This window comes from Lactuca serriola, chromosome 4 (genome assembly GCF_051521515.1).
Source record: "Lactuca serriola cultivar US96UC23 chromosome 4, Lser_US96UC23_V15, whole genome shotgun sequence".
NCBI lineage: Eukaryota > Viridiplantae > Streptophyta > Magnoliopsida > Asterales > Asteraceae > Lactuca > Lactuca serriola.
The window spans coordinates 96,961,187-97,033,275 of NC_136411.1; the positions used below are offsets into that span (position 1 = coordinate 96,961,187).

General features: G+C 37.3%; 1 protein-coding gene across 16 annotated transcripts; it reads left to right on the forward strand.

The window, feature by feature from the left end:
• Nucleotides 1–31,882: 31,882 nt before the first annotated feature.
• On the forward strand, nt 31,883–36,358 carry LOC145102158 (uncharacterized). Of its 16 annotated transcripts, none has more exons than XM_079039527.1 (7): nt 31,885–32,817; nt 33,047–33,159; nt 33,810–33,859; nt 34,072–34,105; nt 35,564–35,651; nt 35,752–35,944; nt 36,042–36,358. In XM_079039527.1, the coding sequence occupies exons 1-5, from the start codon at nt 32,710–32,712 to the stop codon at nt 35,568–35,570; spliced, it is 312 nt and encodes a 103-aa protein (XP_078895653.1). In that variant the 5' UTR covers nt 31,885–32,709; the 3' UTR covers nt 35,571–35,651; nt 35,752–35,944; nt 36,042–36,358. The 16 variants fall into 16 exon arrangements, 5 of the variants coding, with proteins under 5 accessions (XP_078895656.1, XP_078895653.1, XP_078895652.1 ...); XM_079039529.1 differs by having other exon boundaries at nt 31,886–32,817; nt 34,072–34,113; XR_013706056.1 differs by adding an exon at nt 33,249–33,354 and having other exon boundaries at nt 31,887–32,817; nt 34,072–34,113; nt 35,564–35,944.
• Nucleotides 36,359–72,089: the final 35,731 nt, after the last annotated feature.

The following is a 72,089-nucleotide window of genomic DNA, read 5'->3' on the forward strand; positions in this document are numbered from 1 at the left end:
GATGATTTTGTTGTGTACTGCGATGCATCTATCGCAGGTTTAGGAGCGGTATTGATGTAGAGAGGGCATGTCATCGCCTACGCGTCGAGGCAACTGAAGCCTCACGAGGCGAACTACCCGACGCATGATTTGGAGCTAGGGGCTGTTGTGTTCACCGTCAAGATTTGGCGTCATTGCCTCTATGGGGTTCGTTGTATGATTTATACGGTCCACAAGAGTTTGAGGTATCTCATGGACCATCCAAATCTAAATATGAGGTAGCGTCGGTGGCTTGATGTGGTGAAGGATTATGATTGTGAGATCCTCTACCATCTGGGGAAGGCCATTGTCGTGGCCGATGCGCTTAGCCGCAAGGCAGCGCCGATCAGGGATATCTGTCTAAGGATGACAGTGATGACTCCGCTTCTGGAGCGGATCTAGGAGGCTCAGCAGGATGCCATGAAGGAGGAACATCGGAAGAGTGAGCGGATTGTGGGGCAGGTTTCCTCTTTCGACTATGATAGCCGGGGCTTATTGACTCTTCACCGTAGGGTGTGGGTCCCTTATCATGGAGGAGTGTGCCAGGTCCTGATGGAGGAGGCGCACAAATCTCGATTCTCCATTCATCCCGGGGCGACGAAGATGTATAGGGATCTTCATCTGGACTATTGGTGGCCCTACATGAAGCGGGATGTGGCATGGTACGTGGAGCGGTGCTTGACCTGCAGGAAGGTCAAGGCTGAGCATCAGAGACCACACGGCAAGATGCAGCCGTTGGATATCCCGCTGTGGAAATAGGAGGATATTACGATGGATTTTATCACGAAACTTCCCAGGACCACACGGGGGATGGATTCGATATGGGTCATCGTGGATCGATTGACCAAGAGCGCCCACTTTATTCCGATTCAGGAGAGCATCTCGGCCTAGAAATTGGGTGATATATATATCAGGGAGGTGGTGGCGCGACACGGAGTGCCAGTTTCGGTGATTTTGGACAGAGACGTGCGGTTTACTTCCAGGTTTTAGAAGAGGTTTTATAACGAGCTGGGTACTCGTCTTCATTTTAGCACCGCTTTTCACCCGCAGACGGATGGCCAGAGCGAGCGGACCATCCAGACTCTGGAGGATATGCTGCGGGCATGCGTTTTAGATTTCGGAGGTAGTTGGGATACCGACTTCCTGTTGGCGGAGTTATGGTATAATAACAACTATCATGCGAGTATCGACCGTCCTCCTTTCGAGATGTTATATGGGAGGAGGTACAGGAACCCGATATGTTGGGGCGAGGTTGGCCAAAGAGTCATGGGGAGCACCGAAGTAGTGCTCAAGACGACAGAGAAGATTCAGCAGGTCCGGAGCAGGCTTCTAACTACTCATAGTCTGCAGAAAAGTTACGCCGATAAGTGTCGATCAGACCTGGAAGTCTAGGTCGGGGATATGATTCTCCTGAAAGTGTCGCTATGGAAGGGCGTCATCCGATTCAGGAAGCGGGGCAAGTTGGGCCCAAGGTATATCGGACCGTTCAGGGTTGTAGCCCGGGTGGGCAAGGTGGCGTACCGGCTGGATCTACCAGCCGAACTCAGTTAGATCCACAGCACCTTCCGCGTCTCTCAATTGCGGAAGTGCCTAGTGGACGATACGGCGGTGGTACCTTGGAGGACATTCAGGTTGATGGCAGCCTGAATTACATCGAGCGGCCTGTGGCAATCCTTGACCGAAAGTCAAAGGATCTGAGGAACAAAAGAGTAGAACTCGTGAAGGTGCAGTGCCAGCACCGGAAGGGGTCGGTATGGACATGGGAGCCGGTGAGTAAGATGATGGAGCACTCCCCTGAGCTGTTTCAGGATCGAGCGGCAGACTTCGAGGACGAAGTCTAAAATAAGTGGGGGAGATTTGTAGCACCTGGTTCTTGGTATATATTATGTTATTAAATCTTCATTTATTTTTGCATTTTTGACCTTGGACTCGGCAAGTCGAAGGACTGACTCGCTGAGTAGAAGCAGGATGAGGCATGGGGATTAAGTTGCGGACTCGGCGAGTCGAGTCCCGGACTCGGCGAGTGGCCGCTATTTGGGCAAAAACCCTAATCCAGGGGTTTTCACCCTATTTAAACGATCTTATGCAGCCTCCTTTCCCTCTTTATGCTCCTAAACACTCCTCAGAGCAAACTTTAGCCGTTTTTCTGAAGATCTAAGGCCTTTTGAGTGATTCTTGTGAGTTTTGATCTCAAGGAAGAAGGAAGAGCATAGAAGGATCAAGAGGGGACTGAAGGATTCGAGTTTGGTTCACCTTTTGCGGTCTTTGGAAGGTATAAAGTGTGAACCTTGCTCATTCTTTTGTTAGATCCCTCTTTGGGGTGATTTAGGGCTTTTATAATCCATTTTTGGTGGCCAACCATGTTTGCAAACATGGTTCGGGGTTTGAGCTTCTGTATCATGTCATTTTATGAGCCACAAGTCAGATCTAGGTTGCTTTTTGCACCAAGGAAGGCCCCATGCAACAAAAGAACCATTTTAGAGCCTTTTAAGCTCTAATGTCCCATGCATGCACGTAAAGTTTGTAAGTTTACGTGCTAGATCGAGTTTGGGGGCCTGGATCTATCATTTGGTTAGGTGTTGTACATCAGAAATCGAAGTTCTTAGTAAGGAATGTGATAGACTCGGCGAGTCCATTCCTGGACTCGGCGATTCCAAGGGTTTTGGTCCCATATCAGTGAGGGTCATAAGGACTAGTTGAGTGTGGAAGGGTTTTAGGAGTCTCGGGGAGTGACCCAATGTTCTGGACTAAGCAAAGTGTTATGGGAATTCATGGTACTCGGCGAGTGCATGAATGGACTCGGCGAGTTGTTCATCAATTCGGCGAGTCGAGGACAGAACGTGTTCATAGGATGAAGAGTAACTCGACGAGTTATTCATAAAACTCGGCGAGTCAAGTCAGGACATGAGTATCAGTTGATGATGAACTCGACGAGTTGTTCATACAACTCGGCGAGTCGGATGTGGATTCAGTCGGTGTTCATTTAGAAGCAAAACTCGTCGAGTCATCGCCTAACTCGACGAGTAGAGATGGGTATGAGGTCTGATGGAAGGATAGGGACTTGGCGAGTTGACGAGTCAACTCGGCGAGTCAGGTCAACTGGAAGTTGACTTTGACTTTGATTTGGTCAAGGGGTAAAATGGTCATTTTACCCTAAGGGTAGATGTCGGTTTCTGACTAAGTGTTTTGTGGGAATTTTAGCCGGTGGATTTCCGGAGCAGCAATGGCAGCAGTCAGAGGATTCCCGCACAGTTCAGCAGATACGAGGTGAGTTACCTTCCGGTAGGGGTGGGTCTAAGGCCACAATGTCGGCCCACCATTGAGGAGTATTTAGAAGATAATTGTCTTTGTGATAATTTATCTTGGTCTGGTATGCGTTTGGTTATGAGTTATATCTGTATGATATGTTACATGATACGGATAGTTTCCCTGATAGTGGTCGTTAGGACCAAGGCTAGGTCAGTACCCGGATATGTCTGAATGTGTGCTATTGTCTTGATATCATATGCTAGTGGTAGGGGGTGGAATAGTCCCCAGTTACCGGTTGAAAGATACCGATGACGGTTACCGGTTGAAAGATACCGATGACGATTACCAGTTGAAAGATACCAATGATGATTACCGGTTAAAAGATATCGATGATGATTACCGGTTGAAAGATACCGATGGTATTTTATGGTATGTGGTATGAATGGGGAACTCACTAAGCTTTGTGTTTACGGTTTCAGTTTTTGGTTTCAGGTACCTCTTCATCCAAGGGGAAGGAGCCGGCGGCATAGCATGGCATCACACACACTTACATATGATTTCCGCACGGTGTTTTCTGGGATTGTACTCTGATATGACATTTGTTCATGGTTGTGGGTTTCAAACATGATACTTGGTTTTGAGATGACGTGTTTATACAATATTTCCTAATGAATGTTTTACGAATTAATTAATCAAAAATGAAATTTTTGGTCTTGAATTTTGGGATGTTACAAATTTATTAATAATAAAATAAATTAATAAATTATTTCCTCTCTCTTTCTAAATCATTTGTAGCTATTTTTGGATATGAAGGAAACCTAAACTAGACTTTGCTTTTAATCATAAGAATATACCAATTTAGTTAAGACGTTAGATACCTTATATTAGAAAATGAGACATTAGTTGTCAAGACTGAGAATAAAATTGATGCTACTTGCCAAGTTCTGATGACCCTTGTTAGGAAGTAATACAGATAACACACGAAATCAAAAGCACATAAAGGCATAGTATTTACATGGTTAGGTTATGTTTACCTACGTCTACAGGCAGGAGGGGAGTATTATTTATTTATGAGCTCTCAAACAGAGATTACATTCGACCTACTCACTAAGGATATAAAGGTCACACCAAATGACTTAACATGCATCCCTATTTATACTGACTTAATCAGACCTAAAAACCCTAATTAACCAAGCCAATTTACACACAAGCTCGATCAGGAGATAGGGAGGATCCAACAGAAGTATGAAAAACTGATTGTTCATAGAATAAGATCGGTTCTATTTAGGATAGGTCGTGCTCATGAATGGTGTCAACCGATCACAATCCACCATGCAATAACTTATGGATCATTCATCCTTGATTTATATTTCACGAGCATGAGCAACACACACGATGGAGCATCATGATCCATAGTGGCTAAAAATGATGCAAGAGTGGCACATCAAGATTACCAAGGCTTATCAACCATAATTGTGTCACATCAAGCAATAATCCTTGAGTATCTTCAACATCTGAGAAACCTTGAACAATATTAAGCATCAAAGAGGACTTCATAGCATACGTGGCTCATCAAGGGCTACCATGGCTCATAGAGGACTTCATATCATATGTGGCTCATCAAGGCATATCATGGCTCATTAAGAACACGTATGGAACACCAAGAACATGTGTAACATATCATGATGCATAAGTGGTGCATCATTATCATTAGTGGTGCATTCATGCTTCAACAACACATCAATACTTCAGAGTACTCTATGACATTCTTGAGTGATGCACCTTATACCAAGGTGGCGCACCTAGTGCGCAAGGTGGCACATCTTCCGTAATCATAACGCATCTAGCTTTATGGTGGCGCATTATCCTTTAAAAGTGGCACATGTCCTTCTCTTGTGGCACACTTTGCTACCCAATGGCACACCATAAATTTCCATGGCCTCGAAATCCTTCAACTCACCAAGGAAATTCACCGGCTGCTCTTCAACTCCACCATCCCCAACAATCAACAACTGGCAAATGCCCTCAAAGCTCAATTTCAAGAAATTTTTGCAAAATTTGATGGCCTTCGAAAATGGCTTGAGGAGTCTCCGGGTCTGAACTCCTCAAGAGGGGGAAGTGAAGAAGAATTCCATCACTCCAATCACTCCATCTCACAACATCAAAGTCCCCCCATCATCACAGAAAAAATTCCTACACCGCAACCTTCACCACAACCATCTCATCATACTCCACCTCATAACACTCCACCACAAGAGGAGATCACTCCTGAGAAACCAGAGACTCCCCCTCACTTCAAAAATCTTGCGGAGCACATGTCCTGTCCAAGCTCAAATGAATCTCCTGCCACCACCCAAAGAAAAAAAGATTGGAAGGCAGTTAAAGTTGCGGAGCTCATATGGAGAGAATGCGGTTTTGATACTATCATGGATGAATCCTTGATAAACTCTTAGATCAATCCCCACCACTGACTACTGGATGACGATTACAAACCTCACCTCACCTATGCTGAACCCCCTTTGGATGGCTACTGGGATGTTCCTATCTCTCCAAATGCAAGATACTTCACAGTATTTGAGCAAATCGACCGCAGCCTTCCAGACCTCAAAAGTTTGTCAATGGAATTTGAGAGACTTAGTCTGTTTTATGCTAAGCATGCCTCTCCCATTGAGAATATATGGTCTAACGATAGACCATCCGCAGTCAAGAACTACAAGATTCGGAAGTTCAAGAAGACTGACTTCATCCAGTACACTCTCACTTGAAGGGAACACGACTATGTCCGCACCCAAGCTGACTTCCCTTGTATGAATCCAGAAGAAGTCTTTCTCATTGCAAAGGTGTTCCAGAACAAGTTGGAGAATCACCCGGAGATGGATATTGCGCTCGAAAGGGCTAATACCTTTTTGAAGGAAACAGTCTGTGATTTTGCTAAAATCAACACAGACATCTACCCCACCATTGCCAAGAAATTTGATCTGCCACCACTCGACCCTGCACCAATGCCTTCCGAAGGCTATGAAGAAAGATCCTTAGGTGCAACCAACTTCCCTGAACTCGGATTCATCTTCAAAAGGAAGATCGATAATGTCAAATACTTCATTCCTATGACTGTCATGCATCGCCTCACTAGGAAGCAACTTGATATCTGCCGAGCCGCAGTTGAAAAATCAAAGCACACTACTATAGAAGTCAAGTTCGAGATTTTAAGGAGAATCATTTGGTTGGAAAACATCAGGAAGTTCTGGTGGATTATGATCAACTTTCTTAAACTTGATAGCTGATCAAAAAGTTAAAGAGGTCACGTAGGGGGAAATTATTGAATCATAAAAAGTGACCCTCTTGAACTTCAGCTACCGCAGCCGACAAGCACCCGCAGTCAAGCACCTTCATCAGCAACGACATCCGGACTGCAGTCCTTTACTGGATTGCTTTACTTGTCTTTTATTGTAATAATCTCTATTGTCCAGTATGCCTTGCATGGCTACTCTTAGAGATGTAATCTAGTGTACTTCGCGAGTCTCTATAAATAGAGCTTAGTCTCTTGTATTCTTAACAACGTGTCTATTATTCTGAATACACATCTCTGAAGATATCTTTTCTATATCACTTACTCATACTTCTTACTCTCACATAACCGATTACAATCTCTCTTTGGAGCAAGTCTTGAATGCATTCCTCGTTATGAATCAACTTATGTGTATACTTTATATAACAACTGTTGTCATTTCCATTTCTTTACTTTTCCGCAACTAACTCTCTAACATCTAACTCTAAATATTATTTTTGAGCTTTTAGATCCTTCGATATTAACTATTCCTCAATATACTTGTTCCAACGTTTGTTCAAGTGTGTCTCAAAGTTTTTCTCTCAACATTTTCCGTTGTTGGATTTGATCAGAGAGGCTCAGACCGAGGGATTCAAGGAGGAAAATTAAAAGCAGGAGAGGCTCAGGGGTAAGATTGACAGGTTTTCTACTGATAGTCATGGATTATTGACCCGGTATAGACGAGTTTGGGTGCTAGACTTTGGAGGGGTAAGACAGACTGTGCTGGAGGGGGTAGACTAATCCAGGTTTTTGATACACCCTAGAGCCACTAAGATGTACCGATATTTGAGATTTAGCTACCGGTGGTCTTCCATGAAGAGGGAGATAGCATGGTATGTTGAGAGGTGCTTGACCTATTGGATGGTGAAGGCTGAACACCAGAAACCACATGAAAAGTTATAGCCACTAGAGGTTCCCATGTGGAAGTAGGAAGATATTACTATGGATTTCATTACCAAGCTACCTCGGACGGCTAAGGGGCATAATGAAATTTGGTTGATAATGGATCAGTTGACCAAGAGTGCCCATTTCTTAGCTATCCGCGAGATATCATCGGCCGAGAAATTACCCGACTTGTATGTGTGCAAGATCGTTGCTCGTAATGGTATTCCAGTCTCAATTATATCTGATCGGGATGTTAGGTTCACGTCTCATCACTGATTATCATCCACATATCAATTGTTAGAGTGAACATACCATTCAGACTATTGAGGACATGCTGAGAGCTTGTGTCATATATTTTGGTGGGAGCTAGGATTGCTACGTTCCTTTAGTTGAGTTCTTGTACAACAACAACTACCACTCTAGTATTGGTGCACCGCCTTTCAATCTCCCATATGGGAGGAAATGTCGGACTCCAGTTTGTTGGGGAGAGATTGGTGATAGGGTCATGCGAAGCAATGAGGTTGTGCTTCATAAGATAGAGCTCATCTAGCAAATTGGAAAGACACTTCAGATAGCTTAAAGTTAGCAGAAGATTATGCTGACAAGCGGTGATCCGGGTTGGAGTTCCGAGTCGGAGACATGGGTTTACTAAAGGTATCACCCTGGAAGGGTGTAATACGCTTCAAGAAGAGGGCAAGTTGGGGACCCGATATATTAGGCAATTTCGGGTGATAGCCAGGGTTGGCAAGGTAGCATACAAATTGGATTTTCCTATGGAGAGCAGCCATATCCATAACACCTTCCACGTGTCTCATCTTCGGAAGTTTGTGGTTGATGATTCAACATTCGTTCCTTTGGAGGATGTTCAGGTTGATGATCACCTAAATTTCATTGAGAGGCCAGTGGCGATCTTAGATCGGAAGATGAAGGCTATGTGCAACATGGCAGTATCGTTAGTCAAGGTTCAGTGTCAGCATCGGAAGGGTTCCGAATGGACCTGGGATCGTGAGTATGAGATGCGGGAACATTACCGGTAGTTGTTCAGAGCAGAGGACTTCGAGGACAAAGTCTAGTTCAAGTGGGGAGAATATTAACATCCCATTGATGAGGTATTTCAAAATTAGCCCTAAGTATGAAGAATTATTACATGTTGGCCCTTGCACATGAGAAAGCTTGCAAAATAGCCCATAGTGGATTTTTTGTAATTCCGTGGCGGACTCACATATATGGGGTGTAACTAGCGTACATGAGGCGTATATGTGTAATCCATAAAACCCTAATTTTTTAGGTTTGGACCCTATATAAACATCATTAACCTTCAAGTGCTCACTTCATCACCAGCATCCAACCCTTATTTTGTCCTTTGGAAACCCTAATCCACTTTTGAGCATTATTGAGCTTTGTGTTTGTATGCGTATGTGTGTTTTGGTCACCTTGAAGGAGAGAGGAATAAGAGAAGATCATCTTGGAGGAGTAGGACTCTTTGGATCCAGAATCTCATCACCATTTGTCATCACTTTGAGGTAAAAGGATTTGAACTTGATAAAGCTATGTATACATCTCAGTTAGCCATGAAGTTTGTGTCCTTTTGGTCCCATTAGTTGCATATATTTTGTATGAGCTACTCCAATACATTTAAGTTATCCTTTTAGACTTCTTGAGGTGTTTAGAAGCATAAAAATGTGGTATTGATCATTTCTTCCCTCACCGTACTCATGGATCGAAGGCACCAATGTCGTCCCACTAGATTACTTTTCCTGGTTAGAATAGTGTCATGCTAGTATATGGCTGATTAGTAGATCTATATGATTATCTGTATTTGTTGGCACTGTGTTTATGTTTATTTGTTACATATGTCGACATGTTGTGTTCGGGTTGAGGCGGCCCTGTGATGTGAATTAAGAGTATTGATTTGGCATGCATAATTAAAGAATACACAAAGAACACTGTGATTTGGGTGCTGAAGAGATACATTTGATCATGAAAGGTGTTACAAAAAAGTATAAGCTACATCTAGACAAATAAATAGCTCACACTAACACTCTCAACGTTACATCTCTCAAGCACACCTCTACAAGTGATATGAACCCACCTTATATAGAGGTGTTTACATCCCTCTCTCTCTCTCTCTATCTATCTATCTATGTCTCATGTCACAAGGCTTCTTTACCACATGCAAGTGGGTCTACAAAAGTCAAACCATTTAGAAATTCATACATGGATAACTTTGTACGCAACATTCTGATGGGTTTTAGCCATAAGAACTTTCCTATGTGCGCATGCAAAACCCTAATGCTTGGATCTAGGCTTTCTAATTAAACATGCTTTGAATCCAAGACTTCTAATGACTATTTAGGTTAAATAACAACATTGAAACAGATCTAGAACCATACCTTTGAATTCCTTGTTGATCTTGTTGTCTTGGAGCTTCTAGAGTCACAATTGTCACTCCTCTAATGGCTTACAAACACCAAATAGCAAAGAGGATGATTTGGGAGAGAGGAGAGGGGAGGAATTCGGCCAGGGCTTCTCTACTTTAGGTGAAGTACCGAATTCCCTTAGCCATGGGGTCTATTTATACTTGTAGACTCCTTAAGGGTTACAACCGAAACCCTAATTGGATAATCTTCTCTTAAGGCTATCCAAATCCTTTACTTAGATAAGCAATGGACGATTCGAGCTATCCTTTAGCTTCTAGAATCCGTCCCATCTATATCTATATGGATTTACAGTCTAAAGTTTAATTATCAAACAATTGACAGTTTATACCCTCTTATTTAATTAATCCCCTTAAGTCACCAAATTAATTCCAATTAATTCTATGACTTATATTAATCAAATAACAATATATTATTCTTTATATTATTCTCATAATATACTAATAATATTTACTCTCTCTTAATAAATCATCTTATCAAGTTGCTATGGTGAAGGCAACCCAAAAGGACCATGCACAACCGGGTCAAATACTTGCCTAATATAGTTGCAGCCTTAGATACTATTCCAACAGTCTCCCACTTGGATAAGTCTAGTAACTATATGCACAAGTACAATTCGGTTTGCAATCGTAGCTCTCAAAGACGCTGTCAAACTCTGATCTAATCAATCTTGTCCTTTAGACAAGGGATCGTACAGTCCTCTGTTAGATATCATGCTGACAATCCTATGGAATGGTTAGTCAAGCATTTAGGTTTCTCGATCTCTGATTTATTTGACATAGAACTTAATCGAACACATCAATTCAGTTCTGACTGGGCCCGGCACATAAGTCAAATCAAATCATCGAGCGGCCGAGATATCGCTTTTACCTTCTTAGATAAAAGTTACAGATAAACTTCGACTTATATGCATTTACTTATTCATTAACCAACTATACACAACAATGCGTTTTATAACACCGAGTTACTGATGCGTTTTCACATTATCAATGTACAATCAATTAACAAATAACAAACGATATATCTAGGTTTTAAGACTATATGATATTATCGTCTTGCGATCACCCTTTATATCATATTCCATAAGGTGATTCCAGCAAGCACGGGTTTGTTCCAATGCTCAAAACTAGTTCATAAGCACTCATGAACGTTGCAGCAACCCTTTGCTATGTCTAACACCATTTAGACAATCTACACACCAATTCATGACAATCTTCATTCATATATACTTCCAACATATGAACGATTGTGGACAATTTGAACAATTCGATTATTCCTAATAAACTCAATTATTCTGGAAGTCAAAACATGCAAAGTGAAACAATAGTTAAACAATTAACATAAGATAGTAACATTACTCATAAATAAAACTCCTTTATTTAATCATCAAATGTTAATTACATTTATCTATTACACATTTCTAATACTATCTAATCTATGCTAATATCATCCTTCAGCCCAATACTCCTAGCATGCTGCAAGTGCTTAACCCTACTCAGTCCCTTCGTAAGTGGATCTGCTGGGTTATCTTCTGATGATATCTTTTTCACTACGAGTTGTCCTTCTTCTACACGATGTCTAATGAAGTGATATTTTTTGTCGATATGTCTTGATCTACCATGATCCCTCGGTTCCTTGGTCAAGGCAACCGCTCCTTCGTTATCACAGAAAATCTCCATGGGCTCCTTTATGGCAGGTACAACTCCAAGATCACCGATGAAGTTCTTTATCCATATTGCCTCCTTCGACGCTTCGCTCGCTGCAATGTACTCTGATTCGCACGTTGAATCAGCTACGGTCTCCTGCTTAGAACTCTTCCATGTCACTGCTCCTCCATTTAGGGTAAAGACCCAGCCCGACTGCGAACGGTAGTTGTCCCTGTCGGTCTGAAAACTGGCGTCACTATACCCTCGCACCTTCAAGTCATCACTCCCTCCGAGGACTAAGAACCATTCCTTCGTCCTCCGAAGGTACTTAAGGATATTCTTCACCGGAATCCAATTTGCTCTGCCAGGATTCCTTTGATATCTGCTAACCATACTCAAAGAGAAGGCTACATCAGGGCGAGTACAAGTCATAGCGTACATGATTGAGCCAACTGCGGAAGCGTATGGTACTCGACTCATTTCCGCTATCTCAGCTTCGTTACTCAGACTTTGAGTCGTACTCAACTTGGCATTACTTTGTATCGGTAATTCTCCCTTCTTCGAGTTTTCCATACTAAAACGTTTTAGTACCTTCTCTAAGTAAGTATTCTGACTAAGTCCAATTAGTCTCTTACTTCTTTCTCTTACTATCCTTATTCCCAAAATGTAAGAAGCCTCTCCGAGGTCCTTCATAGCGAAGCACTTCCCGAGCCAGGACTTAACCTCCTGCAGAGTCGGGATGTCGTTTCCTATGAGTAATATGTCATCGACATATAGAACGAGGAAGCTTACTATACTCCCACTGGCTTTTACATATACACATGATTCATCTTCGCTTCCTACAAATCCAAACTCTTTGACTTTCTCATCAAAGCAAAGATTCCATCTACGAGACGCTTGCTTAAGTCCATAAATGGACTTCTCAAGCTTACACACTCTATTCGGATGCTTCAGATCCACAAACCCATCTGGCTGATCCATGTAAACATCCTCAGCCAACTTCCCGTTAAGTAAAGCGGTCTTGACATCCATTTGCCAAATCTCATAATCATGAAATGCGGCAATAGCTAGCATCACTCTAATATATTTAATCTTCGCAACTGGTGAGAAGGTCTCATCATAGTCAACTCTGGGAGTTTGAGTAAAGCCCTTCACAACCAATCGCGCTTTATATGTGTGTACGTTTCCATCCTCGTCGGTCTTCTTCTTGAAGATCCATTTGCACCCAACGGTCTTATGTCCGGGCACATAATCGACCAAATTCCAAATTTGGTTATCATACATGGATTGTATCTCACTATCCATTGCCTCTTTCCACTTTGCAGACTCCGGGCCTGCCATGGCTTCCTTATAGCTATTAGGTTCATCAAGATTTACTAGTGTACCATCACTAATATACGTGTCCCCTTCAGTAGTAATATGAAAACCATAAAACTGGGGATGAACTCTAAGTCTATCGGAACGTCTAAGAGGTAAGGACTCGTCAATCGGTTCAACCGGAGTTTCCTCCTCGGGTTGAGTGCCAGCAGTAGAGGTTCCTTCATCTATCGACTCTTGAATCTCTTCAAGTTCGATTTGCCTCCCACTGTCTCCTTGGCTTATGAGTTCTCGCTCTCGGAAAACTCCTCTCCTCGCAACAAAGACAACATTGTCCTTTGGTCTATAGAAGAGATATCCAAAGGATGTCTGCGGGTAGCCGATGAAAATACATCGCTCACTTCGAGGTTTGAGCTTGTCGTGAGTATCTCGTCTTACGAAAGCCTCGCAACCCCAAACCTTGATGTGTGCCAACGAGGGAACTTTCCCTGTCCACATCTCATGAGGTGTTTTGGCAACCTTCTTAGTAGGGACTCGGTTAAGGATATGGGCGGCAGTCTCTAAGGCATACCCCCAAAAAGAGATAGGTAGTGAAGCACGACTCATCATAGAGCGAACCATATCCAATAAGGTTCGATTACGCCTTTCTGCCACACCATTCAACTGCGGTGTCCTAGGAGGCGTTAATTGCGAAACTATTCCACACTCCTTGAGATAATCGTGGAATTCAAGACTTAGGTACTCTCCTCCTCGATCGGATCGAAGCATCTTGATTTTCCTGCCCAATTGATTCTCCGCTTCATTCTTGAACTCTTTGAACTTTTCAAAGGTTTCTGACTTTTGATTGATTAAATAGATATACCCATATCTACTATAATCATCGGTAAAGGTCACGTAGAAGCGGTTCCCATCCTTCGTGGTTGATCTAAACGGTCCACATACATCGGTATGTATTAGGTCCAATAGACCTTCACCCCTTTCACACGTACTCGTGAAGGGTGACTTAGTCATCTTTCCAAGTAAACAAGACTCGCATGTGTCATCTTCCCTAAGGTCAAATGACTCCAACACTCCATCCTTTTGGAGTTGGGCTATGCGTTTCTTGTTGACATGTCCAAGACGATAATGCCACAAGGATGCTTTATCCATACTAGTGGAAGAATCTATATTCAAAACATCATTTACTAAGTTATCAACAATCATAACAGTTTCATAAATTCCATTACATGGTATAGCTTCAAAGTAAAAGACACCATTTAGATAAGCCAAAATAGAACCATTCTCATTATTAAAAGAAAATCTAAAACCTTGTCTATATAAACCATGAAATGAAATGATGTTTCTAGCCATTTCTGGCGAATAGCAACAATTGTTCAAATCTAAACATAAATTATTCCTAAGCACTAAAGAATACACTCCAATCTTGGTCACAGGCGACGATCTTCTGTTCCCCATGATTAGATTGATCCTTCCTTGCTCCACATCCCTACTTCTTCTTAGTCCCTGCACATTAGAACAAATGTGGTAACCACAACCGGTATCAAGAACCCAAGAAATAGCATGATTAGAATCGTTAGATTTAATTGTGTATATACCTGCGAAAGATGGCTTGATCTTTCCTTCCTTGATGGCTTGCAGGTACTCTGGGCAGCTTCTCTTCCAATGTCCTATCTTGTGGCAGTGGTGGCACTCTGCCTCCTTCGGGTTAGGACAAGGCTTAGCGGGATCAAATTTGGTCCCACTAGAAGAGGCACCATCTCGGGCTTTAACCTTGCGATAGTTCTTAGACGAAGCCTTTCTTTTCTTTCCCTTTCCTTGACCAATAGCCAAGACAGGAGCAGCAGGTGGATTGGGAGTTGGTGCAATAGACTTGTCTTTGAAGTTGCTCCCAGCGACCCTCAAGAGACCTTGGAGTTTGCTTAGGGTGACCTCTTCTTTGTTCATGTGGTAGGTCATCCTAAATTGGTTGTACATCGGAGGCAAAGAGTGAAGCACCATGTCGATCGCCAAGTCTTCCCCAAAGTCAACATTTAACTTGTGAAGGCGGTCGACATACCTTTGCATCTTTTGCAGGTGCACGGTAAGAGATTCTCCATGACCCATCTTAGCGGAAATCATGTTAGTGAAAATCTCGTAACGCTCTTGTCTCGCGTTCTGGTGGTATCTCTCCAATAAGTCTTGATGCATCTCGTACGAGTACATGTCCTTGTAGGACTTTTGGAATTCGGAGTTCATGGTGGCTATCATGATGCAATGTACCTTCGTTGCATCCCGCTCATGAGTTTCAAAAGCGGTGATTTCAGCCGGAGTAGCGATTTCAGGGTTGATTTTCTCGAGCTTCTCATCGAGGACATACTCCTTATCCTCATAGCGAGCAATGGTGCGAATGTATCTTATCCATTCGCTAAAGTTCGTTCCATTGAAGGTGACCTTTTGGCAAAGTCTCATCAACGTGAAAGAACTAGCAGCAGCGTTGTTTGCGTTCGACATCTACAAAAGAAAAGGACAAAGATAGATTAGAATAAGAATCCCTAATTATCACCCAATAAGAAAAATTAGGGCTAGGATCCAACAATAACATTTACATACTAGAAAAGGGATGCCGTAATCTAACATGCAAATAAAATGAAGGTAAGTGAATGACGATTCACTAATTCTCCATCACAAAAACTTAACTATTAGTCCTAAGTGTATTGAGAATTCCTAGGTTCGGATGAGATTCATTGAAACTATTCAATGGCATGTTTAAATCTCGATATGCCCCTCTTTTTTGTGACTGGGATACCGAGGATCACAAAGCGGGTGTGAATTACCATGCAAATTCACATGGTGCCTTCATTGTAACGATCACCTATTCGATGTGCCGGTAAACCACACACGCTCCATTGAACTATGATAAACAATGAATCACCCTTTGCTACCTTTGCTTGGAACCAATTAGTGTGCCGGTAAACCACACACGCTCCACTAACTTCTTAGCAAGGGTGCAAAGTGTAATTTCATGGGACTGCATCAATTCACTTTTCCTAAAGTAATTAAGATTGGGAATTTTAAAATGTGTAGTTACATTGTATTACTATTATACTTTTAATGAGAGGATGAGGTTGCCCTATCCTACCCGTTCGGCTAACGACCCTCCACCAATCAAGCAAGCGGTGGGTGTGAGTGTACACCCATTAAGCGCCATTTTATAGGCCGCAACCTTATACCCACCTTATAGATCGGCTTCGTGAATGAGGCCTACTAACGGTAAGACTAGCATTTTAGTTATATATATATATATATATATATATATATATATATATATATATATATATATATATATATATATTATTCTAGTAATATTATATTAGTATAGGGTTGTATTTTAAACCTTTTAAAATCTAGGGTTTGAAATTCAAGTTGTCTAAATTAAAACATTTAATCACAAAATATAAATTTCAAAACTTGAGGACAAGTTTTAAACATTTAAAACATGGAGGATCAAATAACAAATAATTTCAATTAACAATTAATTTCCTAATTATCTATATTTGATTTATTCAAGATTTCTTTTAATATAATTACCAAAATAATCAAAATAATTAATTAATTATCATATAAGGAAATTAAATATTTTATTAGTTGATAAATATCTTTAATTAGATCAAGATTATAGTCATATATATATATCAAAAAATCGGATTAGGGTTGATCTAATATGATTAAGGTAAGTTTCCATAAGATAATTATGAAGAAATCCCGAATCTGGCCATTCCTGACGCTTGGACTCGCCGAGTGCACAAAGGGACTCGTCGAGTCAGGCCAACTCACCGAGTCCACTTTGGAACTCGCCGAGTCCATGACTCAGAAACCCAAAAATCGAATTTTGCAGGTTAGTTTCATACAATTAAGCAACAATTTAATGAAAACCAAGCTAGGCTTTGATACCACTGATGGGTTTTAGCCATAAGAACTTTCCTATGTGCGCATGCAAAACCCTAATGCTTGGATCTAGGATTTCTAATTAAACATGCTTTGAATCCAAGACTTCTAATGACTATTTAGGTTAAATAACAACATTAAAACAGATCTAGAACCATACCTTTGAATTCCTTGTTGATCTTGTTGTCTTGGAGCTTCTAGAGTTACAATTGTCACTCCTCTAATGGCTTACAAACACCAAATAGCAAAGAGGATGATTTGGGAGAGAGGAGAGGGGAGGAATTTGGCCAGGGCTTCTCTACTTTAGGTGAAGTACCGAATTCCCTTAGCCATGGGGTCTATTTATACTTGTAGACTCCTTAAGGGTTACAACCGAAACCCTAATTGGATAATCTTCTCTTAAGGCTATCCAAATCCTTTACTTAGATAAGCAATGGACGATTCGAGCTATCCTTTAGCTTCTAGAATCCATCCCATCTATATCTATATGGATTTACAGTCTAAAGTTTAACTATCAAACAATTGACAGTTTATACCCTCTTATTTAATTAATCCCCTTAAGTCACCAAATTAATTCCAATTAATTCTATGACTTATATTAATCAAATAACAATATATTATTCTTTATATTATTCTCATAATATATTAATAATATTTACTCTCTCTTAATAAATCATCCTATCAAGTTGCTATGGTGAAGGCAACCCAAAAGGACCATGCACAACCGGGTCAAATACTTGCCTAATATAGTTGCAGCCTTAGACACTATTCCAACACATTCTCCCCCTCAAAGTTAGGAATGGATGACCCGCTTCAAATCTTCCAATTTCGAGCAACTTCACGAACCGAGCCTCAAACGTGACACATGTAGAAGTGAACTTCAAATCTTCAATTCTTCAATGACTTTTCAATCTGGGTTCTAGAATGTGAGACCATACAAACCGAGCATTAAAGAATAATTAGGAATACCCAAATCTCCAAAAAAATACCCAAAATTTGAACATTTATGCACACCCCAAAAGTATTCAATAAACCCAAACCCATCATGAACCGAAATCACTTCTGAATCTCCAGTCGAATCATTTCATAAATGTCAAATACTCGAGGTCACTTCGGTCATTAAGTCCTCATAATATGAAAAATTCAATAGTGTTTTGAATTTCCATATCTAAATCTCTCCTCCTTTTTATAATCGAAAAATGATTATACAACCAAAAAGGGAATGAAAAAGCGCTTAATTTGGAATTTTTCTATCCAAAAGTCTCCCTTAACACATGACATAAACATTTTGCTTCAATCCGGAAAATCCAACAAATCTTGAATTTTCAAATTCGTTCATGGACCGCCTTTGACAAAATTTCACAAATTTTGGTAGAAATTGTCAATTTTGAAATTTTGCAGTGACCTGGTGCGCCCAAAACAACCAAAAATGCGAAACACTCCCCCATTTGCGAAACAAGGCATAAAGTGTAACTTCACACAAACTACAGGGACTGAACGTGAAACTTCTTCACAATTCTTCAAAATGTCGAAATTATACCCCAATGTCGAATATAGGTATAAACTATAAATTTCGACTAAAGTGCAAGGGATTGAAATGAAAATATTGTTTCTTTTCTCCCAAAATGTCGAAATTCGGTCCTTATTTCGAAATGGGTTTAAACTGCCATGTCTTCGAAACATTAAGGACCAACTTCAAAAGTTGTGTGTTTTCTTCTCCAAATCATAATTCCTTACACAGGCGACTAATACGTAAGTACTTGCCATCGTCAAGAAAGACCATATCTTCGCTTTATTTAACCTTTCGCTTTTAATCAATTAGACTTCGTCAACGAACTACAACAACAACCCTTCGTTATTCGACTATCGTTACTTGACATCACCCTCTCAGTAAAGAACACTATATACCCCTTTGCTAACGAAACCATTGACCATTAATGCATTGACCTCGGCATCAATACTCAAGGCTTCGATCATCAACATCAAATATTCACCAACCCAATCCTCCAACCCTTCGAAATCAGTAATCAACACTTCGATATCAACTCTTCATATAAAATTCAGTTTTGACTTTAAACCCAAAACGAACTCCAATTTAACCAAAATTAGTTCGACATTCAAAGCTATCAAAAGAACTTATATCTAACGATTTCAACCTCCAATTCATTGATTCATCTCCAGAAAATCGACTTTGACTTTTTTTGGATTTGACTTTTCGAAGTCAAAGATTAATAAACACAAAATTAAAGATTCCATTACCAAATTTTTGATCAAAACGTATTCAAACAACTGTTCTAAACCTCCTTCAAGTGTTCTTGGTCAAGTTCATCCAAATCAAAAACTCAATTTTTGATTTCTAGACTAAGACTTGAAGAAAATCGATTTTAAGATTGAATACATAATATAAAATCGATTCATAAGGCCATTTTAACAATCAAAACAAACAAAAATTGATTATTCAGAATCGTTATAATGAAATCTGAACACAAGAACGATGACCACAACAAGAGTCAAGAATGTACAACTCTTTTATGCGTATGATTAAGACGACTTAATCAACGAATTTTAGAACCGGATGGATTTAATCACCTCTTGGACTCAAAATTGATGAACAGTAACCATACGACATTTGGGATCAATGAATTGTGAACAATAATGGATTCGAAAATGTGGACTAAAGATAAAAAAAGTATAGTAATGGATCCATAACACGATTTTTGGGCCAAATTTTTTATTCAAATGAATATTTACAAATTTACGAATCGAATCGAACAAAAGAATAGGATTGGATCGGGCTTGATCAATGAAAAAATTATTGGATCATAACAAGTGGGTTTTTCAAAAAAAAATGATCCAATGAGTCAAAATGATCAAAAAATTCAAGAACGCAAGCATGAATCAACGAGATTTAGAGATATCATAGAGAGACTCACCATAAACGTTCCAATTGTGTCGAATGTAGCCAAACTGAGAATCGTTTCTTCAAAATCTCGCTTTGATATTCGAAGACCCACTTTGATATCAATTGATGTTAATTAAGAGCATTGATTTGGCATGCGGAATTAAAGAACACACAAAGAACACGGTGATTTGGGTGTTTAAGAGATGCATTCGATCATGAAAGGTGTTACAAAAAAGTATAAGATAGATCTAGATAAATAAATATCTCACACTAACACTCTCAATGTTAAATCTCTCAAGCACATCTCTACAAGTAGTATGAACCCAACTTATATAGAGGTGTTTATATGTCTCTTTCCCTCTTTATCTCTCATGTCACAAGGCTACTTTATCACATGCAAGTGGGTCTACAAATGTCAAACCATTTACAAAGTCATACATGGATAACTTTGTACCCAATATCCTTCGTTCTGTTGAAGGCCAAGACACTCGGGGACGTCCAGATAAGTTGTAGGCCCTACAAGGCGGTCCAGTCAGGTCAATGGCCCATAGAGCGGTCCGGATAGGTTGTAGGCCCTGCGACGCGGTCTAGTCATGCAAAAGGCTCGTAGAGCGGTCCAGATAGGTTGTAGGTCCTACGAGGCGGTCCAGTTAGGATGAAGGATCATATTTGCTTGCTTTGTTTGTTACGTAGTGTTTGGTACTTTGGGTAAACTCACTAAGCATTGGCTAACTATTTTAGTTTATTGTTTTAGGTACTTCTGAGGATCGTGGGAAAGCGAAGGCCTGATCGTGCACGTCTTCCTATTTTTATGATATGGATTTTTTGGGACACTCTGATATGACTTTACTTTTGAAACAATGGATCTTTTTGTAAACAATGATGGTTAATGGATGATTTTAAACATTTTAAGATTTTGTGATTTTTGGAGTGTTACATGGACTTGTATTTTTTGGGAACAAAAATGAAATAATTTTTATGTAGAAACATTATATATTTTAAAGAAACAATAGAAAAAGTGAAAAAAAACAAATATACCGCTTATCTAATTGTCGCAAAAGAAGCATCAAGATAATCCATCAACACAGTTATGATGTGAGTGTAAGTATGCAGGTTAGATTCCCTAAGGTTGCGAAGGTAAACAGGTAGGTTGTTAAAGCTTTCTTCATGCTCACATGCTAAGAAACTAATTGGCAAGCAATTTTATAAGTGATAATTACGAATTACCCTATGTACTCACCAGGTTTCCCAACCTGACTCACTCCGCTTATTTATGTCACAGGTGTTGTTATGAAGTCACATTACACTGAGAGATTAAAGAGATGTGGATCACTATTAAGTTCTGTTTATGCTTATGTTTCTGTATTGATGATGACATCCCAAACGTTTTAAAACAAATAAAATACGTTTCTTCGAAAATGTTTTAACATCGTATTTATCATGTTTTTCTAGGGGAGTACTCTTATTTGTAAATGGGCCGATTGCGGAATATAAAGAAGCATTAAGCATCAAGAAATATATTGCCTATCTAATTGTCACAAAAGAAGCATTAAGTATATTCCGCAACATTTTTATGAAAAGAAATACTCTGATTTTTATAAAGCATAAACAAAATCGGTCTTTTCTGGCCGTGAAAATGGGGATGTCACATCAGTCTTGAGCATGCTCAGATAACTTGACATTTGAGCCTGCTCAGAAGCAAACTCCGGGCAGAACATTGCCCTCTCAGTAAACATATTGGTGATCTCCGTCACTGTCTCAGCATCCTGTCTCAACTCCAAGAACTCCTGAGCTAACTACTCCCGCTCAACCCGTGGAATGTAGCGGGCAGTGTTGTAAAACTCGTCGAGTTGGCCGATTACTCCTCCGAGTACTTGCTACTCGGCTCCTTACCGAGGCGAGTTATAGAATCCCGAGTACTCCCCAATCGGCCCGTTTACTGAACTGAATAGTGTTGTAAAACATGGTAAACTCGGTGATTAATATGTATAATATACTTAATGATTTATTATTTAACACACCCATGTGATTATTACTACATATATATCTTAAATTTTCAGTAATTATTCACGAAGTGAGACCATTATGTGTTTTTTTAGCTTTTGTGTACTCACATGTATCTAATTTTGTTATATATTTCAATCAACTTATGATTTTGACATATATAATTTCCTTAAAAATATTTCTACATGAATTACTGAATCCGAGTACTCCCTGAGTACTCCCGAATACTCCTGGGTACTCGCTACTCGGTAGTCGGTCGAACAGGTACCGGGTAACGAGTTATGCAACCTTGGTAGCGGGTGCAAAACATATCCCTAAACTGCTCCTAAGTAACCACATTCCTCTAATCGTCAGTGTACGACCCTGTCATCAACCTCCACCGGTCCTTTGCCCTGGACCTCAGCAAGTTTAGGGCACATCTGACCTTCTGGTCAGCAGGACATTAGCACATGAAGAAACATCCCTCCATGTCAGACAACCACCTCATGTCTAGAATCGACTCCTGAATCCCATCAAAATTATGTGGTTTCATGTTATCAAAGTCCTGGTTACTGGAAATCCCGGCTGGCCCCACCACCAACGGCTGCGGAAGCTACAGTGGCAGCTGTCTTAGCAATGGTTGCATAGCGCTCATCAAAGTACTCAACCATGGCAGTCTTGATAGACCCAAACATCTCAAGCAACTGTGCCTGGAACAGTGCAACAACCTTATCATGCAGGATCTCCCAAATCCTGGCGTCCATCTCATCCGGTCTCATCTAACCAATAGTCTCGGGCACTATTGGTCCCTCCTGACCACTCCCTCCTGATCCTGACCCGGGTCTAGTCACAAATCTCCGCGTAACCACCATGCTGAAAAAATATCAAGAAAAATATCAGACATCCCATATAATAACAGGGAGCCAACTCCCAACGGAGCCATAGGGGTTGTGACTTCCTTGATACGGGTATGGGTCCTGTGCTTTCAGTAGTACGGGCCCATACTACCTTCCACACCTACCCATATTTGTATCAAGTATCACCACAACGCCATATATATATATATATATATATATATATATATATATATATATATATATATATATATATATATATATATATGCATGGCGAACGCTCAGTCCTCATTCCTAGAGGAAGGCTAAATATCTCATATCTGGCTATCTAACCCCACACAACTCATCCATGAAACTTTCACCAACCCTACAACACTCATGTATGCTAGTCATATATAACACTAGATCCTATAGATAGTCGAATACCCGGTCCTACTCTAAGCCTACAATCAAACAAGGAACAGGAAATAAAGCCAAACCAAATATTCTCAGGCTATAGAATCTTAGTTATGTACCACTATGATGCATACACTAAGCAACTACAGTAATGATGTCAATTTCATATAAGGAAAACCCTAGGCTATCAGGCATCATATAATCAGGCAATTCTATCATGCAATTCCTGAAGATCCCTAGCCTAGTACTAGCATATTGTTCTAACATATCACACAATCAAAAAATATGTAAGGTATTTTGGGGTCTACTTACTGGCTCCGGCTGATCGTACACTCGCATCCTCCTTTAGTATTTTGAAAACCTTTTGAAAAATATCATTTTAAAATCTTGTCCTTAGTTTGAGACTGGATACACAAGAGTGTTTCCTCCAATTCACTCAAACCAAGGCTCTGACACCAACTTGTAACACCCATAAAACTCATGCAAATTTAAAACTTTTAAAATCATTCAAAAATCAAAAATTATTACAAAAAAATTTTAAAATGGATTTATGTCAGAGTATCCCATAATCAAATCATAAAAATATAACGAGGTGCATGATCATGCCTTTGCCTTCCCGCGATCATCTGAAGTACCTGAAACAAAATCCAAAATTTCATGCCCGAATCTTAGTGAGTTCCCCCAAAATATCAACGCCATACAATCATAGCCATATCATAGCAAGTAAACAAACAACATGCATAATGAGCCATCATCCTGACTGGACCGCCTCGCACAGCCATCAGTCTATCTGGACCACTCTCCGAGCCATCGGCACGTTTGGACCACCTCTCAGGGCCTTCAGCCTATCCAGACCGCTCGTCGGGCCTTCGGCCTGACTAGTACACCCTAAACGGGTATGAAGTCTATCTGGTCCGCCCTAGGTATGTTGGCCTAAAGCAAAAAGCATGACTGCCTCAACCTAACCCCCAATCAAACAATCATGTGCACATAAATAACATACGCTAGTATATATAACAGTCAAACCGATCTAACAGATCACTAATCATAACATCATCCTATATACAAAGATACCGACCTAACAGGTCACTAACATAGCATCATTCTATATACCAAGATACCGACCTAACAGGTCACTAGCATAGTAACATGCAATAAACCCGGATACAAATATGAACAGGGCCGACATTGGTGACTTCGACCCTGTTAGTATAGTGACAACAACTCACCTCACAATTTCGATCGGAACTGAAATGTCAAACTCCCAAGATACGGCTTCAAACACCAACCCCTACAACCACTAATGATCCACTTCCATAAATACCCAATTTACCAAAATACCCTCATAAGTCAATTGGTCAACCTTAAGTCAAAGTCAAAGTCAACGGTCAAGGACAACAATCCATGTTGACCCAACTCATCGAGTGTAGCCTGCTGACTCGTCGAGTTCATCCAGAACTTGAGAAATCTTGAAAACCCTATTTGACTCGCCAAGTTTCCAGACAACTCGTCGAGTCCATGCGGTGTCCAAATGTCGGGAAAAACCTTAACTAACTCTTCGAGTCATCTCACTGACTCACTGAGTCCATGCAGAACCAATACATGCCATCTTCATCCGGCTCGTCAATTTGACCATGCAACTTGTAGAGTCTCTTCAGTCTTTTTCTTATTCAGACGCTTTTAAGTAAGACCAAGGCTCCAAATTGTAGATCTAGCCTCCTAGGGCATGGTTTCCACGTAAAGTTGCAAACTTTACGTGCATACAAGGTCTTAAAATGCCAAAACCAAGCTAAGGAAGAAGTTTTAGGTAAGGCTGAGGCCAAAACTTGCTAAAGACTACAACATTATGACTATAAGGGGCTAGAGGAGTCTATATCTGAAGTTACAACTTCAGATCATGCCTAAAACCAAAAAAAAAAAAAAAACTCCACAACAAACTAGAAATAGCCCTAAACCTTTACATGAAGAGATCTAGCTAGAAAGAAGTCAAGTTGATGACTTGTTACCTACAAGATGATGCTAACATGAAGTAGAAATCAGATCCACAACCTTCTCCTTGCTCTGCTCCTTAGACTTCAATCTCTCTTCACAAAATCGACCTTTCAACTGTGACATCCCCATTTTCACGGCCAGAAAAGACCGATTTTGTTTATGCTTTATAAAAATCAGAGTACTTCATTTTATAAAAATGTTGCGGAATCTGTTCCCAGAAAAACATGGTAAATACGTTATTAAAACATTTTCGATGAAACGTATTTATTTCATTTTAAAACATTTGGGATGTCATCGTTAATACAGAAACATAAGCATAAACAGAACTTACAATTATTTACACTAGTGATCTACATCTCTTTAAATCTCTCAGTGTATTGTGACTTCATATCAACACCTGTGATAAAAATAAACTGAGTGGGTCAGGTTGGGAAACCTGGTGAGCACATAGGGTTTTCAACCCACAATAATATAATTATTATTTTTAAACATCAAACAATCAACCCAATTACCCATTCCCGTTATCCTCACATTACGTCCCTAAAACATCTAACACAAGGGACCTAGTCAAAGGACTATCATTGGGATGGAGTATATCTGGTGAGCACACAGTTCACACAGTTCGAATAAACACACAGTTCGAATAAACACACAGTTCGGTTAAACACAAAGTTCGAATAAACACCTACAGGTTGCGAGCCTGTTAGTGTTCCACTGGACTGTCTAGAATAGTCCGTGGTCGTCATCTATACTCCGCTAGATGACTAGATCATCAAGAACATCTATAACGAGGCATCTCATTATTTCATTTTATCACACAACAACTAATACATCTACCCATGTTTTACCCAACATATTTTGTAGATATAAAATACATATACAGTTTAAATCATTGAAAACATGTATAAAACGTTCATCCAGCATAGATAGCAAGTATACAGATAATATACACACACAACACGTAATTTATATAAAATACTTCATATCTATGTGTAAGCTGAAAGTAACTATGCACTCACCTGAGAAGGTGGTGACTCGGTACTCGGACAGCGCTTCGTTTACTTTAAAATAATTTCCTTTGACGAAACCTAGTATTATCACCACTAGATTTTAGTCTAATATTACCGTGACTAATTATTAGTCTTATTTTTATTATTATTATTATTATTATTATATAAGCGTTTAAACAATACTTTCCAATTACTATGTACAGACAGGGGCCAGACATAAAACACCGGAGGGCAGGACCATTTTGGCGTATAGCACTTCTGAAATCCAACAACCCTATGCGGCCCTTTAAACCAGATTCCCTGTACCGCGAGTAGTTAAAAGATATTATAACGACACTTATATAAGTCAGAATAATAGCCCAAATATTTATTATAAATTTATAATAACAATACTAATTTTAAATATAAACTATATTTAAAATAGGGTAAACATAACTTACTTTCAAGGGGATTTTAGCTAGGAGTCGGGCTCTGCAGGGGCAGAACTTCGTCGCTGAATCTTTCTAAGAAAGATTCGTGCAGCGCTTCAGCGCTCACCTTACTATACTAAAACTACAGAAAGAGAAGTCGAATCACGAGGGACCGAAATGCTCGGGGGATAAGGAGAGAAAGACTCTTGAATCAAGAGAATGGTGCAAGAAATATGAGAGCCCAAGGCTCTTATTTATACTAATTGAATTTTCAAAAACTACCCTCCATAATTACTTAATGACCTTTTAGTTATATAAACAACTAAACACCCCTCTATAATACTATTTTAAATGGATTTAATGATCTTTGTACTAAACTAATGTCGAAAGAACTCAACATTAGTTTTATAATAACCGCATCGTCGATACCTTTCTAATGATATATACATATGTATATATATGTGTACGTATACATGATTTATACTTTATTTTAATACGTAAATATACTACTATAATTTGTAACTCGCTCATACGAACTCCGTTTTTGACGTTATTTATATCCACGCGTAGGTGGAGACATACTCTACAACTTTCGTTTAGACTCCGTTGGTTAATTTTGACTTTATTTTTAAAGTTATATTTTTTAACAGGCCAGGACAGGATTGGTCCGTTAAAATCTCATAACTTCTTTATTCGATGTCCATTTTCGTCTGTATTTTTATCGTTACGCTACTAATAACGAGATCTTCGATTCTTGTTTAGGTTGTGTCGGCTAAAAATCAATCGATCTAAAATTCGAATTTCGGGCTGTACACCGCTAATCCGAAACTTCGAAAAATCATAACTTCTTCATACGAAGTCAGATTTGGGCGTTCTTTTTATCGATGTTCTTAGTTTAACATATTCTACGACTTTTGTTTAGAGCGCTAAGGCTAAATCTCTATATATCATAAATTTACTATTTACGCTTCCCGGCGCCGTGCCGGTTCCGACGCGAAACTTCGACGGGTCATAACTTCTTCGTTATAACTTGGATTTCAGCGTTCTTTATATGTACGGAAACCTTGTGACATATTCTACAAATTGGTTAAGATTATTTATTCTAAATAATCTTTTTGTCAAAAAGTCGTTTTCGACCCCTATTGCCTCTAAATTGACTAGCCCGGATCTGCGGGCGTTACATCAAGCTTCTTAACACATAAAAATGGAGAGTAGATGTGATTAGGGTTTTCTGAGCTCAAGGGGACGGTAAGGGAGGCAGAGGGAGGCTAATGACCCTTTAAATAGGGTGTAAAACCCTGGAAATTATGGTTTCATTCTCCAGCTCCTACTCGTCGAGTTGGGGTCCTCTAACTCTTCGAGTAGAAGTCATAAATCATGCGTACTGACCAGGTTCGACACGACGAGTTGGGGCCTCCAACTCGTCGAATTCCACCCATAAATGAATGAAAAGCTATAAAAATTATACCTCTGAGTCGGGATGTTACATACTATTATCCCAAAGCCTAGAAGATAGTCCATATCCAAAATGGGCCCAAGATCAAGAAGGCCCACCACCAAAAAGCTTGCAGACCAACAAAAGGCCCAGGTCCCTACGTACGAAATGACCCGAGGCTAAAAGCCCAAAATCCTCTCTCGGCTCAGCGTACCACGAGTACGCCCGACATACTCACGACCCTAGCATATTCAGGACCTCAGGCACGTACACGCATCGTACGTCTAGGTACGCCTAGCATATGCAGAAACTGGCCAAATCCTTCTTTTAAGGTCTTAATCAGTTAAGACCTAACATCCAATTTTAGATCCAAGCTTATTGAAACGTATTAAGGCATAAAGTCGCAAACTTTATGCTTTTTCATGTCCTAATGGGACTCAAACCATGGATTTAGACATCTATCTCCCTTAATTGTTCAGCATCTCATGCATGGTTGAGTTCTAACCTCCAAGATCTGATTTTTATGACTCCATGCACTCTTAAGTCTTCAAAACGAAATCTTAAATGGTTTGGAGTAGTCTATAGTCCATAAGACCAAAGTTATAGCACCAAAACTTCTAAATCTACCCATCAAAAGAGATATATGCAAAGAACCAACAAGGTAAGGACTTTATACCTTCAAGAAACTTGAAATGGTGAATAACCTCTGGATCTACAAGCTCCCTTTTATCCAATGCTTCTCCACTAGATCTCTCATTCTTCAAGACACACCACAAACATTCAAAACACACACACAAGGTCAATATCTTTGTAAGATGGATTAGGGTTTCGAGGTTAGCTCAAAAGGAAATGGAGGCTGATAAGGTAAATGGGTTGAAGGAATTAATGAGCTTAAATATGGTGCAAACGCTAAAAATTAGGGTTTGCCCCTGACTTGTGTACGCCCAACGTATGTAGGGGACATCCCTGCCTCATGCAAACAATAGAGTACAGACCCCACGTACTCAAGCCCCAACGTCCAAATGAAGGAAAAAGATTGCTAAGAGTTTTACCTGGCTATTTGGGCGTTATATATATATATATATATATATATATATATATATATATATATATATATATATGTGTGTGTGTGTGTGTGTGTGTGTGTGTGTGTGTGTGTGAATATGTACTTCGGAAGGGAGAACACAGCTCCAGAATGTTGTGTTCTGGAGCAATTGGTCATTTAAAAAAATGTTGGTTATTTTTGTTAAAATGATCATTTATAAGGGTTAGATTACTCAATTTCCATTAAAAAAAATTATTAAGGCTATTAACTTTTTGGGTTCTCATTTGAACAACTTTATATATATATATATATATATATATATATATATATATATATATATATATATATATATATATATAGTCAGGATCTTTTGCGAACTTATATTTTCCCATGAACTCCAAGAACTATTTCGTGTGATTTTTTTTTCAAAAAAAATGACTTAAGGCATTAAGTTGGTTTTATAGAAGTGCATTCTAAAAAAAATCTTGAAAAAAGTGTGCACACATGCATGTGATTTTAGTTATTTTTGACGTACATATGCATTTCCGACGTTTGTGCATATATGCAACTTTCATGTGTGTAAAAAAACTTGAATATTTTTTTTTCGAATGTAATTTTTTATGACCGACTTATTTCCATAAGTCACTTTTTTTGGAAAAAAAATCACATGAAAATGTTCACAGAGTTCACGGGAAAATATGAATTCGTAAAAGATCATATATATATATATATATATATATATATATATATATATATATATATATATATATATATATATATATATATATATATAGAGAGAGAGAGAGAGAGAGATGGTTAAAAATACATCTCATTTGATCATTTACACATCCTATATAGTTTTTGAGATATTTTTATTAATTGGAATTGTATCGTTTTTTTTTTTTGAAAAAAATTATATAAGTAGTTACTAATAACTTGACTTTTGATAAATATGTCTATAAGGTGTCTAAAATGTGTCTTAATAACAATATATATATATATATATATATATATATATATATATATATATATATATATATATATATATATATAGGGTTAGATTCATGTGAGACGGCCTAATTTTGTGAGACCGTGAGATGCATTTATTTATTTATTTTTATTTTTTTAGTTAATTTAAGTTTCGAGAATAATATTTAAAAAAAGAATTTTTAGATTTTTCCATTTATTTTGCATTTTAAAATTATGTTTTAGAATATATACAGTGTAATATTCTATTAGAATATTTCACGTATTTTTTCAAAAAAAAAATGGAATTTTTTTTTCATTATTTTTTATTTTTTTAAATTTTTTTAGTTAATTCAAGTTCCGAAAATAATATTTAAAGAAAGAATTTTTAGATTTTTCCATTTATTTTGCATTTTAAAATCATTTTTTAGAATATGTCAATGTAATATTATATTAGAATATTTCACGTATTTATCAAAAAAAAAATGAACTTTATTTATTTATTTTTTATTTTTTAATTTTTTTTTTGTTTTTTTTTTTTAATTTTTTTTTGTTTTTTTTTAGTTAATTCAAGTTCCGAAAATAATATTTAAAAAAAGAATTTTTGGATTTTTTTATTTATTTTGCATTTTTAAATTATTTTTAGATTTGGTCTCACGGTATTACAAAATTAGAATGGTCTCAAATGAACCTGAACATATATATATATATATATATATATATATATATATATATATATGTATATATATATATATATATACATATATATATATATATATATATATATATATATATATATATATATATATATATATATATATATATATATATATATATATTTGGGCAACCTACTTCATATACGAGGGAAATAAGTAGACGTCAAATTTTATTAACAAAATTTCTTTCCACGTTTACGAAGTGTACGTCTTAAAGAGTTAACCATTTTTTTAAAATAACTTCGTCATACAGAAATAGTACTACCTAACCAATGCAATATTAGTCGAGAATCACATGTTTTCTTTTCAAATCTTTTAATTTATATTGTTTTGTTATTATTGTCTAATTTTTAATTATTGGTGTAAGATCTTAGCACGTCATTTTTGACTAGAGTGATATGATCTATCTCTGTCACACATATACCCATGTATGTATATGTAGATCATGTGGGGTAAATGATTTTAATTTAATTTTATTTGTTTATTTATTGTTTTGTTTTGATTTAGGTATCTTTTAATAAGGGTTAACCATAATTAGTCATATGGTAGAAAGTAAGATAACAAAAAATGAGGTTGCTATAAAAAATAAAAATCAGAAAGTACATTACTAAACCAGTGCAATATTAGTCGAACCTCACATGTTTCTTTATAAATCAATTAATTTATATTGTTTTATTATTATCATCGAATTTACAATTATTGGTGAAAGTTCTTAGCCATCATTTTTTATGGAGTGATATGATATATCTTTCTCACATATACATAGTGTATGTGTACGATAAATCATTCCTACATGGTGTTAATAGTAAACGGTTTTCAGCAGTAAACGATTTTAATCGGTTAATAGTTTTGGATATTAATAGTTAAACCATCACTACATGTAATAGTACAAAATGAGATTAAAAAAATTGATTGCTATAAAAATTGAAAATTAAAAAGTACATTGTTAAAAATTGGAAGATTAGAAATTACATTGCCATTACAAGATCGTGGCAACATAGGCTCGAAGATTGCATTAGACGGAGTCATCATTTGGTATAGTTACCATTTTCATGATTTCAAACTTGTTTAAATTCCTAAGGGAGGTAAGTTTTCCCTATTAGCAACCCAACACAATCTAATTTTTTTATAAAAAATTAATTTCTTTTTCCTCCACTTATATAACCCGATTCAATCCAATTATTCATACTCATTAGGAATCCAAACCAATCTAATTATACTATATATTAAAATTGTCTATCCTTAGATACAGTGACTAAGGGATTGACAAAAATTATCCCTCAATTATTAATATATATACATTATTTAATGTTTGTCAAAATTGCCCCACTTCTTTCTACAAGTTACAATTCGCTCATTCTAATTCATTTATTAAATTTTTTCCTGTTTCTGAAACTGTGTATTCCGCCACCGCCAAGCTTATGAGATAACAGATACGTGGCTTCTTCCTCTTTCTTTTTTCTGCATCTCCTTGCTTACTCACCCTCAATTGTATCTCTTCCCACCGCCATTGTTTCGTAGACCTTCCACCGCTTCTTTTTCCTTCTGCATACCTTCAATGCGATTCTTACCCTTCTCCTTCCAATTCTGTAAATCATTCATCAATCTGCTCCATCGCCTGGCTACATAACCAATTGTTTTGGGCCAACCCGCTATTATATGCCCATTTTTTCTGTATCTAACCTAATCGGAAACTTGGCTACCCTTAGATATGTTACATTTTTTCCTGTATCTAACCCAATCGGAAACTAAAGACAAAATGGATTTGCCTACAAATGGTATAACCTCAACTGAAATCTTCAATCGCTATCAGTTTCGCCATCACCATCACTCTGCGCATCAATTTATGTGGTGCTTCAGAAAAGGGGTTAGACCAAATAACCTGTTTGCTTTGAAGGTTGGAGTAGCGGTGGAGAACATCAAGTCTGCTATCACAAAGGGAGTAGTAGAAGCAGCCGGCATGTTCGTTCCCAAGTCACTGCCTCCGGTTTCCTTTATCTGCATCATCTCTCTTGCCAAATAATCCGACCCATTTGTTTCAACTGAGGAAACCACCGTACACCGCCATTGTTACCGTCTATTTCCGCCTCTCAACAATATAAATACTAGAGTTGAAGAACAAATTTATCATGCTTTCCTGACGACGATGTATGCTGTTCGATTCCCCTTTACTGATTTGAGGCTGAGAGCGACTGATGTTGAAAACGAGATGTTCATTGATCAAGGGTTTTGTTTATGGGATTTTCAAATTGAAATCCAAAGTTCAGCCGTTTGATCATATCTTCTCTGCAGTGCTGCTACTGGTAAGTTATATCTTATAGTCTGACTTTTATCAAACAAGCAAAGCAACGAATGTGATTATTAAAATTTAGAGACTGTGTTACGTATATCTCCATTGAGAAGTATAAGCAGGCTACCTTTTTTATTTTCTTTTATCTCCACTCCTGATGACATTGATTGTTTTACCTTTATGGTTAAACTTTATCATTTGATTATCTTACTTATATAGTAATCCATGATTTTTGGCTTCAGATTTTTCCCGCATCCAAGGTTATTGTTGCAGTCTCCACACAGTCCTCTCTCAGTCATCGCAAGCTTCCAATCGGTTATAACACCTTTCCTCTACCAACTTTGTCCTATTTTGTGTAAGTTTTGCTATAATTCCTTCATATTTTTTGTATCTGAATCATATTTATTTCATGAATGTGGATTTTAATACTTATAATTGTTTTAGGTTAAGTATATAGACGAAAGATTGACCAAATTACAGGGTGGGGTAACTTTGGTGATTCTAATTTGATTCTTGCTCTTGCTTATGTCTTGACTCTTGATCATTACAGGTTCGTTTGCCCCAGGAAGCACCTCATATGCTTCACTCTCCAACACCATCTGCTTACTATCTCTACACCTTTATTTCAAGTTTCTATCAATCTTTTTTCTGAACTTTGTTATGCTTTCTTATTTCACACATCTTTCCCAGTCTTATTCTCTACATTTGAAATTGTTGACTCACTCACCATCACAAGTCTGTTTGCCCCAATCAAAAGTTTTTTCCAAAAAAAAAATTACACCAAACTAATCAGGTTACAAGCCTATCATGTGACTAGATGCAATTTTCATGACCAAATTAATGGAAACAGACACACATAGATGTAATTTTAATGGATACAGAGAGTAGAAAGTAAAAGTTCCTTCCTGTTAGGCACTGTATTGTTGTTTATCAGTTAACAGCTGAAAGTTTCAATGGGTTATTGCATTTAACCTTATATTAACTTCTTTTTATATATTAATTTAGGTACTTCAAACATTTGAGTATGCTTTGGACAAGTTTTGAACTGTTTCAAGGTACATTGCTATTTGTTGAATTTCACCCTATTAGATTAAATGTAAGAATTAGCAATGTACTTTAATATATCACATATATCATAACAATTTAATTTCGTATCTTTCCATTTAAAAATTATGCTTCAATTTTTTTTCTTATCAACGAATTAAATCTTTTATCCACTTGCAACATGGTGTTAAATTTCCTCTTTTTTGTGTTTAAATTTTGTCAGTTAAGCATGATGATGTATGGTGGAGATGGCATAGGTGAGCTGGTAAGCCTGTTAAAAAATAAAAATTGTTATTAAATAAACTCTTTTTTTTTTTGCCGTTTTCGTTCTATAAGTTTCACATCATAGATCTAACATAAATTATCAAATTAAAAATCACAATGTTTAAGTTGCAATGAAAGATGATTAAAGTAAATATTTCTTAAACATGATTGAAGAAACTAATGGACGAAATCAACATTCGTTTAAAAATGAGAAAAGACACTTCATTTAATTTCAGGAAGTTGTCTACTGCTCATAGGTCCCCACAAAGGAACTAAAATATTAAACTTTATCATATAAAGCCACATGTAACTTTATGTCCAAAAGCCATTCCTAGCATCGCAAATCTGCAAAAGCTCCAAAACAAAAAAGCAAATAGTAATATACAGAAAAAGACCAAATTGCCCTTACTTTATAAATTTGAACTAGAACTGCATAGAACCTTTTATAGATCCCTTATTTCTTCTCTTTTTTTTTTTTTTTTTTTTGTCTTTTCTAAATAGAACCAAAAAAACCCTTTAGTATGATCCTCACTGCTTCTCTTTTTATCAACCTTTTTCAATTGAGCCCAATCCAAAAGAATGAAAAAAAAATCAGATAAACCTCTTTTAATGTAACCCAAGTTATTCCAATAATTCCTTTGCCATCATTTGATCCTCACTGCTTGGATTTTAGATCCTAGCAGACAAATGAAATCAAAGGTTAGCATTTTTTATTAATAAAAAAGCGTAAAATGCACCAAATAGCAACTTAGTTTCACTAATTGTTTATTATAACATCCTACTTCCATATCTATAATTGGTTGGAATTTTCATAGCATACCGCCTAATAAAGAAAAAAGGTTGAAAGCATAATGGTGTAAAAAATGGGATGCTTACAAATAAATGAAAGTATGTTGCTATTTCCATCATGTTACTACTTAATTTCTTGAACGTACTTTGCTTATTCGGTTACAAACAGTTTTATGATGCACCGGTTAATGGATGTAAGAAAGGATAGAATGAAACAACGATGCCAACCAGTTCCATTATTTGGATTACTTATTTGATAAAACTTTATGATGCACCGGTTAATGTTTTGAATATTGCAATGGTCCATGCCACCTCCTTCGCCCAATCACTTCCTTTTCATCGAAGATTTCGTTTGTTGACTCTCTCAGCGGTTTCCCGTTTCCATTCCTGGCTTCCTCTTCTCACCTCTTTGTTAGGTTACATTTCCATTTCATTGTAACTCTCCCACCTCTAATTTCTTTTCCCATTTTGGTTTTCGAGTTGACTAGGACCAATGAATTGGATGCTGATTACAAATATCTGTTCTTTCACCTTTAAAATCCACAAAAAAATTTTCATTTGTATGTAAGGTCGATTACATCAATTTGGTTGCTTTTTATAGTTTGTTTTTTTAAATGGGCTGTCAGTTTTTTGAAATTTGATTAAAATATGTTTATTTGCAGGGTTTAATGTTGAGATGGAGAACATATATTGAACAGGATTAGAGAAGAAATTATGAAGGCAGCAGATGAGTACAATGGATTCAGTTTGGTAATTTCTTTTGACTTCGATCGACTCTTTTTTTCTTTCTACCAACTCCATCCGCTTTTTCTACTTTGTTTCCGAAATTGGAACGTGCTCTTCTTATTAGCTTCGCTCACCACATGTTCGATAAAATGCCTTTGAGGCATTCGCAACAATTGTAACCAGGAAGAGCCCTCTCAATGCGATTCCCTGAAATGTATAAAGATCAAGATTGTTGATTGTGGAATGTTGAATAACACCTTCTTTCACTTTTGAGATTAGGTCAACTAAATTAGAATTCCGCTATTATGGGTAAAAGAGTAAGCACATTGTTATTTTCGACAATTTTCCCTTCAACTAATATGATGACGTGTTCCATTTTAGAGGAATATGATGTACTTTCCATATATCATGCAGGACCTACTCTCATGAATAATATGAAATGGCAAAACATTAGTATCCTCAAAACACTACATTTGTCCATACAGCTAGCTCAGAAGCTGATCAAAACCTACGTAAGACATAATCTAGACTGTTAAGGACAACCAATAAATGTATCACATTTACCATAATATCCATGTATTTTCAATTTAATGATACTTATGTCTTTTGTTTGTTGTAGTAACCAACCATTTTGGAAATCATTTGTACTACCCTCAAATGTAATGTAAAAACCTATGAGTTTGAATCAAATCTTTCAGAAGGTTATCAGCCCATGCGGAGCATGGGTCTCCCACTAGTTTATATTAAAAATATATAAATAAAAAGAATTATATTAATATTAGTTTTTTTTTTGTAGAGAAAAATAAATTATATATTTCACTATATTTTATTTGAGTTTTTACTAAATATAAAAAGTAAATATTAACTAAATTAGATTAAAATTTAAAAGTAAATTTAAATCCACCTATCTAATAAGGACACTTGGCAACATAAAAAAAAATAAAAATGCACAAACCTTTTGGTTAACGGTTCATTGGGGCAGTCTACATCACCAAATATGTTTTATTTTTACTTTTCTTTTTATATTTTTTTGGTGAGATAATCTCAAAAGATCACCAATGAGGATAGTCTAATGAACCGGAGACTATTGGGATATATAATCTTTTTCTTCTCTTCTAATAAAACAGTACTAAAATTGTCACCTGGCATTCCCTTAGCCACTCCCCCTCGCATTTTCCCGCTCAAAAATTATAAGTGAAGTTCCCAATTTGCTCTTTTATTCGAAAAAATTATTGTACATCATCAAACATGAATCATGAATCAATAAATATGTAAATCAGGAAATAAATCAGAAAATTTCAAACTTAAAATTTCAAATTTAAGTCTGTGGAATATGGAATATCAATCCCAAAAAATTAGGTAATCAATTTAATTTCCCTTTAATATCAATCGCAAAAAATCAAGCAATCAGTTTAGGAAGAGGTGATATATTTCGATACAATTGCAGAAGTCAATACGATTCTTGTTTACGTGATTTATTCAATACGATTTTAAAGGTCACATATTCATCATCAGGTCAGCAAGACTACATTATTCTTTACCTTTTAGATGTTCTATTTTCATCCACATTCTTAATCGATTGCAACCCACTTTTCATTCTTTAATTCTTATTTACTAACATGTTAACCATTTCGATGAATAGCAACCAAGTTTCTTTCACTTTTCCCTCTATTTTTTTTACCTGCTATGTATAAGAGTCGGATACATTGGTATTTCTTTATGAATAAGATTTTGGTTAATTGACATGTATAAGTATACTTCACGATTTTTCTGTTTCATCGGTTTTTTCCGTTTTTTTTTTTTTTTTTTTTTTTTTTTTTTTTTTTTTTTTTTTTTTACATTTTATGTGTAAGATCACTTTTTCCCTATTGTTTTACCTATTATGTGTAAGAGTCTGATACATTGATATTTCTTTATGTATAAGATTCTGGTACATATAGTCGTTATGTGTGTATGTTGATTTTTATTTTTCTTTATGTGTGTATGTTATATAACTGTATGTGCTTATAATTCACAATTGTTATACAAGTTGTAAAACGACCGTTTTCCCCTTTTCCATTTCATTTTCTACATAAAATACCATATTGCCCCTAAGTTGAAAAGTATTTGATACACGTGTTTACAAGTAAAAAAAATTAAATATATAAATCAATATGTGATTTACGATTTCTCTATTATATTTGAATTTTTTTGTTAAATATACAAGTTTATTCTGTTTATGTACTTATAGTTCAAGATTTTTCTGTTTCATTAGTTTTTTCCTTATTTTTTTTACATGTTTTGTATATTTTAAAAGTATTTGATACATATGTTTACATGTAAAACAATTAAATATATGAATCAATCAGTGCTTTACGATTTTCCACTTTATATTTGAAATTTTTTGTTAAATATACAAGTTTATTCTATTTATGTGCTTATACTTCACGATTTTTTGTTTCATTAGTTTTTTCCTTATTTTTTTTTTTCTGTATTTAGAAGAGAAGATTTTTTGGTAAATACATGTTTATTCTATTTATGTGCTTATACTTCACGATTTTTCTGTTTCATCAGTTTTTTCCTTATTTTTTCTTTATTTAGAAGAGAGTATTTTTTTTTGTTAAATATACAAGTTTATTCTGTTTATGTGCTTACACATCAAGATTTTTTCTGTCTCATCGGTTTTTTCGTTATCTTTTTACCTGTTATGTACATTTGAAAAGTATTTGATACATATGTTTAAATGTAAAACAGTTAAATATATAAATCAATCAGTGCTTTACAATTTTCCTATTTATATTTGAAATTTTTTGTTAAGTATACAAGTTTATTCCGTTTATGTGCTTATACTTCATATTTTTTTGTTTCATCAGTTTTTTCTTTATTTTTTTCTTATTTAGAAGAGAAGAATTTTTGTTAAATATACAAGTTTTTTCTGTTTAGTTTTTGATTTTTAGTTTTTTTCTCATTATATTATTGTACTTTCTTATATATGTATCTTATATAAGTGTATGTGCTTATACTTCATAATTGTTATACAAGTTGTAAAATGACCATTTTCTCATTTTCCACATCATTTACTACATAAAATACCATATTACCCCTAATTTGAAAAGTATTTGATATATATGTTTACAAGTAAAACAATTTTAGGTGTTGTCCTCTCTCCTTGAGGTTGAGGGTTCAAATCTCGTTGGACACATAGGTGGATTTAGGAGTAGTTTAGGATAATGTTGTATTTGCCGTTCATAAAAAAACAATTAAATAAATAAATCAATTAGTGGTTTATGATTTTTCTGTTTAAATTTTAATTTTTTTGTTAAATATACAAGTTTTTTTTTTTTTAAATAGCAAGGTACAATGGAACATATTACTCCTATAAAGGAAATTGACTCAATCAATGACGATTTCACAATTAAAGTTCGGATCATACGTCTTTAGACTCAAAAGTCAAAATTTGATGCAAATGACACATACTTGATAGAAATGATTCTAATGAATGAGGAGGTATAAGATGCATATATTCAATTATTATTTTTGTAAAAAAAATTATTCATATTCATAAGCCATTATATTTAAATGTTTGTTATTTGTTGCTTTTTAGGGAAGCAAAATTCATGCATCTTGTGTGAAGAAATAGTTTTCAAAATTTCAGCGCTATCTTAAAGAAGATAGTTCAATATATGTCAAGAAACCTAACGTAGCACAAAATACTTCAAAATTTAAGTTTGCTGATCCAGAAAGAAAACTTGCCTTTTACCACGATACAACTGTAAAAGATTGTGAAAACTTTTTTGGATCCGCACACGGCTTTGATTTTGTTGACTTCAATAGGATCGTTTCGAACAACATCCTGGAGTCAAAGTGTAACATACACGTTTTGAAATCGTGTATTGTAAATTATAAAAATTAATAATATTATGAAATATTATGTGAAATTGAGTGTTGAAGTCTAACAGATAGTTTTTACTAGAAATGAAGTAAAACTATGTTTAAAATCACTCAGAAAATATTGGAAGCCTTATGAGATTCCAATTAAAAGCCAAATAGTGAAATTTAGCGAAAATATAAAATTTGAAATAAGTAAAATTTTCTTATTGGAATTTGTAAATAATCTCGTTAGAAACTTGTAGGTGAAAACCACATCGAAATCCGAGTTATAATGAATAAGTTATGACCAATCGAAGATCCGCGACAAAACCGGCACGACGCCGAATGACGTAAAAAGTGAGTTTTTGATAAACTACTTTTTAGCCTTAGTAATCTAAATGATATTCGTAGTATTTATTAAACCGAGAAATTCGATAAAAAGAACGCCAAAATCTGACTTCGTATGAGAAAGTTATGATTTTTCTAAGTTTCAGCTTAGCATCAGACAACTAAAAACTCGAATTTTAGATCAAATGATTTTTAGCCGACACAACCTAAACGAGAATTGAAGATCTCGTCAATAGTAATACAACGGTAAAAAGTATGACGAAAACGGATGTCGGATGAAGAAATTATGAATTTTTAACAGATTTACCAGTCCCGGTCTGTTAAAAATAATAATATTAAAAATAAATTCAAAATTAGCCGACGAAGTCTAAACAAAAGTTATAGAGCATAATTGTACCTACGCGTGCATATAAAGAACGTCAAAAATGGAGCCCGTGTGAGAAAGTTATGGATTTTAGAAGATTTGGGTTCATTTTCCGAGGAATCTCGCATGGATAAGCCTTATCCAGAACCGGCCATGTCACCTGATGCGCTGTGCGTCCGAACGTACGATGTGTGTTGCCTTCTGATTGGACTGAAGTGGAAGCCTATCCCCGTCTGACACGCCTCGCTCCGTGTCGCGTCCGAGCTTTGCGCAGATGGCCCTTCGCATGCACGTCGCGTGCATTCGCCTCCTGCTGACACCTGCCCTCGCTGACTCACCCCTTCTCGGCCGAACCCTCGCATCCTCGCCCTATAAATACAAGGCTTGCGAGCCTTCTCGGTTAATTTTAAGAAATTGCCATTTTCACCCATTTTTCAATATTTTTACTATTTTCACATCCCCCGAAGCCCCGGTGTCAATTTTAGCACCCGAAACACGTTTTGAAGTTCCCGAGAAGCCCGAAAAATTTACCTTTTTGGTTTTGAAGCTCTACCTTTGCAGAGCATGGTTTTTTTCAATAAAGCTCCCGGTTTTCAACGAATAAAGTCATATTTGGAGCCGAAATGCTGCTCAAATTACTATTTTAACCCCCGGTTATTTCAAGGTGAGTTTAATATATAGGAACAATTGTATGTTATGTGTTATATGTGCTCTGTGCTTTTCAGTGTTATTATTCCAGGTTATTTTCCCATGTTATTTTTATTTGCTTTTTTTAATTGCAAAAAAATACCTTTCACCATGTGATCAGTGAAAGGACTTAGATTCACGTTGGTACTGGTATGTAGCCTCTGGCCATGTAGAACATGTCTCCGTAAGAGAATGATTTATATTCTATGGCATTGGCAGAAGGTTAGACAAGGCTGAAAGCCTGAAATCTACCAAAATGTTTAATCAGAAAGTGTATGTCTTCTATGCCATTTGGGCCAAAGCTTTATTGATGTATATCTAGTATGGAAATCGTTATGTCTCATTGATTGTATATCTTTGAATCAAATCAATGATTGATATGGAAAGTTTGTCACATGATTCACATATGCCCTTGTTGTTCCTTGTTCCTCTTTGCTTCTGCCATATTGAAGTATATATATGGCATAACGTTATGTTGTATCTATTATTGAACTCACTAAGCGTCACTGTTTACCCTCTCAATGTTTAACAAATTTGCAGGAGATAAGTAACCAGTATATGTTGGATTAGTGTCTAAGTCCATAACTATTTTGGTATGTACTTGACCAGATGGTGCATGGTCCTTTTGGGTTGCCTTTACCAAAGCAACTTGATAGGATGAATTATGGAGAGAAAGGATTAAATATGATTTATTAATATATTATGAGAATAATATATTAAAGGAGAAATCATATTGTTTAATTAATATTAGTCAAGAATTAATAAGAATTAAGTTTGTGACTAAAAGAGATTAATTAAACTTAAGGGACTAGAATTGTAATTATAAGATAATTGCAATTGGGCCATGGATTGCCTTATATTATAAGGTTGGACGAATTCTATGGGGAAACCCATTGGAAATCATCCAAGGCCTTTAAGGAAAGGAGTCCATGGGTTGCTTAGAGCTTAAGCATCCAAATTAGGGTTTCCTTGTTAGATAACCCTAATAGCCTCACTATATATAGAACCCTTATGCTCCAAAAACGTGGTGAACTTGTTCTCTAGGGTTTCCACACGTTTTTGGTAGCCTCCTTCTCTCCTCCTCTTCATCCTCTTGCTCTTGGTGTTTGTGAACCATTAGAGGAGTGACATTTGTGACTCTAAGCTTTCTAAAGTCAATACAAGAAGGATTTGAGATTGTTATTGCTACATAACAATCAAGGTATGATCTAAACCCTAATTTATATGTTATACTGATTATCATATTCTAGATCTAGTGTTTATAGTCTTGGATAACTTGCATGTACAATAGAGAAACCTAGATCCAAGCATTAGGGTTTGTATGAGCACATAGGATGTTCTTATAGCTAAAACCCATCAGTGGTATCAGAGACTTGGTTGGTTTCTATTGTATTGATGCATTATGTAGCTGAAAATCGAAATCTGGCTTACTGTTCGACCTGACTTGGCGAGTCACTACTTGGACTCGGCGAGTCAGCCTAACTTGGCGAGTTCCAGAGTGTGACTCGGCGAGTCGGAGCGTCAGACAGAGGAAACTTTGGATTTTGTTGCTATTTTGCTTAAGGATTATTACCATATTCGTTTCAAACCTATAAAATACGAATTTTATTGTTTCTTAATGAATATCCTTGCCAAAACACAAGATAATTGCCAATTGATTAGATAATAACTTCCTTATATGATAAAGATTGAATTATTTGTATTAATTGGGTAACTTATTTTGCAAGAAATTGAAAATTAGGTCAAATATACATAATGATGAAATTAATTGTTTAATTTATATTATTTGTTATTTGATCCTTGTGTTATGAAAAATTTCAATTTTTTCCCTTTAGGTTTTATAGTTTAAACTTAAACTCAAAAACTTAGTTTTGAAATTTAAATAGTTGAAACCCTAATGTTTTGAAAAGGTTTCAAAACTTGCCTTCAAGTTTTGGAATTTAAATTTTGATGTATATTTAAATTCTAAACCTAATGTTTTGAAATGTTTAAAAACTTGCCCTCAAGCTTTGGAATTTAAAAGTTGATTAAAAGTTTAATTTAGGAATGTTAAATTCTAAAACCCTAGTATTGTTTTGAAAAGTTCAAATCACACCCTTATGGTTTTATTAATTAATTAAGGTGTATAATTAAAAGAGGTTTAATAAATCCATAAAGTTTTGGTTTACAATTTAAGTGAATTAAAGGTATAATTATTAAATTTGACCACATAGTATTTTAAAAGTGTAAAATACACCCTATACTATATATAACATTAAAAGTCTAACATTATATATATGTATGAGTAAAAGTCAGTCTTACCGTTAGTGGGCCTCATTCACGAAGCTGGTCTATAAGGGGTGTTTAAGGAAATTGCCTATAAAATGACGATTGAATGGGTATCCACTCTTACCCACCGCACTTTTGACTAGTGGAGGGTCGTTAGCCGAACGGGTAGGATAGGACAAAACCTTCCATTATAAGTATAATGAAGTACAAAAGTAACTAAATGTTTTACAAATTCCCAATCTTAGTTACTTAGGCAAAAGTGAATTGATGCAATTCCATGAAATTACACTTTGTGCCCTTGCAAAGACGTTAGTGGAGCATGTGTGGTTAACCGGCACACTAAATGGTTTTAAGCAATGGTAGCAAAGGGTGACTCAATGTTTGTCATAGTTCGGTGGAGCGTGTGTGGTTTACCGGCACATCGAATAGGTGACTGTAACATGTGAGGGCACCATGTAAGTTTGCATGGTTATTCACACCCCGCTTTGTGATCCTCGGCATCCCAGTCACAAACTAGAGGGGCATATCGAGATTTAAACATGCCATTAAAAATTTCAATGAATCTCAAAGGATCTAGGAGTTTTCATAGATTTAAAACTTAAATTTCTTTTTTGTTTTTCATGGTGGAAATTAGTGAATCGTCATTCACTTACCTTCAAATATTCTGTAACTAGATTACGGCATCCCTTTTGTAGGTTGTAGCGTATTATGTTGGGTCCTAGCCTTAGTATCTCATTTGGGTGATTTACTAAGGACTCAATCGATCAACTATGGTCTTCCCTAATCCCGTGGAACAAGCATTCCACATGAAGATGATATTCCACGATTTGATCGAGGAACAAGAAATCATACTTCACTTCCTCCACCTCCTCCAATTATTCTCCCTAACCCACAAGTTCGAAGGCTTGAAAAGTTCAAGCTCACTCAAGCCCTTTTGGCAAGTAAACATAAAGAAGGAAAGTCGGTGTGTGCACACGTCCTAGAGATGAAGTCACACATTGATAAGATAAGAATGTTGGGATCCATTGTCTGTGAGGAGATGGCTGTTGACTGGGTTCTTCATTCACTTCCTAACTCGTATAGTGAGTTCGTAAGAGAGTACTATATGATGAACCACGACGTGACCCTTATAGATCTCACTTATATGCTTATTGCTGCTGAATCAGAAATGGTTTGGCGCAATGGAAAAGCAAAGTTGATTGGTGAATCTGCCTTCCAGACCTCTATGGATATAGGCAATGGCAACGAAAGACATGCCATGATCGAAGAGTTTGATCATAAGAGAAAGGCAATATCTGAAGTAGTTCCATGTGCTGTTCCAAAAGAGTCGATTTGCTTTTATTGCCAAGAGAAGGGGCATTGGAGACGAAGCTACCCTATTTACCTAAGAGATCTAAGAGATGGGAGAATCAAAACGTATGGCTCTGCTTTAGGTAAAATCCATTGACTAACTCTTTTAAGCTCCTTTTCTAGATTCTTAATACATAATGTGATAAGATTACCATTGATGTTTTGTAGGATCGAAGAAAAGAAAGGAAGCTTAAGGGAAGAAGTGAGCAGAATCTAACCGTGAAGAAATGGATTTCGATCGCATTACTTGAAGATTAGATTCTTGAGCTACTACTTAGAGTTAGATTTAGAAATATGTATTAGCATAGTTTTTCAATGAATTGCATTGTAAGGACAAATTTTTCCACGATAAAATAAATTTTGATTTTATATTATTTATTTATCCTTGCAATGGCATGCATGAAAATTGATGTTTGAGGGTTTCTAATATTAGCAATAATGGATTTGATTCTTAATTATGTTGTTTATGGAAATGTCGAGAATTTACCAAATAGGGAGAGTTTCTCATCGCCCAAGTTTCAATTGGACAGAAACTTGGAATCATGCAACTTGGTTGCACGATGAATGAGAAATTTCATATTTGGAAATTAGACTAATTCATTGACAAAGTGTCAAGTGAAGGACTAGGAGATCGAGTACACAAAGTTGCGTGTTGATCAAGTCCACCATAAGAGTAACAAAGATATTCGTCATGATTTACTAAAGGTTTAGTAAATATGATTAAGTGTAATTCTGAATTGATTGAAAAGGTTTAAATCAATAGCAGAACGAATAAGAAGAATCAAGTAGGCAGAAAGATAAAAGTTTCTCCATTCTAAGAAGAAGGGAGAGTACCTTTTATGCTTTATGATAAGTCTTAATGATTAAGAACCATATCTCAATTGATCCTCTAAGTGAGTCTTAGTACAATTGTATGTCTAAGAAAAGGAATCAAGAATTGAAGAAATGGTTAAATCAAGAAGTCAATCATATTTCGTTCCAAAGCAAGTCTTAGAGTTAAGATCTGTGACATTGAGTGACAAGTATTAAGAAGGTTTATAACATTCATCTAATGTGGAAAGTTGTGATGTCTTGGATAAGACAAAGACCAACTATGGCCAATTTATGAAGTGTTTTGATAAAAGCTACACTAACTCTTGAATATTTGTCAAGAAATGTTTATTGACAAGAGAATCTTATATGTCAAGGAGTCAGTGGGAGTCTTAATGGTCTTGGAAGGTTTCAAGAACAAATCAAAATAAACCTTATCGATCATCACTAGCACACGAGTTGAGGTTTACAACCTATCGTGTTGACACTATTTTGTTTCTGTGCCATTCCAATTGAGTTAATTATGCATGTGAGTTCTATGAGTTCTCATTTAAACGCATAAAAGGCAGGCACCTTGATCAATGGAAAGTACATTGATAAGAAAGGGTGAGCTGCTTAACTACTTGGAAGACATGGTGGGCAGTTGTGTTACTATAAGGCAAGAAGTCAAGATTAAGAAAGTTCGGTCCATATGAGTTTGAATTTGTCGTAAACTTTGGTTTTGACAAATTCACATGGATAGGAACACATACACTATTAAAATCTAAGTGTCATAAGATTCCCTCCTTCATAAAAATGGCTGTGAGGAAATGCTTTCACTAATAGAGATTTTAAGAAGATAGTGATTGTGAAATTGTATTCTCGAATTCGATTATGGTTACGGTATCCCTTTCCATAATTCGAACCGTGAGATTTGACAATTAGTCTAAATTGATTAGACACACATATGAGCTATCTAAGGGAAAGGTGTATAAGCTTAGATAAAGGATTATCAAAGCATTAGGTATTAGAAACATGAACTTAAGAAATTGAATAAGTATTGTTTTTCTGGAAGTTAAGTTGGTTTCTGAATACATGTCAAAGCTAGTGGGAGCATAAGTGTTATGTTTATAATAATTATCATGATAGTGGGAGCATAAATGTTATGATTGCATGATTATTATGGAAAGTATTGCAAGTTAGCAATATTAATTATAGAAAAACAAAAGTCATACTTTGCAAAGTTGTAATGGTTGAATAGTTGTTTTGCTATAATTAAGGGAGAGAATATTATGCTTCATTTCAAATCTAAAGGCTTAGGTTGTGGAATGTTAATAATTTAGTCAAGGAAACATAGTGTGTTCTAAAATTTTCAATTATGATTACGGCATTCCTCTTCATAGTTCGAATTTCGAGAACGTAGCATATAAAATATTATGGCAGAAGATTGATAAAGTATCAAATCTTTATGTAAGACATTATGCATCGTGTCCCATACGCTTCGGGTTTAGGATCGATTGCAAATGCTATAACATTTGACCATTCTAAAATTTTCCAAATGTCTAGCGCATTTAGAGGGAAAAGGACAAGAATCGGTTTTTGACTAAGATAATTAAACAACTATTAAAGGACAATCCAAAGTTCGCCTAGGATTGGTCGCTTGTGAGTAGTTGGAAGTATAGTATTGGATAGACCATATTGACATTATTACGAATAGATAAGATTCTATTGAAAATGAGTTGTCATATGGTAAGTATGGAAAGTTTTCCATATTGGGAATTGAATATTGAAAATCTATGTCTAGATTAGAAACTTTTATGGAAAAGGATGTTCAAAGGAATGTACTTTGAGTGAGAGACATCACATCTAATGAATTGTCTTGTAACAATCTCCGATAGAGGACTTTGTAATTTCATTGGCAATAGTCATTGTGACTTTAGTGTAGTGACATTACAAGAGGATCATTGCATAAAATGTTAGAATCTAGCATATTCCATAAGTAGCAAGAATTTGATATTCTTTCACTTGTGAAAAGGATTAGGAGTTGTGAAATGAGTATGATTGGAAATGTGTTCGTTTGATCTATTTCACAAAGTAAGAACCATAGGTAAACATTTTTGCATGCTAGGAGCATGGGACAAGTGTAGTATTAATTCAAGTAAGAAGTTGATTACCCGAAACAACAAATAATGAGTAATCGACATGGTGATAAATAAAAGGTGTTTTATTTATGCTCAAAGGTTTGAGGCCATATAGGATTAGTAATATCCTTGTGTTTCACTTTGCATGTTTTGACTTCCTGAATAATTTAATTGGTTTAGAACAGTCAAATTATTCGAACGGGCCACAGTCGTTCATATGTTGGAAGTAGGTATGAATAAAGACTGTTGTGAATTGGTGTGTGGATTTCCTAAAGAGTATTAGACATAAGCAAATGTTTGCTGCAACGTTCATGAGTGCTTATGAATATGATTTGAGCATTAGATTAAACCCATTATTACTTGGATCACTCCATGAATTGTATCACGAGTGATTGGTGAGACGATAACATCTTATATTCTTGAAACCAAGATGTGTGAGTTGTATCTTGCAAATCGGTTGCACATTGATAATATGTAAACGCACCAGTAACTTGGTGTCATAAAAAATATTGTTGTGTGTGATTCGGTGAGTGAGTGCAAGCGAGCATTGAATCAAAGTTTATATGTTCCTTTTATCCAAAGTAGGATAAAAGCGATATCTTTGGGCCCCTCGATGATTTAGTGATGACAAACGTAAATGCTCGGCCGGGCTAGGGCTAATTTGATTTGTTCAATTAGTCAGTCATCATAAATCGAAAGTCGAGAAATAGTATAGAAAGAATGATTAGAAATCATGTATTATACGATATCTAGAATGGAGGAATATATGATCCCTTATCTAAAGGACACGCGTATCTGATAGGATCAGAGTTGACAGCGGATTTGGAAAGCTACGATTGCAGATCAGGATCTGTAGTCATACGCAAAATAGTTATTAGACTTATCCAAGTGGGAGACTGTTGGATTAGTGTCTAAGTCCATAACTATTTTGGTATGTACTTGACCCGATGGTGCATGGTCCTTTTGGGTTGCCTTCACCAAAGCAACTTGATAGGATGAATTATGGAGAGAAAGGATTAAATATGATTTATTAATATATTATGAGAATAATATATTAAAGGAGAAATCATATTGTTTAATTAATATTAGTCAAGAATTAATAAGAATTAAGTTTGTGACTAAAAGAGATTAATTAAACTTAAGGGACTAGAATTGTAATTATATGATAATTGCAATTGGGCCATGGATTGCCTTATACTATAAGGTTTCCACATGTTTTTGGTAGCCTCCTTCTCTCCTCCTCTTCATCCTCCTGATCTTGGTGTTTGTGAACCATTAGAGGAGTGACATTTGTGACTCTAAGCTTTCTAAAGTCAATACAAGAAGGATTTGAGATTGTTATTGCTACATAACAATCAAGGTATGATCTAAACCATAATTTATATGTTATATTGATTATCATATTCTTGATCTAGGGTTTATATTCTTGGATAACTTGCATGTACAATAGAGAAACCTAGATCCAAGCATTAGGGTTTGTATGAGCACGTAGGATGTTCTTATAGCTAAAACCCATCAGTATAGTCATATACTGTCGGAAGGTTTAGAATAATTGTAATATTACTTTTGTATTTAGGGATCATGTATGTATAAACGTATAGTATCTTGGGTAGTTGTGTAATATATAACACTTTGTAATACTCGGTTTGTATCCAGCCATTTGTAATCTCTTTATCAATGTAAAATATTATTTTTATGAATATGCAAGTAGCATGTTTTGAAGTAACTATATTGTCAAGTATGAAAGTTTGGGTCTTTTAGAAATACGAAAGTGTGGGTCTTTCACAATGTCTTTTGGTTAGTTCATTTAATATTAAGAACAAATTACTGAAATCGTCCCCTTGGTTTGGTGAAAAATGTGTGTTTAGTCCCTAACTTTTTTTTTTGCACTCAGACCATCCTTATAGTTTGATTTTGTTGCGTTTTTTGTCACTCCCTAATATTAAAAGACTTTTTTGCCCTTTGTATTTTATTTTTCGGTTGTTATTATTATTTACTGATAATAAAAAAATACATGGGTTCCACCCTCAACCCCTCTCTTAGTTTATCCTTCACTTTTATCTTAGTTAAAAAAAATAAAGCTCTAAATGGTCCTCAGCTAACCACCGTCGTAGCCACCAATGGAACCACCATAAACACCAATGGAGCCACCGGAAACGCCTCCATAACCTACTAAAAACCCATGGATCACCTTCTACTCCTCCTATGTTGCTCTCTCTTCCTATCACTTTTCTTTACTCCATCTCTCTCGTCGGAAATCACCATCTCCGCCATCGTCGGTTATGTAAAGGGTTTTCCATCAATTTTTATGTACTCCGTCTTCCACCCCTCGATTTCCATCTACTCTATCGATTTCTCTCTATGTCGCTGCTTGTCTCTACCCCTCATTTATCTTCTCCATAGGTGAATCTGCCTGAAGTTGAGATCTGAAGATGATACAGTAATGGATCTGAAGTAGAGATCTGAGATCTGATACGGAAGGCAACATCTTCAGAAATGGATCTGAAGCCAATGAAGCTGCTTCACATAGTCAGGTGGTTCATGCAAGGGTGATCTTCTGCTCATCTTCAACCGCAACATCTCCTTCACTAAAATCTCGAGCACCATTTCATCATCGATTTTAGGTTGTTTTGTGTTTTGAGCTTTGATTTACAGATCTGGTATTGATTTCAGCTTAGGTTCTGATTTTGGGATTTGACTTTGGTTAGGTTTTTTGATTTTGGAATCTGATCTTGGTATGGTTATGATTTCAGAATTTGGTATTAGTGGAACTAAAATAGATGGATGGTGGTGATGTTGTAATCGGTGGTCGGTGGTGGTTATCGGTGGTTGGTGGTGCAAGTGAGAGAATGAGTGGGTCCCATATGTTTATAAATCATGTAATTGATTTTCTTTTATTAATAAACAATAAACAAATATTAAAAAAACCGAAAAAGAAAATACAAAGGGAAAAAAGTCTTTTCATGTTAGGGAGGGACGAAAAATGCAACAAAATCAAACTATAAGGACCGTCCGAGTGCAAAAAAAAGTTAGGGACTGAACACGCAATTTTCACCAAACCACAAGGACGATTTCAGTAATTTGTTCTAATATTAGATTTTGTTATATAACATCCTACTTTCTTTCTTTGGACTACAAATTTATCATTTTATTAACTAAATCCCATACTTTGTTGCTTTTGTAGATATTATTAGACACATGTTTTAATATGGGTGTGTAGATACCACTGAGATGCAGGAGTTGTCCTCTCAGCTTCGGGAGTTGTTGGGCAAGCAGTTTATTGGACCAGGAAGTTTGTCGTGGGGAGCACCGATTTTGTTCGTCAAGAAAAAAGATGGTTCACGTTGGATGTGCATTGATTACCGAGAGTTAAACACACTGATGGTGAAGAACTGTTATCCCCTTCCACGGATTGATGATCTCTTCGACCAGTTGTTAGGTGCATCTTGTTTCTCCAAGATCGATATGATGTCAGGGTATCATCAGATGATGCTTAGAGAGGAGGACATGGAGAAGACCACATTTGGGACTCGTTATGGTCATTACAAGTTCATGATGTCATTTGGGCTCACCAATGCACCCACAACATTTATGGATTTGATGAATTGGGTTTTCCGGCCGATGCTTGATCGATCATTGATTGTTTTCATTGATGATATCTTGGTGTATTCCAAGACACGAGAGCAGCATGAGGAGCACCTTCAAGAGCTTTTGGGAGTATTTAGACGAGAACGACTGTATGCAAAGTTCTCGAAGTGTGAGTTTTGGTTACGAGAGATCCAGTTGTTAGGACATCTTGTTAATCAAAACAAGATTTTAGTCGATTCGGCCAAGATTGAGTACGTGATGCAGTGGGAGGTGCCAAAGTCTCCTTCGGAGATCAGGAGTTTCTTGCACCTAGCAGGGTATTATCGGAGATTTATTCAGTACTTCTCCAAGATTGTACTACCCGTCGCTCGTCTGAAGAGGAAGGGTGTGGATTTCCATTGGGGCCCTAGGCAGCAGGTCGCTTTCGAGAGTCTGAGACAGAAATTATGTGAGGCCCCACTATTGAACCTCCCCAAGGGTGCTGAGGTTTTTGTGGTATTTTGTGATGCATCAATCACAGTTTTGGGTTTAGTGATTATGTAGCGTGGGAGGGTAATTGCTTATGCTTCTCGGCAGATGAAGCCTCATGATGTATGTTATCCGACTGATGATTTGGTGTTGGGAGCAGTGGTGTTTGCTCTCAAGATTTGGTGGCATTACTTGTATGGGGTTTGGTGTACTATCTACACGGATCACAAGATTTTGAGGAATCTCATGGACCATCCGAATTTGAATATGATACAACATAGGTGGCTTGACATGGTCAAGGATTATGACCATGAGATTCTGTATCACCATGGGAAAGTGAATGTGGTTGCTGATGCTTTGAGCTGCAAGATGGCTAGTTCTGCTATTTGGAGTCTATGTATGAGGATATCGATCTACTCTCTGTTTCTTGGTCTGATTAGGGAGGCTCATGCCGAGGGAGTTAAGAAAGAGAATTTGAAATAGTAGAACTCAGGGGTGAGATTGACAGGTTTGCTACTTACTGTAGTGGTTTATTGACATGGTATGGACGAGTTTAGGTGCTAAATTTTGGTGGGGTCAGACAAATTGTGATGGAGGAGGCACACAAGTCCAAGTTTTCGATACACCCCATAGCAACCAAGATGTATTAGGATTTTAGTCTTAGTTATTTATGGACGTGCATGAAGACAGAGAGAGAGAGAGAGAAAGAGAGAGAGCCCGGTACGTCAAAAGGTGCTTGACCTGTCGGATGGTTAAGGCCGAGCACCAGAGGCCACATGGAAAGTTCCAACCGTTAGAGGTTCCCATGTGGAAATGGGAACATATTACTATGGATTTCATCACCAAGTTACCTCGGATGGCTAAGGGGCACAAAATGCAATTTGGGTGATAATAGATTGGCTGACCAAGAGTGCCCATTTCTTAGCTATTTGCGAGAGCTCATCGATCGAGAAATTGGCCGACTTGTACGTGCGCGAGATTGTTTTTCGGCATGGTATTCAAGTCTCCATTGTATCTGATCGAGATGTTAGGTTCACATCTCATTTCCGACAGAATTTCCATGAGGAACTAGCTACAAGGTTGCACCTCAACACTGCTTATCATCCGCAGACAGATGGTCAGAGTGAGTGGACCATTCAGACACTTGAGGACATGTTAAGAGCTATCATCATTGATGTTGGTGGGAGTTACGACTCCTACCTTCCCTTATTTGAGTTCTCGTATAACAATAATTACCACTCTAGTATTAGTTTGTCTCCTTTCAAGCTCCTATATGGGACGAAGTGTAGCACCCCAGTGCGTTGGGGAGAGATTGGTCATAAGGTCATGGGAAGGACTGTTGTAGTTCTTCAGACAAAAGAGCTCATCCAGCAGATTAAGGAGAGAATTCAGACAACTCAGAGTTTGCAAAAGAGATATGTCGACAAGCGTCGATGCAAGTTGGAGTTCTAGGACAGGGACATGTTCTTACTGAAGGTATCACCCTGGAAATGTGTAATATGCTTCAAGAAGAAGGGAAAGTTAGGGCCTCGATATATTGGGTCGTCTCGGGTTGTGACCATGGTTGGCAAGGTAGCATACAGATTGGATTTTCCTGAGGAGCTCATCCAGATCCACAACACCTTTCATGTGTCTTAGCTTCAAAATTATGTGGATGATGATTCAACGGTTATTCCTATGGATGATATTCAGGTAGATGATCTCCAAATCTATGTTGACAGACCTGTGGCGATTTTGGATCGCAAGATGAAGGCCCTGTGCAATAAGGTGGTGTCCTTAGTCAAGTTACAGTGGCAACATTGAAAGGGTTCTAAATGGATGTGGGCACCCGAGTAGGAGATGCGGGAGTATTACCCTGAGTTGTTCATGACAGTGGACTTCGAGGACAAAGTCTAGTTCTAATGGGAAAGAATTGTAACATTACGATGATGAGGTATTCCAATTTAAACTCTAAGTATGAAGAATTATTGTATGTTATCCCTTTTGTATGAGAAATGTTGCAAAATGGTCCATAGTGGCATTTTTGTAATGTTTGGCACAAGATCACATACGATCTGCGTACCTAGCATACGCAGGGTGTACGTGCATAATCCTTAAACCCTACTTTTTAGGGTTTGGACCCTTTATATTCATCATTATCTCCCCAATGTTGATTCCCTCATCAATCGCCAGCCCCCATTTTGACTCTCTCGCAATACCTAGCCCTATTGAAGCCATTTTTAAGCTTGTGTTTGTTTTGGTAGCCTTGGAGGAGAAAGGAAGAAGAGAAGAACATCTTGGAGGAGAGAAACTCTTTGGATCCAGAATCTCATCACCTTTGGGTACTCTTTGAAGGTAAAAAGGTCTAAACTTGATGAAGTTATGCTTAGATCTAGTCTAGCCATGAAGTTTGCATTCTTTTGGTCCCATTAGTTGGTATTTTGAGTATAATCTTCCCCAATCCATTGAGGATGTCCTTTTAGACGTTTTGAGATGTCTAGAAGCATAAACATATGATCTTGGCTCTTAATTTTTCCCCATGGAAGAGTTTCGTTGTCTTAATGGCATAAGATGTTGGGGGTTTTTAGTGTTAAGCACTCTATGACATTGCAATACCATAAATTTTGAAACCTTATGGCCAAGGACAAAATTTTAGGCATAGATCTAGGTTTAGACGAAAAGTCTTGATGCATTAAGCACTTATTGAGAAAGTTGGTTGACCAAGTGCATACGTTGGGCATACCAAATGGTATGTTGTACGTACGCGGTCTTCGTCCCGACTTCTCGATCAAATGATATACGGCCCACGTACGAAGCTGGGTCGACTCGGCTGGGTTGACTAGGCTAGTTTGTTGAGTTTGACCAAAGGGTATTTTGGGTAATTTGATATCAATTTAAAGTTGTGTAATAATTTGACTAATAAGTGTCGGGTAGAGCCAGTTTTCAGATTAGAGATTCTTTCAGCTTTTCTTCGGACAGAGAGGTGAGTTTTCCTCACTGTACCCATGAGTCATAGGCACCAATGCCAGCCCACTAGATTATGTATCTTGGTTATGGGATAGTACTATGCTAGTATATGACTGATTAGCAGATCTGTATGATTATTTGTATTTGTATTTGTTGGTTTTGTGTTTATGTTTATTTGTTACATATGTCGACATATTGTGGTTGGGTTGAGGCGATCTTGCTTTGTGCTGAAGGCCAAGATACCTGGGCGGTCTGGATAGGCTTTAGGCCCTACGAGGCAGTCAATTCATGTTGAAGGCCTAGAGAGCATTCCGGATAGGCTGTAGGCCCTGCGAGGAGGTCCCATATTTTTAGAACTCGCTACTCGGTACCTGTTCGGCCGACTACTGAGTAGCGAGTACTCAGATTCGGTAATTCATGTAGAAATATTTTTAGGGAAATTATATATGTCAAAATCATAAGTTAAAAACATAAGTTGATTGAAATATATAACAAAATTAGATACATGTGAATACACAAAAACAGAATAACTCATAATGGTCTTACTTCTTGAATAATTACTAAAAATTTAAGATAGATATATATATATATATATATATATATATATATATATATATAGTAATAATCACATATGTGTGTGTGTGTTAAATAATAAATCATTAAGTATATTATAAATATTAATCACTGATTTGGTCGAGTTTTAAAATATTGCTCGCTTCAATAAGGGGCCGATCAGGGAGTACTCGAATTTTGTAACTCGCCTTGGTAAGGGGCCGAGTAGGGAGTACTCGGCCGTGTAATCGGCCAACTCGGTGAGTTACACAACACTGGGCGGTCCAGTCATGTTGAAGGCTCATAGAGCAGTCCAGATTGGTTGTAGGCCTTACAAGGCGGTCTCCTCAAACTGAAGGCTCATATTTACAAGCTTTATTTGTTATGATGTGTGTTGGTACTTCACGGGAACTCAATAATCTTTGGCTTATATTTTTAGTTTATTATTGTAGGTACTTCAGAGGATCGTAGGAAAGTGACGCCTGACCATGCACATCCTCCTAATTTTCTTGATAATGACTTTTTGGACACTCTGACATGATCTTACTTTTGAAACAATGGGCTTTTGTAAAAAATGATGCTTAATGGTTGTTTTTGAAAAGTTTTAAATTTTTATGATTTTTGGGATGTTACAATGATATGTTCCCATTTCCACATGGGAACCTCTAAGGGCCCCCAACTTGCCATCCAGCCTCTAGTACTCAGCCTTGACCATCTGACAAGTCAAGCGTCTCTCAACATACCATGTTATCTCCCTCTTCATGCACGACCACCAATAGCTAAGTCTCAAATCTTGATACATCTTCGTGGCTCCATGGTGGATTAAGAACCTAGACTTGTGTGCTTCCTCCATCACTATCTAATGGATCCCTCCATAAATTTGGACCCAAATCCAACCACACTGGGTCAAAAGCCCACGACTATCGGTGGTAAAGCTATTAATCTGACCCCTGATTCTCTCCTTCTTCGAATTTTCTTTTCTGATACCCTTGAGCAGAGCCTCCTTGATCAAATCCAATAGTGGTGAGTCGATGGTCATCCTCAAATAGAGTCCTCGGACAGGAGCACCAAACGCCTTGCGGCTCAAGGCGTTGGTGACCACATTAGCGTTCCTTGGATGGTAGAGAATCTCATAATTCTAATCCTTGACCACGTCAAACCACCCACGTGCCTCAAATTCAGATTTGGTTGATCCATAAGATACCTCATACTATTTTGATCCATGTAAATGGTACAACAGACCCTAATAAGATATTGTTGCCAAATCTTGAGGGAAAAATGTACTACCTCCAACTCAAAATCATGTGCTAGGTACCTAACCTCATGAGGCTTCAGCTGCATAGATGCATGCGTAATGACCATGCCCCGTTGCATAAGTATCACCCCTAAACATGTAACCGACTCATCACAAAATACCACAAAATCCTCAACACCCTTAGGAATGGACAATATCAGGGCGTTACATAACTTCCTTCTCAGGGTCTTAAATGCATCTTATTGCTCAAGCCCCCAATGGAAATCCACATGCTTTTTCTTTAGGCGAGTCAAAGGAACATAAATATTAGATAAATCCTGAATGAATCCCATGTAGTTTCCAGCCAGCCCCAAAAAAACTCCTAATCTCATATGGGGACTTCGGGACCTCCCGCTGCATAACTACCTCAATCTTGGCCTAATCGACCAGAATCATGTTCTGATTGATGAGGTGTCCCAGAAATGTACATCTCGTAAAAAGAAATCACACCTAGAGAACTTGATATAAAGCCTCTCTTGTCTCAGTACTCCAAGTAACTCCTAAAGATTCTCCTTATATTGCTTCCTGGTATTGGAGTAGACCAAAATATCATCAATTAAAACAATAACTCATTAGTCAAGCATCGGCCTGCATACCCGGTTCATCAAATCCATAAAAGTATCTGTTGTGTTGGTGAGCCCAAATGACATCACCACGAACTCATAATGACCATAATGAGTTCAGAACATTTTCTTCTCTACATCCTTCCCTCAGACTCTCATCTAATGGCACCTTGACCTTAGATCGATCTTGGAGAACCAAGATGAACCATGATACAGGTCTAATAGGTCATCAATCCTAGTAACAATTCTTCATCGTCAACTTATTAAACTCCCAATAATCTATACACATACAATGAGACCCATCCGTCTTTTTCACAAACATAACCAGTCCTCCATAGGGTGAACTTATTGGTCTGATAAATTTCTTGCACAACAGCTCCTGAAGCTGAGAGGACAACTCTTGCCTCTCTAGTGGTGCGAGGTGATACAGTGCCTTAGCAATCGAGGCTGCACCGGTGATCAGATCGATCCTGAACTCCACCTACCTCATAGGGGGCATACCAAGTAGATTCTTTGAAAATGTCACACCCCCGTACCAGACGGCGGAAACGTCCGGAGGCGGGTGACTTCATTGTGCAGTATCATAACAATTGAATATAAATGAAACATAGCTAATCCAAACATCATACATCAATATAACAAACTTACATTGTTTTACATCATGTTTATGTTTTCGAATTACACAAAAGAAACAATGGTGAGTAAGTTCCAAAATACATCAAAATAACTCCGCATCCACGGCTCACAAACCTGCTTACTGATTTCCTGAGAATACAAGTTGTTTGAAAGCCGTCAACATAAAATATGTTTGTGAGTTCATAAGCATTTTGTATAAAAATTTGTGTCAGTTGGAAAAACCAAAAAATACAATATTTTCTTATCAAAATCGTTGTAAGTCTCGTTTTAAATCAAGTATAGTTGCTTGCGGGTGTTCGTTTATCGTTTTAGACTTCGTATAAAATTGTTTTCCCCAGAAAATCCTATATTTTCTGAATGTGTAAAGTAGTAGTATTAAAACCCTAATACTTGTGTGGTAAAAGCTTCGTTTAAAGTATCCAAACAATCATTATTATAGTCGAAAGGTGTAGCATATGTTTATTTCTAACAATTCACTATTATATTCTAAGTGAGTCGTTATAACCATACTAATATGACGGACGCTTGTCTTAGCGTTTCTCAGGCGCTCACGTTTGTTAAAAGACATTTGTCACCCTAGACTAGCCGGTCTAGCTGTAGCGAACAGCGAAGGTGCGTTGTGTCAACCTCGTATAAATCTATACACAAATTTCTGCTCTCCCTCCAGGAGACTCTGGTTATAACTCTTTACAGGGATTTAGGCGTACACTAATATTTATATATTTAGGTACTGTGGAGATTCTTCTGACTATAATACTAATAGGTTTTTGAGCAAATCGTGAAAATCCATTATTTATTAAATAAATAACAATCGTTATACTCGTTGACTAAATCTATCATTTTTGTTTATTGAGGTTAATCCACTTGGAATCATATTTATAAAAAATAACCCAATTTTATCAGTATTGGCAAAAATGGTCCTTCTCTTTATAAAGTATCAAATAAGACCCATGTTTTCCAAAAAGTGTCGTAAGTAGCCAAAACTTGGTGAAATGTGTGAAAATGGCCCATTTCTTCTAAAATGTTCATTTTACACTTAGATATGAGAAAATATTCAAAAAGGCCCTTGCTTATCCAAAAATTTCATTTTTTGTCCTTTAAAAATTTAGGTGTCCTTGATTTCCCCAAATTTATCCCATAATCCAAAATAATCCTTGTAAATTTATATGGCTGAAAATGGTCCCCCAAAAATATCATTATTTCCATTTTCTAACCATTTCCAAATATTTTGTCCAACAATTTGTTTTATGCACATTTTTAAGAAATCCTTAGAGTTTTGTCTTAGAAACTTGTAACTCAAATATTATGACATGCTTTTCTTGTTTCTATACATCATTTGTAGATTATTGTTTTAACGCTTAAAGCTTACTCAAATTTCAAACTCTAGAACTATTTCATATGGAGTTTTCATAGATATAACACATATAACTTGGCATACATGTCAAACAAGCAAGTATAACTAGAATCAAACAAAACCTTGACTTGTATTCTCCCCCATGTTGGTGATTTTGATCATCAATGCTATTTAAGTGTAATGAGATTACTTTGTGTTGACCAAAAATGTTCTTGATAAATATTAAACAAGTAAGGAAGGTGTGGAGTACACACTTGTTTAAGTTTGATCAAGTTTCAAAGTACACTGTCATTTAGGGGCGAAGCCCCTAAAGGAACGGGGGTCCGGGGGTAGTGCCCCTGGGAGCGGGGTCCAAGGGGCGGCAGCCCCTGGCGGGATCCAAGGGGCAGAGCCCCTGGCTGGTTTTTATGACCATTGGTTTGACCCTTATCCATATATCCGTTTTTATGACAGTTTTTATGGTTTTATGACAGTTTAAAACTGTCATACGACAGTTTTCAGACAAAGATATTAGAGTTGGTTTTGGTCTCATTTTCTGGTACATACGAAAATCTCATCAAACATTCTCGGTTCTTGTCTCTCTGAGTCTTATCCAATTGAGGATTTGGGAGTACCACCGAATACTTCGATTTGAAAGTGATAATCACAATTCTCAGAATTTCCAAGCCTTTCTACACCCAAATTTCTAACACCCCAAAATTGTGAAAACATCAAAAAGAGGGGTATGAAGCTCACCTTGGCTTGCTTTGGTGGGTGATTTGGCTAGATGATGAGGAGTTTCCAAGTTCTAACCCTTGAAGAGTTTGATAAACTCTTTGAACTTTACGATGTCCTAAGAATAATAACACATATATTCATGTGTAAATATGATGAACTAAACAAGATAATGTATAGAATCACTAACCAAGAATTGAAATACTTACTAGGATCCAAAGAATGCTTAGAAGAATTAAAGCTTGAAGCCTAGAACACATTGAGAGCAGTTTGTAAGTTCACAGAATGTAGAATGAGTTTGTGAGATGGAAAGGAGGGGTTTACGGTCCTTTATAAGGGATAAGGAAATGATTTGATGTTTGCTTTGATTACTGTTGGGTAATGCATGAATTACTGAGATATCTCTTGGAATTAGCCATTTACAGCTCATAATCCGTAAACATCATTGAAATGGGGAAGGTTTCATGGTCCAAATGGACCTTAAACAAGGTTTATGCTCAAAAGGAATCCCCCTAAGGGGTTTACAGCCAAAAAGGTGTCATGGGGAAGGGTTTACAGCCTAAAGTGGATCATGGGGAGGAGTTTACGCTCAATATGATAACTAGGAATGTGTTCATGGTCAAGGTTTGGATTAGGCAAGTAGTTCACGACTAATGTGGCCCCTTGAAGGTTGTTCACGGCCTAGGTTCCTTCTCTTTAGATTTTCATGGCCAAAGTGTGTTTCTAGTGAAGAGTTCATGGTCTAGGTGTGTAGGATCCTTAATATGCTTGTTTATGTGATCATGTTTGACATAGCTTAGACTTCTTATTGTTTTTCATCAACTTAGGAAGCTTTAGGGTTGTATAATTCTCAAAAACATTACATTACCAAGGTATAATATTAGCATAGATACAACTATTACATGTATGGGACTCCTTTGGCTTGGTTTCTAGACTTGGAAATTTCCAGTTGTGACATCATCCCCCCCCCCCCCCATTAGAGGGAATTTCGTCCCGAAATTCTTTAGAAGTCATTCCTACGAACTAGCAAAAAGATGAGGGTATTTCTGTAAAGTCCTGAAAAACAGATCTACCAATGATCAAAGATAATCACAGATGCAAACACGAATTAATAAGAAAATATAGAACAAAAACCAAGCTTGCATACGCTTCAATGCTATAAAACGTCTGATACAACTTGGGAGAATACGAAAGCATCAACAACAAATAAAGTCTGACACAACGCCCTATTTATAGACTTGACTTACAACCGTAAGGTGTTTACAGCCGTAAGGAGTTTACGACCGTAAACACATCTTGACCGTAAACTCATGACAAAAACATTCTGGCTACACATCTACTCCTATCAACTATTATGCCTAGACCAAACCACTATACAGGGTCTTTCAATCTCCCCCTTGGTTTGGACTAGCTCAGCCCCATTCCTTTCTTTACCAGCATGACATCCATTTGGCCCATAGCGCCATTCCACATCTGCTTGCTCAAGATCTCAGCAACCATCCTGGTATACGCCTTGGCTCCCTCCTCATAGATATCTTCAACCACTTTGATATGAAAATTGCTCAAGTAATGAATATCCCACTTCTTGAACTGCAGTAGGTCTCTTCGATCATACAACCGTATGCACCCATTCTTGAGCTTAATGACTGCACCACAAGTACTCTCATCATAAACCCAACACTCCATAGAACCGAGCGATCCATCTTGATAACCTTGAACAATGGGAAATTGTTTCACTTGAGTCGTGGGTGGCCACATAACCATCTGCAGAGGTTTATCAGAAGAAGCTTCAAACACATCTGGATGCTCTAGAATGACTGACTCGGCAGTTGGCATTGTTGGAAAACCCTTTTTGACTTGCTCATCCAGAAAGAATTTGAACTGCGAAACTTGAGGATTATTTAATAGATTGATAAAAGGAGCTTGTGATAGCTCCGTAAGATCAACCCTTGTCAATGAACTAAAAGCACGAATGTCTTTATACAACTCTGAGTTACCACTCTTGCGAATAATAATCCAAAGCCGAAGAGGATCGTGAAATCCCCAAGCAGCCACACCCGATCGATCCCCGAAAGTATCTCTGAACCGAACAGGTTCAAGATCAGTCACATTAATCAAAGGTCCTCCTTTAGAAGCACCCTGAGTAGCATTTCTCTTGAATAACAACTGCCCCTTTTCAGTATCATCTTCTTGATTTTTCTGAATTATCTCTTGAATATGAAGAGCCATAGGAGGAACAACTGCAATACGTTCAGCAGAACCAGACGATTGACCAGTTGGCACATTTACTGGATATGCTTGCACATGTAGATTTATTCTTTGTTCTTCTATGTTTGTTTTATACTTCTCACCAAAATCATCCTCCAATTTCTTTTTCAATTCGAAGTAGCTCGAAGTTAGCAGATTGAAATGTTCTTGAAGATCAGAAATCTGCTTACTTTTCACTTTCTTATCCCTTTTAACTTCTGCCAGCTGTCCACCAAGATAAGTTCTATCTGACTGAAGCTTAGACACTTGAGTACGAAGCTCAATGTTCTGAGCACGAAGTTCAGCTACTTGAATGTCAAGTTCAATGTTCTTCTGACTTAGCACAGAGATCTCTTTTTGTAAACTAACAAGAGATGGATCATCATCTGGAGCACCCCCTTCATTTATAGAAATGCTCTTTCCTTGAGGACTGAGCGAACGAAGCTGTTCTTCTGCCATGTGCACAACCAGCCTCTCAGAAGCAGCATCCCTATTGAATCTTGGAACTGGAAAACCGGGCGGAGCTGAGGGGCCGCCAACATCAAAAACTGAACTAGGTCCAGTTGTGAACATCTTTGTTGCAGAAAGTCGTGTAGTAGCAATAGCAATTGGCGGTGTAGGAAGACCACTGAACAAACTAGTAATTAGCTCGGATTGTCTTGCATAAAGTCTTCTCCTCTTTGATTGAGGTTGGTCAGCTTGTAGAGGAATTACACTAACAAATGGTTCAGTTGTAGGAGAAATAGACACGGGAGGGGAACATCCCACAACTATCTCCATTGGAATCGAAGTTGACACTATCTGCTCAGAAGTTGGAGTAAGAGTTTCGCTTGACTTCCTCGTCTCAGTTGTTGGCAAAACACTATCATCGACATATTGAAAAATTGTGTCAAGAATCTCGTTGGACACAACATTGGCACTACTAGCTAAGGAAGCCGCGATATCATCATTATCAAATCCCGTAAGATCAAGATCTTCAAATGAGTCATGTCTATCATCACCGGTAATCATCTCCCTTTCATCTTGTCTTTCATTCGATTCGTGTTCATGACTAGAAGCACTTTGGTCTTTCGGAGTTGGTGAATCTTCATCATCTTCAGTCACATCTATTACTATGTTTGCTGGAGTTGAACCCTCAGTAGATTTTTTCTCAGAAGAAGTCGGTTCTGACGATTCGTATGACACCGGCGTCTCATATAATTCTGTAAACTTTCCAAATTTCTCCAATGGATAACACCCTCGGAAGACGAATTTTCCTCTTCTGTTTTGTTTAATGAGTCCCACAGTGTGTGGACCCAAAGACTTAATATCCAAAGTGCCTCCTGCCTTTCTAACCTCAGGAAACTGCATATCGACAAACACTTGAATGAAGCTGGGATATTGGAGAAAGGTATCCCTCGTAGAAGCTCGGATGTTTATTACAAATTCCTCTAGGATGAACTTCGAGAAATTGAAATGAATTCCTGCAGCCAAAGACACCAACGCACCAGTTGTGCGTTGAGAAATTTCATCAGCCCCAGTCCTTCTACCCGATATGCAACTCACGAACACATGAGCTAGAAATCTCCAATACGGATGGAGCAGCTTTTTCAAAGTTGGCGGGTAGGTTCCCTCATAACTCATCCGTCGTAGTATTCTCTGAACATCTTCGATACCAATCTCCGTCGGATAGTTAGGTTGATCGTCAATCAACAACGCCTCTTGAACAAAGCTTTCATTGATCACGATGTCTCGTCCTTGCACCTACGCCGCAACCGTGAAATTTCCATCATCATCCATCTGCGTCCTCGCCGTCTCCCAAAATTCACGAACAATGTTCTGGTATATCACCGGGTTGACTGTTAATGCTGATGCAACACAACATTCACGCAACCTGTGAACCATAGATAGCATATCGGAATGTATGATAGGTGGATCAGCAAGAACGATTGTCAGATTGTTCATGTCCGCAAACTTGAGATTTGCCATTTGTCTTCACGATGATGTATTTGTTTTTCTGAAAATCGAAAGTAAATTTTTCAGCAACTTGAGAGCTTTTGAGAACGAGTTTGCGGCCGGAAACTCTTCAGTGGGGAGATTCCGGCTGTGAACTCCCTTTTTTACCTTTTTACCTTTTTACCTTCCTTATCCTCTTACCTGATAGCTACCCAGTATTTCCAATTTTTACCAGTTAATTAAAAAAAATTTGAGGATTAATTTAATTTCAAAATAACTAAATAAAACCCTTTTTAAAAATAAAAACTAACACACCATAATTTAAATGCTAGAAAAATAAAACAAATTAAAATAAAACAATAAAAATAAAAGTAAAATAAAATAAAATTAAATTAAAATAAAAATTGAAGTTGCAAATCAACAAAAAAAACTAAATAAAATTAAAATAAAAATAAAATTAAAATTAAATAAAATTAAAACTTAAAAAAACTTTAACTACTACTTCTTTTGTGATGCTTGGATCAAAGTTATTGGACGGTCTTATTCCACTTATCGGTACCCTTATCTTCACATCTTCGTCTGACCGATTGCCAGTATTGTGGTCCACTTAAGCGCGAAGGATTTGTGACATTTTTGGACCTTTTACCAATGACATGATTCGGGCATATACCTAATTGTAAATTTCTGGTAATTATGATAACTCCTAAATCTTAAATGAAATCACCTTATGACCATTTAATTGACTACAACCAGGGATATTGTTGTCCACCTAAATCGAGCAGCGAGATCTACAGACAATCTGTATGTGTTCAATTTTAGGTGTACTGGAACGTGTTTCCCGCTTCCTGATATGCCCCAGCCATCAAGAACTTCCAGAGTACTCCTTACACTGGGTGAGTAGACAACCATTCAGAGAGAGAAGAGATACATAATTCTATAGCTAACTACTTCAGAGGGGTTGAGAAGAAGAAGGTTGCATATGCTGTGTACTAGGTCGGATTAGAAGTCGCGCAAATGAGACAACATATGGCTAACAGATGAGAAGTATTTCACACATGTATATATATATATATATATATATATATATATATATATATATATATATCCTGCAGAGAAATAGAGTTGCATATGTTGTGTACCAGGTCAGATTGGAAGTCACGCAAAGGAGACAACATATGACTAACAGAAGGAAAGAAAGAAAACGATTTTCTACAGACCTAATTTATCGGAATTTACCAGTCGCCCCATCCAACCGGAATTAAGGACAGAATCCGCACATCGAGGAAAAGTTAAGCCACGGTTCCAAGTACGGGTTCAATTAATGTGACGAGTAGATTCTCATGTTTATCTCCCTGCTCAACATATCTGAGCGTCGTGATGTCAGATTAAACGGATCTGACTAGGTCAAAGTTTGTCGAGTCCTCAAATTCATTAGGTTCAACTTTCCTAGTCAAGTCCCTTTTTTTTTAAATCTTTCGTGCCTACCAGCACATCGAGTACAGAGCGTAGACGATTCAACTTAGGTACGTTACGCCGATTCAGGTTGTCCTTTATCACTTGTTAATATCATTTCCCATCACAGTACTTACAACTGAGGTTGTTAACAATAAAATTTAAAATGTTGAACAGAAATGACACTATTTTTGGATTTTTGTGTAATTTTTTGTTGTTTTTGGATTTTATTTCTCCCCCTAAATTTGTGCATGGGTGAGAATACGAAACAAAACAATGCGCAAATTTAAATAAACCTAACAAAAATTGAAAACAAACCTAACAAAAATTCAAAATATAGACTAATAAAACAAAAAATAAAAAAAATAAAAAAATAAAAAAAACAAAAAAACTTAATCCTCATAACGTATCATTTTCAAAAATCCCACAAGCACATCAAAACGAGCTTTGTTAAAAGGCTTTGTGAACAAGTCAGCCACATTGTTTTCACTGTGGACTTGTTCTATTCGAATTAAAGATCGTTCATAACAGTCTCTGATAAAGTTTTTAATATCGATGTGCTTGGTTTTAGAGTGTTGGATTGGGTTCTTAGCAATTTGTATGGCAGCTTCATTATCACAATAGATAGGGGTTTCTAAGTAATTCAAACCATAGTCCAACAACTGATGTTGGATCCAAATAACTTGAGAACAGCAAGCTGATGCAGCTACATATTCCGCCTCTGCTGTCGAAGTCGAGATAGTATGCTGCTTCTTGCATTGCCATGAAACTAGTCTGTCACCTAGGTATTGACATCCTCCTGAAGTTGATTTCCTGTCAAGCTCACAACCTCCATAATTGCTGTCAGTAAAAGAATAAAGATTAAATTCAGAATTCTTCGGATACCAAAGACCCAATTTAGGGCTTCCTTTGATATATCGAAAAATTCTTTTAACAACAATAAGATGAGAGAGTTTAGGATTAGCATGATAACGTGCGCATTGACAAACTGCATACATAATGTCTGGTCGACTTGCAGTAAGATACATCAGGGATCCGATCATCGATCGATAAAGAGTTTGATCTACGAGTTTGCCTTTTGGATCTGGAGTCAGGAGAGGTCGTTCAGCCATCAGTGTTGAAGCAGATTTAGCATCATGAAGTGCGAACTTCTCAAGAATATCTTCCACATACTTGGCCTGATGTAGAAGGATGCCGGTTGAATTCTGTTTAACCTGAAGCCCCAAAAACATGGTCATTTCTCCCAAAGAGCTCATTTCAAATCTTTTCTTCATTACACTTTCGAACTCCTTGCAAAGTTGTTGGCTGGTTGATCCAAAGATTATGTCGTCGACGTATATCTGAACAAGTATCTGGTCCTTGTCGACATGCTTTATAAACAATGTTTGATCGATAGTACCACGTGTGTAACCATGTTCGAGCAAATGCTTAGTGAGAGTTGCATACCATGCTCTAGGAGCTTGATGCAACCCATATAACGCTTTGTCCAACTTGTAAACATGATTAGGTAACTTCGGGTCGACAAACCCTGGAGGTTGATCAACGTAGATTTCTTCCTTCACCTTGCCATACAAGAAGGCAGTCTTGACATCCATTTGAAAAACAGTAAAGTTCATATAAGAAGCATATGCTAGGAAGATACGAATTGCCTCCAAGCACGCTACGGGAGCGTATACTTCAGTGTAATCAAGACCCTCGATCTGTCAAAACCCACGGACTACCAGTCTAGCTTTGTTTCGCACAATGACCCCTGAATCGTCCTGCTTGTTACGATAGACCCACCGTGTATCAAGAGACTTTTTGCCCTTTGGTAACTCAACTAACTTCCAAACACCGAGTTTTTCAAATTGATGCAATTCCTCATGCATTGCATCCACCCAGCTAGGTTCATTTAGAGCCATTTCAACATTCTTGGGCTCGATTTGAGAGATGAAACAAGAATACAGACATGTATCAACGTCTCCACTCTGACTTCTAGTTTTGACCCCATCCTCTAGCTGGCCGATGACGTTTTCGATCAGATGATCGTGTTGAACTCTTGAGGGTATTTCTTGGTTGATATCGTTTAAAGAGACAGGGAGAGTGTGAATGTTGATTCCTCCTTCATTTGTTGGTTTGGCAGTCCCAGATGTTTCTGCGACATAGTCATCTGCAATAAGATCAGGAAAGAGTAATTCCGTGAATGTTGAGGAGACAGCGGAAGCAATGTTTGGAGTTAACTCTTTCTCTATAGATATAGGAGGTGTCGTCCCAGTATCAGAGGAATCAGTACGGACTGATTGAGGACTATCATGTACCACAAACGGACTCTCTTGAGGAGTAGAATATGATTCCCCTACTAATGTTGAAGAAGACTCCCCCTCAGGTGCAGCAGGAGATCCGTCCTTATGAGAGTCATAGGTGTTTCCCTCAAAGGAAGTTTTAGCTTTCCCTTTTGATGAACCAGAAGATTTGGATACTGGCTTGTACACGACTTCTTCGTCTTCATCTTCAGAGATGCCCCTCCTATGCGTATCAGATCGAGATACATTGTTTGAATACATGTCTAAGGATTTAAAGAGTGACGTATAATCAAACAACCAATCCGGACCGACTCTAGCGTCTGTCTCATTCTCTTCTAACCAACTCACGTCGTAGGATTCCACAATTTGCTTGGTTTTCTTATTATAAACTCTATAAGCAGTGCGTGTAGCATACCCCACAAAGTAACAGTCGTCGGCTTTGGCGTTGAACTTTAGGTTGGCATCTAGGTGAAGAAGGGTGCAAGGACAGCCAAATACTCGAAAATGACTGACTGACGGTTTGTGACCATAGTAAATTTCATATGGGGTTTTCATTTGAGCTTTGTTGATGAGCACTCGATTCTGAACATAACAGGCAGTGTTTATTGCCTCCGCCCAAAAGAAAACAGGAAGCTTGGAGTCACACAACATCGTCCTTGCAGCATCTTTAAGTGTTATGTTTCGCCTCTCAGCAACACCATTTTGTTGAGGTGTGTGAGCTGAACTAAATTGACGCAGGATCCCCTTCTCAGAGCAGAAGTGATTGAGAACAGAATTCTTGAATTCTGTTCCATTATCGGTGCGAAGGGCCTTCACCCTTTGATTGGTCTGATTCTCAACAAGTATGATGAACCTTTTGATCAATTCAGTGACGCCAGCTTTGTTGGATAGAAAGAAAACCCACGTAAAACGAGAGAAATCATCAATCACAACTAAACAGTAAGAACTTCTATTGATGCTTAGCAAGTTCACTGGACCAAATAAATCCATGTGAAGAAGTTGTTGAACCTGACTTATTGAGTTAACTTGCTTCGGCAAATGTGGCTTTCGATGATGCTTTCCTTGAGCACATGACACACATTTCTTAAACGTGATAAAGTCTTTGACAGGTAATCCACGGACCATCTCATTCTTTGCAAGACGATTGAGATTTTTGGCGTTAGCGTGACCTAATCTTCAGTGCCACAACATTGCAATTTGCTCTGAGATCTTTGAGAACAAACAAGTAACTTGCTCTGGGAGATTGTTATTCATATCGATAATATAGGCATTTCCATCCCTTTTTGACTTTACGAGAATCCATTCTTCAGGGATGACAAAGCCTGGCTTTAAGATCATGCATTCCTTGTCAGTGAAATGCGTAGAATAGCCCTTGTCACAGATCTGCGAGACACTTAGCAGGCTGTGTTTTAGCTCTGGAGCGAAATTCACATTTTCAAAACTCAGAACTCCATTTGATACCGTGCCCTTTTGTGTAATTTTTCCTCCATCTCCACCCCCAAAATAGACGTATCCCCCATTAAATGATTGAATGCTGTTCAATTGGGTGATGTCTCTTGTCATGTGCCGGGAACAGCCGCTGTCGACGAACCTTGGTCTGACGACATTTCCCCGCAACTGCCCCTGCAAAATGTGCGGGTTTAATTAGATTTGGGCACCCAGGTCATGATCTTCCTGGGTGATCCCGATGCCTTTTAAGATTTATTGCACATGAACTTCTCTGAGGATACAGATGATGTATTGGGAGTAGATTTGGGCTTCCATTTATAATTAGGTTTTTTGAAAAATTCAGTCAACTTTGTCATTTTATGTTTAACAATCTGATTAAAGCATGTGTTACTTCTACCAGAATTGGTTGAAGATCCACTACTGCTTTGGGATGAGCTTGACCTTGGCATGGCTATGCTCCTTTTTGGCAGACTGTTCGAGACAAGGTGATTAAAAAACCTTTTACGTCTGTGAAAAATATCCCTTTTTCTATTTCTTTCATCTACCCAATCATCATTTCGAGAGCGACTTCTAGATGAATTTCTATTTAAAGACCTTCCTCTGAACTCGTTCTCTCCTCTTGTAAGATTATGACTCACAAACATTCGATTAAGACAATTTCTAGCAATATGACCCTTAGTACCACAATTAAAACAAATCTGATTGTTATTGTTAGAACTTGTGCTGCATTTATCAGATTTGTTTTCCCTACAAACACCCTTTCTTGTCTCACAGAAACATGCAATGTTATTAGGTTGTGAGGCAAGTGAGGGTGCTATACTTATTGAGGGTTGTGAAACTAGTGGTGTCTCAACATTTTTATCACAAACATTCAAATTGTCAACCAAACTGTTCAAAAATTTATCAGACATATTAGAAACACTCAAAATTGTATCAGAGGTAGCAGCTACTGTATCGGAATAATTAAAAACACCACAAGAGATATTGTCACTTAAAACATTCGAAAAAAATTGTCTTTATTTAAAATGAAAGCTTCAGGTTTGGAGTCGATTTTATTTTCAGAAACACATCCTTCAACTTTGTGCTTTGACTGATTCAAGGATTGATTTGCAGGAGAAGTATAAATGTTAGTACTTTCAACATTAATAAATCCTCCCGAAACAAAACCGGAGGGCTTGCCATAAATCATAAATGATTCATTGGCAATCTCTTCTTTGGACAAGGGCTTGGACACATATGAATGATTGAAAGGAGGAGGTACATGATTATACCCTAGACCTTTTGATTGATTCCTTTTAAATTGCATACTTTGGTCTATCATATTTGCAACCACCTCACTTGAGAAATCATATTTTCTAACATCAAGTTTGGCGGTCTCAAATTTTCCTTTCAAGGATTCAACTTCAGCTACTAGCTTAGCATTTTGTTTGACTACATAATCATAGTTTTCAAATTTGTTGCTGTAGTCTTCCTGGAGTCTCCTAAAGTCTTTAATTTTTTATTCTAGTTGAGCTTTAAGTGGTTTTTGTCCTTTTCGAAGTCGGTACCCTTCATATCTAAGGTCTTCTACGTCTCTTATTAATTTGTCATTGAGTTCACGAAGAATCCTAAGATTGTCTGATTCATTTCCTAATGTCTCAATTTTATAATGTAAAGTTTTCACATAATCTACACAAGCTTTAGAGCATGATAGCAGACTTACCTTGGACGAATTAGGTTCATGGGAAGAAGATACCATCAAGCCAAATTGTAGCTTAATCATACTGTCTTCAGCTACTACAGTCCCTGCTGGAGTGTCATCTCTTACTTGTGCTAGATGAGCATTTTCTGGTCCAGACAAATTTAGAGCTTGTATTTGATCATCCCAGTCAAAGGATTGTGCAACCATAGCCTTTTCATTGTTTGCTTGACTACTGCTTCGGTTGTTCCCAACTGCAACCATTGTTCTGTCATTATTAACCCTTCAATCGGGGTGTGGGCAATCACGAGCAAAATGCCCTGGCTTGTGGCAATTGAAACATCGAAGCTTTCCTTTGTTGAAACCAACCTTCTTGTCAGCGCTCATTCCCCAATTGTTCTTCCCTGTCTTTTTGGCAAACTGTTTTGCCCTAAATACAGCCATGGCAATTTTCCATGTGATGTCCATTTCCTCAACGTCCTCTGGATGGATTTGATCAAGATTTGCAAATGACAATTGAGGTGGAAGTTCCCCAGCTACAAGAGAATTGTAGCAATTCACAAGCCCTGCTGCAAAGACAAGGTTTTCATCACCCTCCTTTCCCTTTGAAGAGGAAGCCACATTTGAGGATGAAGCAGTTTGGGTAGACATGAGAGGCTGGCTTTGTGGGTAGGGAATGACCGGTGCAGGGGAAGATGAACCTGCAGGAGTATAAGAGAAAGAAGAGAGAGCATTATTAGTTGAAATGCCAAGATTGGCAGCTGAGTAGGATTTTACATGATTGATCTCTCGCTGCTTGTCATCAATATCACACGCTTTGATGACAGCCATCACTTCAGCTAGGGAAAGGCGATTGAGATCCTTAGTCTTCTTAATCACAGCTACATTCATGTCCCAAGATTTTGGGAGTGCATTTAGTAGCTTCTTATTAATTTCTGACTTTGTATAGAAGATCCCTGCCACAGTCATCTCTGTGTTGAGAGTTGTAAATCGCTGCAGTTGAGCTTCGAGAGTCTCTCCGGGAACATAATTAAACATATTGAAGCGTTGTCTCAGCATATCTTGGCGACTTTCTCGCATGTCTTCATTTCCCTCATATACTTCAATAAGGGCTTCCCACAGTGCTTTAGCAGAAGTATACTCTCTGAATCCTTGAGCAATGTCTGGAGATAAAGCCATAGTCAAAATGGCCAATGCCTTTTCTTGTTCTTCTACACTCTCAAAGTCTTCATCAGTGTAGTTTTCGATTTTCTTGTCGACCACCTGCCCCCCAACTGTAGTGGTGATTTTGACTGGATCCTTTAAAACACATTTCCAAATCTTGAAGTCCTTCATCTTTATATGTTTCTCAATTCTATATTTCCACTTGGGGAAACCATCAACGAACATAAGTCTTGGAATGCGCGTGGTTGTTCCGATCACAGCATCAAGTTCTTGGAATTGAGTTGAATTTTGTGTTTCCATTTTTATTAAGAAAATTTATCTGTAGTAAATTTTTAGGCCGTAAA

Bases quoted from the DNA above. Each gene is read 5' to 3' on its own strand.
- LOC145102158 (XM_079039526.1), top strand. From the start codon at position 32,710: ATGTTGAAAACGAGATGTTCATTGATCAAGGGTTTTGTTTATGGGATT. The intron at 32,818-33,046 runs GTAAGTTATATC...TTTTGGCTTCAG, and splicing joins TCTCTGCAGTGCTGCTACTG to ATTTTTCCCGCATCCAAGGT. The intron at 33,860-34,071 runs GTACATTGCTAT...AAATTTTGTCAG, and splicing joins AAGTTTTGAACTGTTTCAAG to TTAAGCATGATGATGTATGG.